We start from the raw sequence: 69,788 nt of genomic DNA on the forward strand, positions 1-69,788 counted from the left end.
GACAGGGTTTCACCTCTTTGGCCAGGCTGGTCTCGAATTCCCGACCTCAAGTGATCCGCCCTCCTCAGCCTCCCAAAGTGCTGCGATCACAGACGTGAGCCACCGCGCCTGGCCAAACACGTTTCAAATGGGTGTTTTTTGTTAGTTTTTTATTTTTTTGTGCGCCGTTGACAGTTGGGTTTTATGCATGGAAAAGATTTTCCAGAAATGGTTTTGGTTTTTGAAATAGCATTTTAAATTTGTTAAAGTTTTAACTTTTAAAAACTCTCTTTTCTTCATCTTCTTAAATTCAGTTTATAAATATTTTTGTACTATTTCTAAAGTTACTAAAGTTTAAACAACCCATTTTAAAAGCACTTTAATTACATTTTAAACTTCACTTATACTTTTAATATAGTTTATTTTTATAAGTTACTTCAATTGTCTAATATAACAAACCTTCCAATATATCTGAATAATTTTTTATAAATCTAATGAATTAAACCTAAAAATGATGGATCTGAAGTTCTCATCGGGGTTCTAACATGGTTTACAAACTTAATGAGATTTCAACTTAATCAGAGTTCCAATGCAGAAAAAAAAGATTTCAACTTAAATTCACAAGTCTAAATCAATTATTTTTATATTTATTTATTTAGAGATGGAGTTTCACTCGTTGCCCAGGCTGAAGGGCAATGGCGTGATCTCAGCTCACTGCAACCTCCACCTCCCGGGAATTTCAAGCCATTCTCCTGCCTCAGCCTCTGGAGTAGCTGGGATTACAGGCATGCGCCACCGTGCCCAGCTAATCTTTTGTATTTTTAGTAGAGATGGGATTTCTCTATGTTGGTCAGGCTGGGTTTGAACTCCCAACCTCAGGTGATCCGCCCGCCTCAGCCTCCCAAAGTGCTAGGATTACAGGCGTGAGCCACCGTGGTTGGCCTCAATTACCTGTTTTAAATTATAATCACTAGGTTAGGCCTGGCATGGTGGATCCTCCCTGTAATCCCAGCACTTTGTGAGGCCGAGGCCAGCAGATCACTTGAGCTTAAGAGTTTTAGAGCAGCCTGGGCAATCCATGGCAAAACCCCATCTCTACTAAAAATACAAAAATTAGCTGGGCATGATGGCGCACGCCTGTAATCCCAGCTACTCCAGAGACTGAGGCATGAGAATCCCTTGAAACTGGGAGGTAGAGGTTGCAGTGAGCCGACATCGCACCACTGCCCTCCAGCCTGAGTGACAGAGCGAGACTGTCTCAAAAATAAGTGAATAAATAAAAATAAATACATAAATAAAATTAAAATTAAAAAATAAAAATAAAATTTAAAAAATCATTGGGTTAACCTACTATAAATGCCAATATGCTAAATTATCCTTAACATTTCAAGAAATTAAAATGACAGACAGGTACAGATTATTTTTAAATTCATCACAAAAAATGGAATATTCTAGGTTTGATTTACCTTATAGCTCTTCTAAATTCTGAATCTCCCCTGGGGTTAGTTTTTCTGGCAAGAGAATATCATTTAATCAAGGGACAAGATTATGCCACCCGAATTTGGAGCCTATTTTTGCAGTCCTTCTATCAAGGGCCCCAAAACTCTGAAAGGGATAGGCCCTCATCTCCTCCCAGAAGTCTGCACGGCCCACATTGCCACCCAGACGACCCTCACAAGAGGACATTTTTCTGTTTTTAATCAGACTTGATGTTTAAAAATAGATTAGATTAGATTTTCTGGACTTTTTGTTTTCTGTTCTTAGGATTGTTAAAATACCTTTTCTATCAAACCCTAAATACCTTGAACTTGATGGAATTCTTTCATATGTCCTGTTGCTGTCCCACTTGATGGGACAGCAGTTGTGTGGCAGGATCTCCCTGGTCACGTGAGTCTCAGGCCTGCGGGGGCAGCAGGGTGGTAAAAGGCCAGCCAGCCCTGGGGAATGACCCCCAAGGCATATGTTACCAGCCAAATTTAGAGAAAGTAGAGAAAAGACCTTGTTCACAGGGGGCAGGGAGGTGCTGGGAGGGTGCCAAGTAGTCACTGGCAGAACAAACCAAACCAAGAACTGGGAGGGGACCCAGAACCATGCAGTGTCACAGAAGCCAAAGGTGGAAAGTGTTTCGAGAAAGAAGCGTTTATAAAAAATGTCAAGCTGGTCGTGGTGGCTCATGCCTGTAATCCCAGCACTTTGAGAGGCTGAGGTGGGCAGATCATGAGGTCAGGAGTTCGAGACCAGCCTGACCAACATGGTAAAACCCTGTCTCTACTAAAAATACAAAAATTAGCCAGGCGTGGTGGCGGGTGCCTATAATCCCAGCTACTCAGGAGGCTGAGGCAGGAGAATCGCTTGAACCCAGGAGTCAGGGGTTGCAGTGAGCTGAGATTGCGCCACTGTACTCCAGCATGGGCAACAGAGTGAGACTCCATCTCAAAAAAACAAAGTCAAAACTAGGTAAAGTTTGACGGCTGGGCGTGGTGGCTCATGCCTGTCATCCCAGCACTTTGGGAGGCTGAGGCAGGCAGATCACTTGAGGTCAGGAGTTTGAGACCAGCCTGGCCAACATGGTGAAACCCCATCTGTATTCAAAATACAAAAATTAGCCAGGCGTGGTAGCGGGCACCTGTAATCCCAGCTGCTTGGGAGGCTGAGGCAGGAGAATCACTTGAACCTGGGAGGCAGAAGTTGCAGTGAGCTGAGATCCTGCCAATGCACTCCAGCCTGGGTGATAGAGCAAGACTCAGTCTCGAAAAAGAAAAAACAAACAAACAAAGAAAACAACTATGTAAAGCTTGAGATGGATGAGGGCTTATGAAAGATCAGAAATCATCTGGATTACAACAGCTTGGTTCCTGAACTTGATCGTTAGCTGAAGCTTTTCTGATACCAGGCACAAAGGTCAGCATCGTTTCAGAGAGTGTACCCTTTTCTTAAAAGGTGTTGGAATTTCTATGTCCCCAATACTATGCTATAGTTAAAATGGCAGCTGTGTTTTTCCATGTAGGCTCCATATTGTCATACCAGGTATTTCAAATTTATGCCAAAGTCCCTGAATCTGCTATGCTGAGGACTAGAAGAAGAAATTGACCATTTGACTTTCCTTAAGGTCACTTCCCTGCTTCTCTTGGAGACAGGAATTATTCTTTACACAATAAGCTTCCTAGGCGGGACTGGAAACAGCACCACGCAGTAGATGGGACATAGATTTAGGACAGAGATTGCAAAGTGGCAGCCTCTTTGCAGCTCGGGATTTCTTGACTATGGCACTAACGACTTTCTGGGCTGGATCATTCTTGGTTGTGGGGTCGGCCCTGTGCATTGTATTATAGGATCTTTAGCAGCATCGCTGGCCTCTACCAGTAGATACCAGTTACACTCCTTGCCCCTAGTTATGACAACACAAATGTCTCAAAGCTTTGCTAAATATCCCCTGTGGGCAAAACTGCCCCTAGCTGAGATCCTGTGCTGTGGCTATTTTAAGCAGAGAGGGGTTTAATTCCAGGAATGAGAAGGTGCTTTCAGATCCACACTAACATCATTGCGGGAGCCAGGCGGGGCTTCAGAAACACACAGAACTGGCCTTTCCCTGGCCCTGCCTCTCAGCCCCATTCAGTGGGTGCTCTCTATCATTCCCTTGCCCTGTAAGAGGTCCCCCTTGACTCATTCACATCCCCCAGGCTCCAAAGGCTTTGATTTTGCATCAGTGTCTGACAGACCTGTTTGCAAATTGTTGTTTCTGCTTCTTGCCAGCTGGGCACTCTTGGGCAAATTATTTAATTTTCTTGAGCTTGGTTTCCCCATCTCTGAGCGTCTTTCTCAACTCACATTCCCTGTCTGCCTTGTGGCCGTCTGTGAGAGTCTCAACTCCTCTTTCTTTTTCCCTTCATCTTTTATTTTCATTGACATCTTTTTTCCTTCTCTGTGTCTTTCCTTCAATGACTAAAGTACATTGATCAAATGTAAGGTTTGATGGTGTGCTCTTTAAAAAACAGTGTGTCGCAAAACAAAACCTCTATCAAAGAAAATTGGGAAAAATAAGGAACATTTAAAATACTCCCTTTAATCTTATCTCCCTAAAACAATCGTTCTGACAAATCTAGATGCATCTTGTCTTTGTTGCATTGCTTGTTTTTTCCCCTTATTTTTTTCTTACCACAGGCAGCGATAATCAAATACCATAGACTGGGTATTTTATAAAAAACAGGCCAGGCGCAGTGGCTCACGCCTGTAATCCCAGCACTTTGGGAGGCCGAGGCAGGTGAATCATCTGAGGTCAGGAGTTCGTGACCAGCCTGGCCAACATGGCGAAACCCCTTCTCAACTAAAAATACAAAAATTAGCCGAATATGGTGGCAGGCACCTGTAATCCCAGCTACTCTGGAAGGTGAGGCAGGAGAATCGCTTGAACCAGGGAGGCGGAGGTTGTGGTGAGCCAAGATCGCGCCACTGCACTCCAGTCTGGGCAATAAGAATGAAACTCTGTCTCAAAAAAAACAAAAACAAAACCAAAAACAAACAAAACAAAAAACAAAACAAAACAAAATTCCAGAAGTTTAAAGTTTGTTTCTAAAAATTCCAAGGCTGGGAAATTGGAGATTGAGGCATTGGCATATTTGGTGCCTGGTGAGGAGGCGCTTCCTGGTTCATAGAACAGCATCTGCTAGCTATGTCTTCACTTGGTGGAAGTGGCAAAGGTCTCTCTTGGGCCTCTTATTTTTTTATTTCATTTTATTTTATTTTTTAGATGGAGTCTTGCTCTGTTGCCCAAGCTGGAGTGGTGGCACGATCTCAGCTCACTGCAACTTCGGTCTTACAGGTTCAAGTGATTCTCCTGCCTCAGTCTCCTGAATAGTTGGGATCCCAGATACCTGTCACCACACCTGGCTAATTTTTGTATTTTTAGTAGAGATGGGGTTTTGCCATGTTGGCCAGGCTGGTCTCGAACTCCTGACCTCTTGGGCCTCTTTTATAAGTACACTAATCCCATTCATGAGGGCAAATCCCTCATGACCTAATCACCTCCCAAAGACACTGGGTCCTAATACCATCACCTTGATGATTAGGTTTCAACATAAATATTGGGGGAGGGGAGTCATAAACATTCAGACTATAGCACCTGTTTTGAATTTATTTCTATATTCTGTATATTTCTGTTTTGAATTTATCATTTCTTTGTTACATTGTATCATAAACATTTTGATGTTGCTACATTGTTTTCATAAATGTCTTTTTTTGTGAGATGGAGTCTTTTTGAGACGGAGTCTCACTCTGTCGCCCAGACTGGAGTGCAGTGGCATGATCTCGGCTCACTGCAAGCTCTGCCTCCTAGGTTCATGCCATTCTTCTGCCTCTGCCTCCTGAGTAGCTGGGACTACAGGCACCCACCACCACGCCTGGCTAATTTTTAGTATTTTTAGCAGAGACGGGGTTTCACCTTGTTAGCCAGGATGGTCTGGATCTTGTGACATCTGATCTGTGCACCTCGTCCTCCCAAGGTACTGGGATTATAGGCGTGAGCCACCATGCCTGGCTAATTTTTGGAATTTTTGGTAGAGACGGGGTTTCACCTTGTTAGCCAGGATGGTCTCAATCTCCTGACCTCGTGATCCCCCCGCCTTGGCCTCCCAAAGTACTGGGATTACAGGCCTGAGCCACCACGCCCGGCCCATAAATGCCATTTTTTAAAGGGACTGCAAATAGTCTTGCTTATCTAGTGAAAGTGTCGTAACTTACTCAAGTCACTCTCTCATTCTGGACATGTAGTTTGTGTCTTTCTTATCTTTATTCTTTACTCCGTAATGAATATTTTCACACATAAGGATAAAATATTTTTTCAATATGGGTATCTGTAAATATAATTATTAAGTCAAAGGATTAAAAAAGTCATGTTTCTAAATAAATGTTGAGTTCATTTAAATTACAAAGCCAGAGGCCGGGCGCAGTGGCTCATGCCTGTAATCCCAGCACTTTGGGAGGCAGAGGTGGGCAGATCACGAGGTCAGGAGTTCGAGACCAGCCTGGCCAACATCGTGAAACCACTGCTCTACTAAAAATACAAAAATTAGCTGGGCATGGTGACACGCGCCTGTAATCCCAGCTACTCAGGAGCCTGAGACAGGAGAATCCCTTGAGCCAGGGAGGCGAAGGTTTCAGTGAGCCTAGATCACGCCATTGCACTCCAGCCTGGGTGACAGAGTGAGACTCCGTCTTAAAAAAAGATAATAAATAATAAAAAAAAAATTACAAAGCCACACACTAAGGGTTCCATAAATAAAAGGAATAAGCAGAAATCCACCACAAAAGATATAGATCTACTAATTCAATCATGAAAAATGCCAATTTTTGAAGTACATATTAAAACCATGAATAGGACACTTCTTCCTGCTAGTACAATTTGTTTGAAACATTAATGTCTAACAGTGATGAGGGAGAAATGAAATAGATATTGGTGATTCACATGAACAGACCCTTTGAGGGAAAACTGGAAATATAAATGATCTGTCTATTGTTTATTATGCTGTTCAGTGGGGATATTTTTTCCCACTGTGTTTGCCTAATTTTAAATAGCTATATTGTCAAATCTATAGCTCTTTTGGGTTATCTCATTCATGGTTTTTCTGTGATCTGAGTTTTAAAGTCTTTCTCCTGGAATTAATTTTTTTCCCATTGTTTTCCATCCCAAATCAACATCCCTGGAATTAATTTTGATATATGATATGATATATGTCTAAGTCAATTTTTTTTCTAATTGACAATTGGTTACTCTAGAAAATTTATTAGTAATCCTTAACTTTAAAAATTGATTTGAAATGCCTTTTTAACCTAACAGCAGGAATCTATTTCTGGGTCATTTTATTCAATCATTCATCTTGCTGCTCCTTGGTTATTACCACATTGTTTTGTTCATTGTAGTTTATTACATTGTAGTTTATTATTTATTTATTAGATTGTAGTTTATTATTTTGTATTTATATAAATACAAATTTATACAAATATTAGTTTAGTATTTATTATTTATTACATTGTAGTTTACTAGTGTGTTTTGATATCTTATAGAGCTTGTTTCATCTCATTTCTTTAGTTTCTTCTGAATTTTCTTCTATATTCTTGTTCTCTCTATTCTTCTGTATTGGTTTTACAGATGCTTTCTTTTTTGTTGTTTGCTTTATTTTTTCCTTTGGAAACAGGGTCTCACTATTTTGCCTAGGCTGGGCTCCAACTCTCCATCCTTCCATCTCAGCCTCCCGAGGAGCTAGGATCACAGGCATGTACGACCTTGCCCAGCTACTCAGATGAGGTTAGAATTTTCTTGCCAACGTCCTATCTTCTCCCTTGGCGGGGGATGCCAGGGTGGGCTGGCCCAAGTGTTTTGGTCCCTAATGCCCTCACAGCACATATGTGTGTGTCAGACAGGCCTGCTTAGGCAGGTCACCGGAACAAGAGGTTTGACGTGAGTGTGTGTAGAACCAAGGAACAAGCTCTAAAACAGGGGCTTCCAACCAGAGAGAAGGGATTAAACCCGCCTTAGGGTGGGACTGGGTTGATTAAATTAAGGAGATTGCAGGCATGGGTGGGGCTAAGTGGGACCTATTTAAGGCCTCTTATCTTCCCCGGTCTCAGACTAGTGGCTTCCAGTTCTGACTGAAGCGGTCTCCAGCTCTGAAGCGGTCTCCAGCTCTGAAGCGGTCTCCAGCTCTGAAGCGGTCTCCAGCTCTGAAGCAGTCTCCAGCTCTGAAACAATCTCCAGCTCTGAAGCGGTCTCCAGCTCTGAAGCGGTCTCCAGCTCTGAAGCGGTCTTCAGCTATGAAGCGGTCTCCAGCTTTGACTCCAGTTGTTTCCAGCTCTTCTGGACTGAATTCTTTCCAGGTAGGAAGACCAATGCAGGGTCTGAGGGATCTGGAACCTTCACCACAGTATAACTAATTTCTTCAAGTCCTGAGTGGGCAAAGGTGGTCTCTGGGGAGATGGTGAAGGGTGGGATATCAGAGTGTCATGTGGGGCTTGGAATGATGAAGGAAGTTGGGGTGACCAGTCAAGGAGGTCCCCATTTTCCAGCCCGGCAGGCTCTCCATGTGTTGTTGGGAGTGGAGTAAGGGGCTAGTCCCTTTGTCCAGTGAAATGAGAGTGCTCGTGTGTCAATGAGCTCCCCATGGGGCCTGTTGGAGAGCTTGGGTCTCATTTAGGAGATGATGTCCACAGATTCTTGCTTAGGCTTATGAGAGGTTGGTAGAGTTGTGAATCTGGTTTGAATCCTGAGTGGACCAGAAACTTGGGCAAAATCTAAACTCCCAAGCCAGACTCCTCATCTGCAAAATGGCGATAAAATTACTGGATAATCTAGGGTTGTTGTGAGAATTTAACAATTGAGTGTTCAGGCTTTTGACATTTATCGGAGACAGGGTTTCGCTCTGTTACTCAAGCTGGGGTGCAGTGTTTGCTGTGCTCACAGCTCACTGCAGCGTTGGTCTCCTGCTCAAGCAATCTTCCCACCTCAGCTTCCCAAGTAGCTAGGGCCCCAGTTGGGCATCTCCCTGCCTAGCTTATTTTTGAAGTTTTTGTAGAGACAGAGTCTCGGTATGTTGCCCAGTCTGGTCTTAAGCTCCAGGACTCATGTAGTCCTCCCACCTCTGCTTCCCAAATTAGTGAGATTACACGTTTAGAAATCAAAAGTTAAGAGATGAAAGTTTCGGCCGGGTGTGGTGGTTCACGCCGGTAAACCCAGCACTTTGGGAGGCCGAGATGGGTGGATCATGAGGTCAGGAGTTCAAGACCAGCCTGACCAAGATGGTGAAACTCTGTCTCTACTAAAAATACAAAAAAATTTAGCTGGATGTAGTGGTGCACGCCTGTAATCCCAGCTACTCAGGAGGCTGAGGCAGAGAATTGCTTGAACCCAGGAGATGGAGGTTGTAGTGAGCTGAGATCGTGCCACTGCATTGTAGCCTGGGCAACACAGCAAGACTCCGTCTAAAAAAAAAAGATGACAGTTTAGAGGTGAAGAGTGATAGGTTTTGACATCCTGGTTTCACCATCTGATGCAGGTAATCTGCAAAATGTGGATAATGAATCAACAGTGGTTGTTAAAGTTTTAACTTTTAAAAACTCTCTTGCTTTCTTCATCTTAAATTCAGTTTATAAATATTTTTGTACTATTTATACATTTACTAAAGTTTAAACAATGCGTTTTAAAAATACTTTATATTTTAAACTTCATTTATACTTTTAACATATTTAGTTTATTTTTATAAATTATTGCAATTGTCTAATATAACAAAACTTCCAATCTATCCAAATAATTTTTATAAATCTAATGAGCACCAGGCAGAGGTAGTAAGCTGGCAAGCAAGCAGCTAGTGTGCTGCATTTAGCTTGACATGGATTTTGCTTGGCTCCTACAGTTGCTTTAAAAAAAAAACCCACACTTAAATTCTGAATATTTTTATTTGTTTTATTTTGAGACCAGGTTATGAGACTGGTTGATTTTTGTATTTTTGGTAGAGATAGGGTCTCACCATGTTGGCCACGCTGGCCGCAAGTGAGCTGCCCACCTCAGGCCTCTCAAAGTGCTGGAGTTACAGGTGTGAGCCACCGTGCCTGGCCAAAATTCTAAAATTTTACCTGAAAGGCTTAATTTCTAGCTTCTGAAATGTGAGAAAAGTAGCAACACTTGCCCCAGTTCCCAGCAGCAACAGCCAGGCGAAGATGAGGCGTGGCTGCTCCTTTTAGAGGAAAATCAGTGTGTCAGTTCTCTACTCTGAGATCTTTTTTGTCCCACCTGGCCTTTTTCTGTTTTCTTTTTTGAGACAGTCTCCTCCATCACCCAGGCTGGGGAGCAGTGGCAATCACTGCTTATTGCAGCCTTGACTTCCTGGGCTCAAGCAGCCCCCTTGCCTTAGCCCCCTGAGCAGCTGGGAATACAAGCGTGTGCCACGCCCAGCTAATTTTTTAAAAAAAATTTTGCAGAGACAGAGGTCTTTCTATGTTGCCCAGGCTGGTCTTAAACCCCTGGGATCAAGGGATCATCCCGTTCCAGCCTCCCAGAGTGCAGAGATTATAGGCATGAGCCACTACACCAGGCCAATAGCAGGGGATTTTAAGGGAACATTTTTAACTTTAAAAAACTAATCCCTTGGCTGGGCGCTGTGGCTCATGCCTGTAATCCCAGCCCTTCCGGAGGCCGAGGTGGGCGGATCACGAGGTCAGGAGTTCGAGACCAGCCTGGCCATAGTGAAACCCTGTCTCTACTAAAAATACAAAAATTAGCTGGACATGGTGGCAGGCACCTGTAATCCCAGTACTCCAGAGGCTGAGGCAAGAGAATTGCTAGAACCCTGGAGGCAAAGGTTGCAGTGAACCGAGATCACACCACTGCACTCCAGCCTGGGCAACAGAGCGAGACTCTGTCTCACACACACACACACACACACACACACACACTGATCTCTGCCAGGCATGGTGGCTCATGCCTGTAATCCCAGCACTTTGGGAGGTGGAGGCGGGCTGAGGCAGGAGAATCGCTTGATCCTGGGAGGTAGAGGTTGCAGTGAGCTGAGATCGCACCATTGCACTCCAGCCTGGGCAACAGAGTGAGACTCTGTCTCAAAAAAAAAAAAAAAAAAAACCAAAAAAACAGCAACAAAAAGAAAACCTGATTTCATGGGGGCAAGATTCAAATGTCAACTTCAGTTTGAGATTAGGAGGCCCTGATTCATTAAACCGATAGTTATGTATTGGACCTACCATGAGTTGAATGCACGCATACAGTGTGGTGGGAAGGGTCTGTGAGCTCTGAGAGGCCAGAGTTTGAGAGTCTGGCGGTGCTTCTAGTCATAACAGATACATAATAGGACATAAAAGGAGTAGTATTTACCTACTAAGTTCCAGGCCTATGATAATGCTTTATATTCACTGGCTTGCCAAATAACTTATAAACTATACAAACTTTATTATCAGGAACTGTTATATTTAATAACTCAGGCAAAATATTCACATACTCTTACTAGTACTAATAGTCATTACCATGATTGATCTTTTAGGCTGTCTTTGACAAACAGAAATGGACAGTGTCGTACGGTTCCAGCACCTAACCTCTCCTCCACCTCAATCTTACTTCCCTACGTTTCTCTTTGCCTCTTCTTTCTCACTTAGTTTTGAATCAATTATACTTTGTCGATCTGTAAGCTGTCTTAGATCCTTTTAGGAGCAGCATACAAATAGAAAAATACAGTCTCCCATATCCCACAACCAAATATAACCACAATGAACATTTTTGTGTATTGCTTTCCGGTATTTTTCTCTGCATATTTATGTACATATTGAAGCCAGGTTGAAGACAGCCTGTAATTATGTCAGCCCTGTGTTCTGTTCCGTTAGCATTTCTCCATTTAAACCTGACTCTTTGAAGTCCAGTGCTGTCTCATGACTAGATAACACATTATTTGACTTTTCTGGAATTCTGGCTGTATCTAAGGGGATAGGTTTCCTGTCACTGAGCCTGACTGAACAATTCTGAGATTATCAACACTGCCATAGGGCCCTGAAAAAGCGTCTAATGAATGCAAAAGTTCAAAGCGGTTTTGTTCAGGTGTTATTTTTGGAGACACTTTCTCAGGCTTTTATGATGCAATCCACTTTGTGCCCCTCTCTTGCAGCAGCTGCGGCCAGGGAAAAAGCACTAAGTGGGCTTGCTCACTGGTCCTCAGGGGTGGGTACCCTGGGCAGGCCAGCCCAGAAGTCAGCTGCCTCCTCTCCAGGCCCTGCCTGGACAGCTGAGAGTCAAGCAGACAGTTATGCGCCATCCCTACCTCTTTTCTGTCTTCAGTAACTGGCAGCTTCATCCTGCCAGAGAGTTTGGAATGAGCTAGGACTTTCCCATCAGTCTGAACTCCTGGGTTTTCCCAGGCCTGGTGACTCAGAGGGTAAGGCACCGAGCCGAGGAAGAGAAAGGAGAACCTGGACTCCTGGGTGCCTTTGTCTCACCACACAATCACCTCCCAGGAAGGCTGTCATCCAATCACTCCTGTGGAATCTCTCTGCCACTTTGTTGTAAAGAAAGTCAGCCCCAGTGAAGGGTAAAAAGAAGTGCCAGAGGGCCATGGGGACAAGCCATATACTGGTAGAAAGGGCACTGGGGCAGGGTCCGAACAGCTGAGAGTATGTCTAGCACCAGGATGAAAATCAGTAGTTCACAGAGCTGCTTTGTTTGACCTACTCCGTATTTTTTTAATGGTACATTTCACATAAAGACCTGTATATCTGGCTTCCCCACAAAAGTCAAGATCTGACAGCATCTGACTATATTTTCTCATGCAATATCTGAAGCTGGGTAGCAGCCAGCCCTGGATGGGGTGTTTCCTCTCCAGATTAACACAGAGCCTACCAACTTGTTAAATCTCACCTCATAGGACAATAGGCACAAAAATATACTGAAATGAGTTGAAAAAATGGTAATACTTTTTTTTTTTTTGAGACAGAGTCTCACTCTGTCGCCCAGGCTGGAGTGCAGTGGCACGATCTTGGCTCACTGCAAGCTCTGCCTCCCAGGTTCATGCCATTCTCCTGCCTCAGCCTCCTGAGTAGCTGGGACTACAGGCACCCGCCACCATGCCCGGCTAATTTTTTTTTGTATTTTTAGTAGAGACAGGGTTCACTGTGTTAGCCAGGATCATCTCGATCTCCTGACCCTGTGTTCCGCCTGTCTCGGCCTCCCAAAATGCTGGGATTACAGGCTTGAGCCACTGTGCCTGGTTTGGTGACACTTTTTTGATGAAAGTATTTTTTTAATTTAGTTTTTTTGAGACAGATTCTTATTCTGTCATCCAGGCTGGATTGCAGTTAGCTCTCATTGCAACTTCCGCCTCCCGGGTTCAAGTGATTCTTGTGACTCAGCCTCCTGAGCAGCTGGGATTTTTTTATATTTTTAGCAGAGACGGGGTTTCGCCATGTTGGTAGATGGGTCTCCAACTCCTGGCTTCAAGTGATCTGCCTGCCTCGGCCTCCCAAACTGTTGGGATTACAGATGTGAGCCACCACACCCAGCCTCGATGAAAGTATTTTAGATGTTTGTATTTATACATAAGGCTCTATGTTTGAAGTACTAAATGGTGAGAGTATTTTGTATCTCAGATGGAATAACGATAGGAAAATGTTCTTCAGCAAATTGTACTCTCCTAAAGGGAGAGATTATAGAGTGATGAACACAGACATGCCATCTACCTTTCCTCCAGACTTTGTAAAAAAAAATTATATAAATTACAATCCCAAACTAGAATCAGATACCATCCCTGATCTACTACCAAGATCTATACACATTAAGAGAACAATGTTCTGGATTGAACCTGTTTTGCCTTTTTAATCGGAACACAAAAGGGATAGCTTTTTCTTTCTCCAAGTTTTTGAAATTTTGGTCTCCCTCCTACATTCACTCCTTGTTGAAAGTAATGGAAAGGCAATTAGGTCTGTGTCCCAAATGAAAGCCCACAGTCAGGAGGGGATTCTCACTGAGGTGATTGTCCTGTTAAGACCTGCTCCTGTGAACCCCCAAGCACAGGGCAGAGCAGGACATGAACTAAGAGCCAGGCTTTGCCGAATCCGGGTCGAGTTCACCGAGAGCAGTGTGTGCAGCACGCTTCCTCCTCTGCACCCTGGCAGTAGAGCCCTTCCTCATTGTAAAGCCAAGTGGTGTCTGCAGTCCGCCTTGCCCAGGGCTGGAGGCAGAGCTGAGCTTGGTGAACAGGTGCCAGGGGATTCCTGTCATCAGTGGACTATGCTTTAGAAGCTGCTTGTTGCAAAGGTACTGGTTGATCATTCTGAGAGTTGGATCTGAAGGCCAACACCCACTAGCAAAACCATCATCCCTGTAATAACAGCAACCCAAGCAGATTTGATTTCTCCAGTGAAGGTTCTAGATGAGTCTAATCAAGGCTTCCCACCCATCTTCTCCCAACACCAGAGTTTCCCTGTGAAAACGATCGTGGTTAACTCGCACTGAATACTATTTATGTGCCAAGTACCATTCCACATTCTTTACATATTTTAGCTCACTTTACTCCAACGGGGACCATTATTCCCAGTTTGCACATAAGCAAATGGAGCCAGGGAAAGCAAGGGGCAGAACAGGGAACTGATTTCCCGGAGTTTCGGCCCAGAGTCAGTGTGCTTAGCCACCGCCAACACCAGCCCCAGAGCTCTAGGCTCCTGGAAGTCGTGCTCCCGAGTCCTTCCCCTTGCACAGTGGAGAGAACTCGATGTTGGAATGAAACCAGCTAATTCCAGTAGGGTGCTTCCGCTGTTGTGAGGAGCTGGGCAACTAGTAAGCTCGCTGAGCCTCACTGCTCCACTATAAAACCAGGAGAGTGCGCAGCAGAGGAGAGGGTCTGGGTTTCAGAATAAGAAGCAGGTTTTCTTCCTGCTCAGCAAATCCTGGGTAATTGTATCATATCCCCTAACCCCTTAAACCTCAGCTAGAGAGGGCGCCAGTCTTAGCCCCAGGGAAGGCTTTCGTGTGCACATTGGACACAAAGCCTGCCCAGCAGTGCCCGGCACAGAACTGGGGAGCTGTTGGGATAAGCATGGGGGTGGACTCTCCCTGGGACAGATCCTAACTCACAGCAGTTTGGAGAACTGTTGTATACACACGCAGGTGACACGAGGCAGAGCAGGATGTGAAACGAGCGCAGTGGTTTGCCAAACCCGCAGCAGGCTTAGGACGGAGTGGTGAGAACAGCCCCCTTCCTTTTCCTCAGCTTGACGGTCCCAGCCTTTCCCATTGCGGACCTAGAGCCCAGACTCCCAGGGCAGAAAGCGCCCCACAGACTGATAAAGGTGAACAATCCAGGCTTTGTTTCCAAGGGCTTTATCCCTGACTTTCCAACTGGCTTTTATCTGTGTCTTCACGTCTCTGACCTCTTGAGCCTCACAGGAGCTAGACTAGAAGGTTCAAGTTCTTGAGGAGAAGGCAGGGGCGGGAGAGCCCCCACTTGCGGGAATCTCGTGCGGACCGAGTCGGGGCGGGAGAGGGCGCGCACCAGCCAGGCTAGGGCGCGCGGGGCGCCGAGGGGCGTGGGGCCGTTTGGGGCCGTTCGGGCCAGTTCGCGCGGCGGGGCCCGTCGGAGCTTTTCTCTCGGCAGCCTGGCTGGCCGCGCGTCTTCTCCGCGCAGCGGGCGAAGTCGCGATGGGTTCATTAAGGCGGCAGGTAGGCAGTGCCCCGGCGGCGGCTGCGGCAGGCGGTCCTGGAATGTGCGAGGGGCGTGATGACAGCGGCCAGCCTCTTTGCGCAACACCTTCGCCATATATACCCGGGGCGCTGCGCTCCACCTGGCCGCCGCCTCCAGCCCAGCACCTGCGGAGGGAGCGCTGGTGAGTACCGCCGCTGGGGCAGGGGCGCTTCCTCGCTCTTTCAAGGACTTTGATTCACTTAATTCTTGTAAATACCTCTCGGTGCTGACTTCAAGGAACTTGGCTGGCTTTGGGCCGCAGAAGTGAAAAACACAAAGCTCTCCACAATGTTCAAGTTGTTTTCTTCTTAATGTTACGGTTATTGCTTTTATTACAGCTTTTGCTGCTACACTCTTACGATTGACAGTGTTATTAATCAGCCACACTTGTGGATTCTAAAATGATCACTGTTTTGAGAGTCGTGGTTTGGAAGAGGAAAGGCCCAGGGGATAGAAGTCTCCACCTAGGAATCAGGATGGCTAGGCTCTTTATGGCTGGGTCACCAACTAGCCATGTGACAACGCTAGTCCCTGTGAGCCCCTGGGCTGCCGTCTTCCATTCTTTATAAGAAGGGGAATGCGACATCTCAGGACCATGAAAATTCTAGGTTTGTGGTGGCTGCCTGGTGATGTGACACTGCCCCCCACCCAAGTGTGACTTCCACGTGTTACAGTGCTTGTTTGCAGTTATTTAAGGTGCCTAGGAGACAGTCTTAGTTTGTTTCTATTAGGGCCCGTGGCCATCAGCGAAGGGTCCGTCCTTCAGCTGTCTTGGGGAGCAAAGCCCGCAATTTCTGTTTTCCAAGCCACAAATGGGTGAGCAGGCTGGGGAGATAACTTACAAGGAGATGTGCACAGGAGTGGTTGGGTTCGGGGACTGCATCCTCAGGCCAGAAAGTGGGGGGCTGCATGGCATGGAGTTAGTTCAGGTTCCCTGGAACGGTGCCTGCCACCGGCGGCTCGCACTGCGCTGAAGAGAGTTGGAATCTCGTTTTCTTTGAGGAGGTCCCTTTTTCAAACATGTTGATTTCATGGAAGCAGCTTGTGGATTTCATCACTCGAGTCCCCTCTTCCTGTTTAGGTGCCCCTGGGGGTTTCTGTGTTGGCCCTGATCGCTCTGGGCCTTGTTCTTTCCTTTTTCCTTCTTCCCTTGTGTGCTGGCAGTTCTTTAACTTGTCCTGGGTTGGGTATTCTTGGAAAACTGTGCTTGTAGGAGTGGCCGTTGTTTCAGATTGTTAAAGAAAAACAAAAATAAAAAAGATTGCCTCTTTTGTCCCATGCCCGCTGATCATGATCTTCTCTGCTTTTGTAATTTGGGGAATGGGTGATAAGAAGGGCATGCTTTGTAAAAGGTTTGGATGCTAAACAAATTGCCCCATCCAAAACTTTCCCCAAATTGCTCAACTGTCTCACTGAAGCAAGTCCCCTGTGGTATGAGGATGGGCTTCTGATTGTTGCTGTTAGACACAAAGGGGACAAAAAAATAGCCCGAATTCAATGCGATGAGGAAAACAGCCTCACAGAATCAGAGTGCTTTGGAATAAACTGGGCTTTAGTAACCAGTTTCAGGCATCTTCCACTCCTCCATCCTCACCCACACCCCCACTTCCATTCTGGGGACCGCAGGGAGCAATCAGGACATCCCAGGGAATTTATTCATCTCAGTGAATTTTAAAAATGCAAAGGTACAAAAAGAGGGCTATAAAAAGATTGCGGTATTTTTAAGATGTTTATATTTACAAATTTAACTGCTTTAACCCCCCCCCCCAATACAATGCAGCATAACTGATATAGTTACAAGTTATTTACAGGATTTATTTTAAGATATCATAAATACAAATTGATAGTGCATGGTGAGGGTGTGGTTTGGTGATATGGCCCAAGTTTAAAGTTTATTAGTGTGCCACATCAAAAATGTAAACTCAAGTTATCTATCAATGTGAGGCCCAGGCCAATTGCTTCCTTGACTCCTCTCATGACTACCACCACTGTGTCCTTGAAGAGATTATTATTAGCAGTAATGTCGGGACAGGGTCTCACTATGTTGTCTAAGCTGGTCTCAAACTCACAGGCTCAAGGGACTCTCCCACTTTGGCCTCCCAAAGTGCTGGGATTATAGGTGTGAGCCACCACCCTTAGCCTATAGGGGTGATTATTTTTCCTTGTGATGGCTGTAAGGGAAGCAGAGGAAAAGGAGACGTCACCCTCTTGGGAATTTTTGAAGCACAGAGTCATTCTTTCAAAGTACAAGAAAGTTTTCCTGGGCATCCTGAGAACACTGGCCTGCATGAGGTTGAAATTATCTCTGCAGTGTTGTGGTGCCTATGTGATTTGAAGCCATTAACCTCTCTGTGGCTCAGTTTTTCCCTCTATAGAATGAGGATACTGTTCATTTTAAAGGAGACTCTAAGTTTACATAGATACATGAAATGCTGTGCGTAAATTTGTGCACCAATTTCCAAGTGCCAGGCACAAAGTCTTTAATAAACACTACTTGGCTACCATGTGCCCAGCACTGTCCTATGTGCTGGGGATACAATGGCCATACTCTAGTCCCTGTGCTTGTGAAGGCTGCCATTCTGATGGGAGACTGTGTGTCCATGTTCTGGTTCCTCACAGGACCACTGCCCTGGGCTTCCTCCTCTCCCCATTTCTTCAGATGGCCTTGACTGCTGCTCTGGGCACAAGGGGCCCAGGAACAGGTCTTGGTTGGAGAAGCCCAAACAATGCGAATGTAGGGGTTGGGTGACTGCCAGGTACCCTACATTCCCCTGCTTCCCAAGTCTGAGCCAAGTCAAGAAAGTTCCTCTCCCGGGTCTTCGAGAAAGAACAAGAGCTCTTTCTGGCAGTGGGTGCCCATGTGGTGCAGGAAGTGGAGCCAAGAGGGTGAGGCACACAGGCAACTCGGTTATAGAGGCCAGTGTGGCAGCGGGGGAGCCCCTCCCTGGGCTTTAGTAAAAAGCTTCCAAATGATGACTTCTCCCTTCCTCTGCTGCTTCTGGCAGGTGGCAAGAATGTGCTGGAGTGAGGCCTTGGGAAGGCTGGGAGAGAACAAGGCAGTGGTTGCGCCAGGGCTATGGGGGTAGGAGAAAGGCTTAGAGGGGCTCAGAGCTCCAGGGTACATTCTCTGCCTGCACCATTTAATACCCACCCCCACCCGCCCACCCCACCCCCACCACCCTCCCCTCCTGCTCATCCATTGCAACATTCTTGGGCGGGCATTTCCAGCATCTGAATGATCATGTGGGAGTGACCTGCAGACATGCCAATCTAGCCAGCTATCCGAAAACACTCAGAGCCCTCAATGTGCCTAGACCTAAGGCCCCTGGGTGCCCTGGTGCTTTGAGGGCTGGAGAATTCCTCCTCCCTTTGCCCCTGGCTGTGAGATCTGTGGAAAAGCTTCTGGCTTTGGAGCCAGCAGTCTTGGGTTCATATCCTGACACCAGCTCCAGGTAGTTGGAGGCAAGCTTCTTTGTTTCTCTGTGCCTCAGTTTCTTTGTCTGTACACTGAGAAGAAAAACTCCTTCCTTGGTAGATTTAATGAGGTCACAAACCGTATAGGACACTCCTCTGCCACAAAACAAACATTAGCATCTTTCTCTCACAGGCTTTGTATTCATTTATTCAAATATTAACTGAGATCCACTACCATGCTGAGCATTGGAGATGAAGAGCTTATAGTCAAGGGTACACACAGTGGAAATGAGGCCATTTACTGTTCATGACAGTGCATTTCCACGTAATAAACACTCTTGTTTATTGTTCATGACACAGTGCATTTCCACATTGTGTCATGAACAATAAACAAGAGTTCCGAGTGTTTACTCTGCCAGGCACCATGCTCTAGCCTCACCTACACTTATTAACCAATTAGTCCTCATAACAGCTCAGTAAGTGAGATGGTATTGTCCCCATTTTTACAATGATGAAGCTGAAGCTCAGAGTGGCTCAGGGTTGCATATAGTGAGGGGCAGGCCTCTGCAGAGCCAGCCCTCCCTCACTGTGATTCGCCTCTCTCCAGGTATCACTGAGCCATCTTACCTTTGTGAGCTTAGAGGTTGAGTTGCATCTTTTAAAATAATTTTCTTCTAAAATTTAAAAAATCACCCACAGTCTCACCACTCCCTTTAACCCCAGAGAACATTTCTGGATCTTGTCTGCCTTGTTGAGATGATGCTGTGAATGGGAAAAAGAAGTGCTTTAGATGTGAAGTTTATCTAAAGCATTTTCCTATGGTTTTACTGATTCAGTATAACCTCTTTAATGGCATGCTCTTACAATGCATGGACATACCATAGTTAGAAGGAGTAATTTCTCTTTTTTCATTTTTTCACACTGTAAATGATAGAGCAGCAAATATCTTTTTGGTCTACATCACATTCATTCTATCACAAATATGCCCGGCAGGGCTCAAGACCTTAAAGTTGAAGTGATGGACAAGACAAAGTCCACTTTTTGGTAGGGTTTGCAGTCTGGTAAGCAGGAAATAGGTTGAAGAAGAAAGGAGTCAGGTGGGCTCAGGCTCTAAGAAGCCCTCTTGGAAGAGGTGATCAGAGTAAGTTAGGTATTTCTGAATTTCTGAGAGGAAATATTCCTAGCTTCCTAATTCCCAGAAGTGAAATGACTGGGTCACAGACGTGTGATGAACATAAGGCACTTTGGACAGTTTGCTAACTTTTCCAGAGCTTCTAGCAGTGTTCAACTCATAACATCTTCTCCAGCATAGCATAATGAACTTAAATTCTTTTTGCTACTTTGATAGTTGTCACTGTTTTAGTTTGAATATATGGGATTGCTTCTGTTTTTTTGAGATGGAGTTTCACTCTTTTTGCCCAGGCTGGGGTGCAATGATGTGATCTCAGCTCACTGCAACCTCCACCTCCCAGATTCAAGTGATTCTCCTGCCTCAGCCTCCCGAGTAGCTGGAATTACGGGTGCACGCCACCACGCCTGGCTAATTTTGTATTTTTAGTAGAGACGGGGGTCCAGGCTGGTCTCTAACTCCTGACCTCAGATGATCCACCTGCCTCAGCCTCCCAAAGTGTTGGGTTTACAGGCGTGAGCCACTGTGCCCGGCCTGGATTGCTTCTTTTTTAATAGGCATTTTAGCCATTTGTTCCTTTTCTGTGAATTGCCTTTTTCCAGTCCTTTGGACTGCTTTGTCTAATGGACAAGGACTAATTGTCTAATGTCAAAGAACAAGGACTGCAAGGACTGGAATGTGAGGTGTGTCAAGTACCATGTAACTGAGAAAGGCCTTGTGAAGAAAATAGATTGTAAGAAGGTCTTTTCTGAAGGCTGAAAAGAATGTGGTTCTAACAAAGGATGACTAATCCAGACAGCATGACATAGTAATAATTGCTGCTATTTATTGATGCTCCTCAATGCCAGTCACTTTCTAGACTTTTAATTTCACTATTAGTCTCATAACCCTGCAAGAACTGTTCCATTTTATAGATGGAGAAACTGACACTTTATGCTCAGAGGCATAAAGGGACTTGCCTAAATACACACTCATTAATAGGTGGCACTGCTGGATTTTAAAACCAGGTCCATCACGCTTTTCACAGAAGGCCTGGGTGGTAGGTAAAACACGCAGAAGGCATATGAACACCTGCATATATACTTACATATTTTGAGACAGAGTTTTGCTCTGTATCCCCCAGGCTGGAGTACAGTGGCATGATCTCAGTTCACTACAGCCTCCGCCTCCCAGGTTCAAGCAATTCTCATGCCTCAGCCTCCTAAGTAGCTGGGATTACAGGCACCCACCACCATCCCCTGCTAATTTTTGTATTTTTAGTAGAGACAGGGTTTTGACACATTGCCCAGGCTGGTCTCGAACTTCTGACCTCAGGTGACCCACCCACCTTGGCCTCTTAAGGTGTTGGAGTTACAGGCCTGAGCCACCTCGCCTGGCCCCTGCATATATATTCACATACACACTAAGTTGTATAAATCTGTTAAATTCCACTGGATAAGGTTTTGCATAGATTTGCAGTGCACTTGTCTTGATATAAGAAGTAGATGGGGTTCCATTGAAGGGTTGTGAGGATTTGGCATGCTATGAGACAACAAAGATGAATGGGCTTGCACCCTGCCTTTTTCTTTTTTTTTGAGAAGGAGTTTCACTTTTGTCACCCAGGCTGGAGTGCAATGGCACAATCTCAGCTCACTGCAACCTCTGCCTCCCAGGTTCAAGCGATTCTCCTGTCTCAGCCTCCCGAGTAGCTGGGACTATAGGCGTGTGCCACCACGCCGGCTAATTTTTGTATTTTTAGTAGAGATGGGGTTTCACCATGTTGTCAAGGCTGGTCTCAAACTCTTGACCTCAGGTGATCCACCTGTCTTGGCCTCCCAAAGTGCTGGGATTACAGGCGTGAGCCACGGTGCCCATTGCACCCTGCTTTTGACTGAAGGAGAGAGTCAAGACAAAAACAAGTTTACGAGATTAAAGGTGGTACATGCAGCTAACTCAACACTGTACGAGGTAGTTTGCTTTAGCGACTGGGTGAGTGTTTGAAGGGGAACCACAGAGGAAATATGGTGCTTAATATGCCATACTTAGGGGGCATAAGTGTGAAATCTTTCCCTTCCTTTTACTGCCGCCTCCGGCCAAAACCCCCACCCAGTTGATGCTTTGCAACCAATGGTTCTTCCTCTTATAGCATCTTGGTGTGCCTCCTTTCCATGACTGCTGCTTTAAGCTGTTTTCTTATCCACAGACCATGGCTCCCTGGCCTGAATTGGGAGATGCCCAGCCCAACCCCGATAAGTACCTCGAAGGGGCCGCAGGTCAGCAGCCCACTGCCCCTGATAAAAGCAAAGAGACCAACAAAAGTAAGTGTCGCTCGTTTGTCTGCAGATCGGCCTTTGTGAGGACCCCAGGAGACTCAGGTCTGATTCCTCATGACCCCTTTTGCTTGTTTCAGCAGATAACACTGAGGCATCTGTAACCAAGATTGAACTTCTGCCGACCTACTCCACGGCTACACTGATAGACGAGCCCACTGAGGTGGATGACCCCTGGAACCTACCCACTCTTCAGGACTCGGGGATCAAGTGGTCAGGTAAAAGTGAGGCCAGCTGAGACATTCAGGAGGGAAGCTTCCTGTGGTTCACGGTGTCATCATCCTCCTGTCCCTCCCCCTTTTCATTGTTCTGATTCCCTTGAAGCAAGTGTCCTGGCTAGGGATGTCACCCTCTCATCTTTTTTTTTTTTAGACGGAGTCTTGCTCTGTCGCCCAGGCTGGAGTGCAGTGGTGCAATATTGGCTCACTGCAAGCTCCGCCCTGTGGGTTCAAGCAGTTATCCTGCCTCAGCCTCCTGAGTAGCTAATTTTTGTATTTTTAATAGAGATGGGGTTTCACCATGTTGGCCAGGCTGGTCTCGAACTCCTGACCTCGTGATCCACCCTCCTCGACCTTCTAAAGTGCTGAGATTACAGGCATGAGCCACAGCACCCGGCCACCCTCCCATCTTTGAGGTTGAGTCAAAGCATGTTGGAGTAATTGGGGGTCATTCATTCAACAAATGTGCCAGGCACTGTGGTTATAGCAAAGATGGACATTGTCTGGCTCCTTATAATTCGCTGTGGGTGATGAGGTTCCAGGTACTGCTTTGGAGATGCTGTGGATACAGTGATGAACAGAAAAGGCCCCTCTTCTCAGAGAGCTTTCAGAGGGGTCCCCTCACCCAAATGTGGGCATATTTCTAGTAAAAGAAAATATGCAGCCAGACAGCTGGATGCAAGCAATCACTGTTTCATTTCCAAATGTATGTAGGGCAGAAGGTCTGTCTGTGAACTAGACAGCAAGGAGGAAAAAGGAGATTGGGGTGTGGGGTGGGGAGGAGAGGTAGGAAGGAAAGAGCTGGGAGGGGGAAGATGAGAACCATTTTAAAAGCCAGTGGAGTAAACAGCAGTTAAGGATGTAGCATCCCAGGATGTATGATGCCCCAAGCCCTCCATAAATTGAGGCTGATTGCTGCTGTGCAGCTGCATTCTAGAAAATACTCTGTGCTGTTTGGAACGTGACAGCCATTATCTCCGACCCTGCACTTAGCAGGTGGCTAGTGCTGTCAACTGCCTCACTCAGTGACACTGTGGCTCAGCTGAGCATGGAGCCTGGTTTTTCTGTCGCAGACCACATTGAACCCCTCCTCCCAAATGCAAATCCTTTAGAGGCACTTTACCAGGGGTTTCAGCTAAATGGACCACAGCGGTAACTGCTTTGAAAGCTGCAGCGATGGCTGCTTCCCATCTGTAAGCCTGGCTAGACATAAGAACTTACGGCTGCCAGGCTGGGAAGGGAGGGGAGGTGGGGGGAGCTCTGAGCTCATTGCCAAACTTCTCAGTGTTTCCAACACTAAAAGTTTCATGCCTTTCTCTGTCTCTCCCCACCCCCCTGCAGAGAGAGACACCAAAGGGAAGATTCTCTGTTTCTTCCAAGGGATTGGGAGATTGATTTTACTTCTCGGATTTCTCTACTTTTTCGTGTGCTCCCTGGATATTCTTAGTAGCGCCTTCCAGCTGGTTGGAGGTAAGAATGAAAGGCTGAGAGGTCTGGGGGTGAGGGGCATTATCTTGAAATGTGGTTCCGAGAGTAAAACTCAGCAAGCCCTCTCCAGCTGCAGCCTCCTGGAGTGTTTTAGGACTGGAACCGACCTCAGATCATTTATGAAGTGTATGCTTTCCGTTATAGAAGAGAAAACTGAGGCCTATACAAAGGGCTATGACTTGGCCCAGGTGGCTTAGGCCAGGAGCTGGGGCTAGACTATTCCAAGCTATCCGCCAGTTGAGTTTGTCCACAAACCCCAGGCAGGAAGTTGTCTGACATACAGACTTAGCTGAGGAATTCCTATATCCTCCCCACCAGAGAATTCTGGAATGAGAAAGAAAGCCCTTTCAAATGCTGGCGGAAGGACAGGGCCCCTTCTCTGGGCTGGAGGAATCTGCATCCATTGTACTTATCTTCACAGCCCTTAGGGCTGCGTGTGCCCATGCAGTGTGGGAACCCAGAAGTGAAGTCACCATGTACTTGGTTCCCTTTGTACCTCAATGGTGATGTCAGAAACAAACAGGCAGCACTCCGTCTACTGGGTGCAGGCATTTTCGGGGGCCCTCTATCAAACATTCTTTCCCAGAGCCCTCCCATTTACGGAGAGATCATGAACCAGCCCTGAGACTCACAGCCTGTGATTAGCAGAGTAAGATTCAGTCTCAGATCTGGGTGACACAAAGGACCATGGATTTCTGCAACCCTTGGTGCCTTTCTTGCAACTACTGTCCTCAGTTGTTCCGCCCGTCCTCGGCCTCCCGAAGTGCTGGGATTACAGGTGTGAGCCACCATGCCTGGCCTCCTGAACATTGCTTCTGGGCTCCCTGGTCCATGGGAGCATCGGCTAGGGGCTTTGCTATCTGGTTATCTCAGACAAATCACCTGCATCCTCTGGGCTTCCATCTTCTTTATACAATAGACTTGGGAATGCATTGATGGTCTCAGGTACACTCTTGAGAATAACTCTCCCAGCATTCAATTACAGGCTGGTGCTAGGGCTAAGGGTGGATAGAGAGATCTACTCTTGGAGGATAAATCTGAATTGGGTATACACCCCAGAGACATCCAGGAGGCTCATTGGAACCCACTGGTCCCAGTATGGAGTTGAGGCTGGGTTCCTGAGCACAGAAGGGCTTGCTGACTGAGGAGTGTTTGAAGAGTGGGAGGATGCAGGGTGAAGGAACAAAAGTAACCAGGGGCTCACAGTGGGTCGGGAACCAGGGCAGAGAGAGAGACAGGAGGCACCTGTGGGCAGCTAGTGGATTTCCTGCCTTATCGGGGCAGCACTGGGAAGAGGCATGGGGAAGCAAGATTCCTTGGGTACCTGCAGGGATGGAGGCTGGACTCTCCAACCCATAGCCAGCTGGCCTTGGATGGAGACTTCTGTTTACTCAGTGCCCACCTAATCCCCCTTGATCACGTTGTGATTGTTTTTGTTTGTTTGTTTTTCCCAGGAAAAATGGCAGGACAGTTCTTCAGCAACAGCTCTATTATGTCCAACCCTTTGTTGGGGCTGGTGATCGGGGTGCTGGTGACCGTCTTGGTGCAGAGCTCCAGCACCTCAACATCCATCGTTGTCAGCATGGTGTCCTCTTCATGTGAGTTGGGGCACCCATGAGCCCACCTGCATTCCAGACACTCTCCTGTCTATCTGGGGGTGGGAAGGAGGGGGGGAGGAATTCACTCTGAATATGTCCAGGCCTTGTCACCATTGTCTTGGTATCTTGCTCCAGCTACAATGTGTTCCCCTCTTGATCCAAGGCAACTTCCTGTTTCCATTTCGATGTCAGGATCTGGAAATAGACCCTGCTGCTGGAGTTCTCAGCTCTGAATTCTCTAGTACTGTACTTTCCAGACCTGTAGCCACTAGCCACATGTGGCAATTTAATTTTGTTGAACTTAATTGATTTAAAATTAAAATATAACATTCAGTTCCTCAGTTGTACTAGTTACATTTCAAGTGTTAAAGAGCCACATGTAGCTGGCAGCTACCCTATTGAGAAGTGGAGACATAGAACATTTCCTTCACTGCAGAAAGTTAGTTCTCTGGGACAGGCCACTCTCAGTGCTAAGAAGAAAGACAACTTAATCACATCACAAATTGCTCTGGGACAACCGAGCATGGGGAGATGGCACACTAAACTTGTATCTGCCTGATAATTGCTGCAGCTAGGTTGGACAGACCCTCTGAGGGGGACCAGTTTGAACTGATTATTATTATTTTTTTTTCTATTTTCTTTTTAAATAGAGACTTGGGTCTCACTGTGTTGCCCAGGCTGGTATCAAACTTCTGGGCTCAAGTGATCCTCCCAAAATGCTGGGATTACAGGCCTGAGCCACAGCCCCTGACCAGAACTATTTTTCTTCCCAAGCCAGCATCTTAGCCAAAATTAACTAGAATGTTTCTCGTGCAGTTAGAAAAAGGTATTACACTTTCAAAATATTTTACTTGTTTATATCAAAAAAGGTGCAGCAATATGCTGATTTTGTTTGAAAACGTTACACTGCCTAGAATTAAATGTCTGATATCCAGCACAGAAATGATGCTTCCTGGCTGGGCCTAGTGGCTCACGCCTATAATCCCAGCACTCTGGGAGGCTGAGGTGGGAGGCTCACCTGAGGTTGGGAATCTGAGACCAGCCTGACCAACATGGTGAAACCCCGTCTCTACTAAAAATACAAAAATTAGCTGGATGTGGTGGTGCATGCCTCCAGTCTCAGCTACTCAGGAGGCTGAGGCAAGAGAATCACTTTAACCTGGGAGGTAGAGATTGCAATGAGCTGAGATCGAGCCACTGCTCTCCAGCCTGGGAGACAGAGCGAGATCCATCTCAAAAAAAAAAGAAAAAAGAAAAGAAAAAAACCGATGCTTCCTTAAAGGCGAGCCTGTGTGCCATGCACAACTGACTCAACTGTACATGCAAGCCCTGGCACTCATCCACCTAAGTCCTTAATCAGTGGGTGCCTCCTGGTCTCCTTCAGGCTAGCCTTGGATCTGCAATAGGGAGGAAGGAGGAAGCTAGAAAGGCACTTTCTTCAGATTCATAGTGAGGTGCAGAGTGAGGTGCAAAAAAAAAAGTTTAAGAATTCACTTGCATAGAGGATAAAAACTACTTCTTTAGAGGATGCCAGCATAGGTGACTTTAGCCTGCCTCCAGGCTGCCTTTCTAAGCTTGCTAATGGTACTTTTCCATCCTCTAGTGCTCACTGTTCGGGCTGCCATCCCCATTATCATGGGGGCCAACATTGGAACGTCAATCACCAACACTATTGTTGCGCTCATGCAGGTGGGAGATCGGAGTGAGTTCAGAAGGTAAGAAGCTCAAAACCAGCCTTTGCGACATCAGCTCTATTGTTCTTGGCCACGCTGTTGTAACTGCTTTTAACCAGCCAAAGATGACATGCTTATCAGGTTCATTCCTGGAGTTCCTAGAAGTAACCACAGGGAGGTATGGCTAGGGTTGGATCACATACTCACCAGCTGATTAGACTCAGCTCCCTGATCGGCAGAGCAGGGATAATACTATCTATCACTACTGAGTTGTTGTAGGATTAAATATACAACCCAGCAGGTGAGTGTTCAGAGCACCCAGCACATTGAGTTCACTAAATAAATGCAAACTCTAGCTAGAAACTTAGCCGCTGGGTGGCGGAATTGAAGCAAGGCCAGTTGGAAGAGTAGGATTTATTGGGACTGGGCGTGGTGGCTCATGCCTGTAATCCCAGCACTCTGGGAGGCCCAGGCGGGTGGATCGCCTGAGGTCAGGAGCCTGGCCAACATGGTGAAACCCCATCTCTTCTAAAAATACAAAAATTAGCCGGCCATGGTTGCGAGCGTCTGTAATCCCAGCTACTCTGGAGGCTGAGGCAGGAGAATTGCTTGAACCCGGGAGGCAGAGGTTGCAGTGAGTCGAGATCGCGCCACTGCACTCCAGCCTGGGTGACAGAGTGAGACTCCATCTCAAAAAAAAAAAAAAAAATTAATAAATAAATACTGTTTTGTTTGGTCATAATTATAACTTATTTAAACTTCCACTTTCGGTCAGCTCAACCCATGCCACCTTTTCTTTGTTCTTCACTTACAAGTTAATAAAAAACAAAACCTAGTTTCTGCGTATGCAGAAACTCTGAAACTAGAGCAGGTAGAATGCTGGAAACTCTTTTCTTTCAAAAAGGTTAATGTGAAAATTAAGTGTTTCTTAGCCTCTTCTAGCTAGTTTATTTTTTTTTTTTCAGTTTTTTTTAAAAGGTAAGCTGTTTCATTGAAGACATAAAAATCCAGAACAGAGTTTTTTAAATCTGGAGATAAGATGGAATCGAGGAGGAATCTTCGAACCTCCTCAGATGGATGCAAAATGTTTTAGCCTTGTTTCCCATGGAAACTATTCATGTTTCATCACTTTCAAGAACTTAAAAAAAGTTTAAGAATTCACTTGCATAGAGGTCTTTTTAAGTTAAAATTTTTTATTGATACAAAATATTTTTACACCTTTCTGGGAAACGTGATATTTTGTTACATTCATAGAATGTGTAGTGATCAAATCAGGGTATTTGTGGTGCCCATCACTTTGGGGATTTATGATTTCTATGTATTTGGAACAATTGAAAACTCCAGCATAGAGGGCTTTGGTTGCCTTCATGCTGGTCCCCACCTTTCCAAAAGAAGGTAGCCTTCAATATACATGATACAAAAGTGCCCTTGATGCAATTCTTCGAAGCAGTGATTGCTGAGCTAATTATTCCAGCCGTAACATGCTTGCTGGCCCGCAGCTTCTTCATCTGGCCAATGGGAATATAGATAACAGCCACTTTGGGGATTGATATGAGAGAACAAAAATGAGATTGTGTACATGTGCACACTTCCATAGGTGACACCTAGCAGAGGGTGGCAGATGATACAGGTAATGACCCACCTCACATGGTGCCCACTTGCTTAGTGACTAATCTGGCTGTCGGGGTTCCCCTCCCATAGAGCTTTTGCAGGAGCCACTGTCCATGACTTCTTCAACTGGCTGTCCGTGTTGGTGCTCTTGCCCGTGGAGGTGGCCACCCATTACCTCGAGATCATAACCCAGCTTATAGTAGACAGCTTTCACTTCAAGAATGGAGAAGATGCCCCAGATCTTCTGAAAGTCATCACTAAGCCCTTCACAAAGCTCATTGTCCAGGTAACTTAGCTCCTTCAGAGAGAGAAGGAGACTAACTTCCTACCCACAACATCCCCTACCTAAGCTGACAGATATAGAGTGTCTACAACACTATTCTGGGCCTGGCATGGTGGCTCACCCTTGTTTTCCCAGCACTTTGGGAGGCCGAGGCAGGTGGATTGCTTGAGGTCAGGAATCTGAGACCAGCCTGGCCAACATGGCATAACCCTGTCTATACTAAAATGCAAAACGTTAGCTGGGCATGGTGGCGTGCACCTGTAGTCCCAGCTATGTGGGGGCTGAGAAAGGAGGATCGCTTGAACCCCGGGAGGTCAAGGCTGCAGTGAGCTGAGAATTGTGCCATTGCACTCCAGCCTGGGTGACAAAGTGAGACTGTTTTTAAAAAATAAATAGATGAATAAACACTACTCTGTAGCTGCCTCTGGAAAAGGCCAAGGGAGGCAGAACTTTTGGGCCACCTGATAGAGTGACTGACCTTGATGGTTACTTTGACTTCCATAACATGCCACCTTTATTGGGGTGGAGGTGCTTCTTAAGACTGGACACTTGAGACCACTTTGTTCCCACTGCTGTCCTCAACACCAGTGGACTTGATAAAGTATGATCTACCCTTTCCTGCCTAGAGTCATCTCAGCCCCTTCTCCCTGGGTCCTTGCTAGGACCTTGTGTTTTCACTCTTACTGGTTTTCTTGGCCATTCAGTCATCCAGAAAATATCTACTGTCTGCTCCCTAGATATCAGTGCCTCTGCAGATAGAGTGAGTCCCACTTTGCCTCTCTGGGGGCTCACAGTCACATTTATCTCCTTAGAGCCCCTCTCACTTCAACCCCCTGGGTTTGTGTCCTAAATCGGTTCTGAGGATATGCTGATGGTTTCCTGTCTACTGTTTCCACAGCTGGATAAAAAAGTTATCAGCCAAATTGCAATGAACGATGAAAAAGCGAAAAACAAGAGTCTTGTCAAGATTTGGTGCAAAACTTTTACCAACAAGGTACGTTTCCAAGAATATTCCCGGGGCGGGGAGTGAACCTTTGCATCTGAACATGAAGCTAAATCTTGCCTTCAAGGAAGGTAAATAGAAAGTCAGGGGAAATAAATATTGGGAGTCCCTGAAAAATCAAAAGTGACCAGTGAATGCCTTTAGAAAACAAGTCCTTGAATGAATGCCGAATGCAGGTAAACAGTAGGACAGACAGACTCCCTTTTGCCCCATCCCAGGGATACATTATTTCTGGTTTGTTATTTCCATGCCTCTTGGAGAAGGCTTAGCTCTGCCTGCCGCTCTGTTCTCATTTTTGGAGAGACTTGTGGAAGTAGTCCAGCACGCCCTACGGGTGTTGGCAGCAAGTGTCCTCTCTCTTACTTTCCAGACTTTTCCAGAGTATTCCCCCTGCTCGGGCCCAGAGCATTCATGCCCTCTGTCAGGAACCTACCCAGGCTGCTTTGCACCTGGGTTGTGGCTTGCCCTTGCTTCTGGGGTGTACATGTATTTTTTTTGTGGGGTGCTAAAGACTGGAGACTAGAATAAACAAAGTAGATGTTTTTAAATGATGAAGGCTGATTTCAGTTGTCCTCAGTTATTCTAAGATTTCTAATAAAGGTGAGAAATAAGTCTTCAAGAGAAAAGAACTGTTCTGTTGGGGCCACACTGCATGCACCATGGGTGGTGTCTGCGCCTGTTCATTCCCACCCCCGCCATTGCCTCCCATTCCCCACTAAAAGCCAGTGTTGTGGGCATTTGTCATGTTTGTCATCCAGACCCAGATGAATGTCACTGTTCCCTCGACTGCTAACTGCACCTCCCCTTCCCTCTGTTGGACGGATGGCATCCAAAACTGGACCATGAAGAATGTGACCTACAAGGAGAACATTGCCAAATGTGAGTGGAGCTCAGTGGATTGGCCACTATGACAGGTGTTGTCTGGGGGTGACCTATTTATCCGTGTGAAGTCCCAGTAAGTGAAGGAAAGGACAGTAGGAGTCACCAAGCACCTGTCCTACATCAAGCAGTAAGCAACATGCTTTCACAGCAGAGGAAACTATGGCTTAGGAACTGAGGTGACAGGCCTGAGGTCCCACAGCAAGGGCAGAACTGGAACTTGAAGTCCATTTCCTTTGCCAGCTCCATACCACCTCAGAAAAGCTCAACAGATTCTAGAGGGCTCCCTCTACATGCTTTGTTCAGACTCCTTTAGTCAATAACTCTAGGGGCCAGGCATGGTGTCTCATGGCTATAATCCCAGCACTTTGGGGAGGCCGAGATGGGCTGGTCACTTGAGGCCAGGAGTTCGAGACCAGCCTGGCCAACATGGTGAAACCCTGTTTCTACTAAAAATAATACAAAAAAATTAGGCATGGTGGCTCAAGCCTATAATTCCAGCTACTTGGGAGACTGAGGCACGAGAATCGTTTGAACCCCAGGAGGCAGAAGTTGCAGTGAGCCAAGATTGCACCACTACACTTCAGCCTGGGCAATAGGGAGATAGTCTGTCTCAAAATAAATAACTTTAGGGAGACGACAACCCGATTTGAAGGAAGATGTGGGACCCACATAGAACAGATGTATTCACTCAGTTAGTCCCTACTGTACAGCAGGCCCCATTTCAGGGCACTGGGGCTGTAGCTCTTGAATAGGCAGTGAGCTTGCATGATGCTCTGATTATTAAGAAGCTGTAATGTTTTTTCCAACCCAGCCATCCTTCGTTATTCTAATTACTCCTTACATATACTTTTGTATATCTCTGCTTCTGTCTTCTCACCCTCCCACCACATTAATTCTGAGCACTATACCTTAATACTCTAGGTATGATTACCCCAAAGAATCAAGTTAACTTACCACCTCCCACATTCTAGGCACTATACATTCATTCATATAACCATGTTTTGCTGGGATTATCTGGGGGATGCAGAAGGGGCTTTATAATTAGCAATGCCGCTTACTTTGACTTGCCCATCGAATCCCTCAAAGCATACTTATCATTAGTAAAAAAAAAAAATTAGACCATCGACAGCATGGTCTTTAGAGACAAAACTGGGCTGAGTCTGCCCCTGAATAGTTGTGTGATTTTTAAAGCTATCACTTCATCTTCCAGCCTCATGCGATCCCACTGATTATGACATAGTCTCAGTGGTGCCCCTTGCTGCGAAGGAGGCTGAGAAGGGCTGTCTTGATTTGGGGCTGCCATCTGTTAAACTAACAACCAGGAATCTGTTTGTAGGAAAGACAGGATCTGGGGGAATAAATAACAATCTGTAGCCGTGGTGGCTCCATGCCCTCCTGACAAGATTCTTTGTGGTCTTTTTAGGCCAGCATATCTTTGTGAATTTCCACCTCCCGGATCTTGCTGTGGGCACCATCTTGCTCATACTCTCCCTGCTGGTCCTCTGTGGTTGCCTGATCATGATTGTCAAGATCCTGGGCTCTGTGCTCAAGGGGCAGGTCGCCACTGTCATCAAGAAGACCATCAACACTGGTAGGTACACTGCCCTCACTTGTAGGCCTTGAGGGATGGTCACTGCATGGGGTGTGGGGGTCCTTTAGATTCCCATCTAGCAATGGCCTCTGCATGGAGTTTCTCTCTCAGATTGGATCAGCAGCAGAAGTGAGGATGTCATTCACCTGGAAATGTTCTTGGCATCCTGGGTGGGGTCTAGGGAGCAGGCCCAAGTTTCCATTGCATGTTGGCAAGGTCCTGAGAAGCAGTTCATATCTAGAGAGCTGTGAGTCAGGCCTTCCTTCTTAGCGGGTTTCCTGTATGCTCAGAGCTTTACTGGCTCTGTCAAGACCCCTTAGAAAAAGGACCCCAGGTGTCCGCCCTCGACCCCACCTCCCTTCACTCTTGTGAAGGAAATGTGATGCATAAATACATCAGCATCTAGAGGTGGCCAATGAGACTGCTGGCTAAGAGGATTTCCTACCAAGTAGGGTGTCCTGGCCAATGAGAGCTCGCTAAGCCAATGACATCATCACTTCATGAAAGCTCAGTGAAATATAGCCAAGAAAATTCGCCCCCCACCCCAGGTTGTCTTGGGGAACAGAGCAACTCTGGGTGCTTCTGGGAAATGCAGGGCCTGATCCGGTGCTAGTTGGGTGGAGGACTCAGTTGGCAGGCATGTTCCAAGCTGCTACAGTTTCTTGATGCTCTTTAAGGCAGAAATGAAGGTTGAAGGTCAAATGTGGGTGCTGACAGGAGACCAGGGCAGGCGAGGAAGCATGCTCTCAGCACTTTCTGGAAGGAGAGTGGTTACTTGGGCGGGTTCACTCTTTCTAACCTGACCTCCAGGGAATCTGTGTTTTTGTTTTCATAACACTTACCTGCATCCTTGGTTTTTCCATCTGAATATGCAGAGCAAAAGACAATGGGGAATGAAACTGGATTCTAAAACTCTACTCTGTAATCTGAGACCATATATGGGATGATGTACAACCTCACCCCTAAGCCCAGCCCCTACCCCAGGACACCAGCCCATACCTTCCCTGGAGAGGCCGTGACATCTCTTCCTTCTGTCTTCCAGATTTCCCCTTTCCCTTTGCATGGTTGACTGGCTACCTGGCCATCCTCGTTGGGGCAGGCATGACCTTCATCGTACAGAGCAGCTCTGTGTTCACGTCGGCCTTGACCCCCCTGATTGGTGAGTTACTCCCTGGCTTCTCCCTCTGGCCACCACTGCCATTTCCTGTCATCCCATGGGGCTGATGTGTTTGTGTTTTGTGTTTCCCCCAGGAATCGGTGTGATAACCATTGAGAGGGCTTATCCACTCACGCTGGGCTCCAACATCGGCACCACCACCACCGCCATCCTGGCCGCCTTAGCCAGCCCTGGCAATGCATTGAGGAGTTCACTCCAGGTCAGGACTTGGGGCATGGGGACAGGGGCCCTGGGAGTGGGACCGCCCATGGTCTTGCAAACTGGTCTCTAACAAGAGCCAGGCTTTTCTCTGTACTATCCAAAATATGGAACTAATATGTGGAGGGGAAGCCATGGGTAAAGTTTTCAGGACCTTGATATGAGAACAATCAAAACTATCAGTTCTGAGAGAAGCAATAAGACCCTCATAACTGGTGGTTGTTTCAGCAAAAGTGGGGTGGCCCCTTGATATAGATGTGGAAAAGGTACTTAGGAAGCACAGACACCACCTGCTATCTCCTCACTGCCTCCTATGGGGAACTTTACAATTAGGAGAACTCCTTGGTGTGGACCATCTATGTTACTTTGTGCAAGACCTTTGGGATTTTAATTTATTTATTTATTTTTATGTTATTTTTTTTGAGACAGAGTCTCGCACTGTAGCCCAGGCTGGAGTGCAGTGATGCAATCTCCACTCACTGCAACCTCCACCTCCCAGGTTCAAGTGATTTTCCTGCCTCAGCCTCCCGAGCAGCTGGGATTACAGGCACCTGCCACCACACCTGGCTGATTTTTTGTATTTTTAGTAGAGACGGGGTTTCCCTATGTTGGCCAGGCTGGTCTTGAACTCTGGACCTCATGATGCGCTTGCCTTGGCCTCCCAAAGTGCTGGGATTACAGGCGTGAGCCACTGCACCCAGCCTGGGATTTGAATTCTTATCTCACCATTTACATACCAAGTGACCTTTGGCAAGTGATCTAACCTGAGCGTCAATTCCCTCATCTGAAAGATGGAGGACATAACCCCTATCTCATTAGGATTATTATAAAGATCTGATGAGGCAAAGCCATCTGTGCAACAGAAATAGAAATTCAGGCATCTAATATAAATTAACCACATATGTCATCCTAAAATTTTTTAGTAGATAGATTTTTAAAAGTAGAAACAGGCTGATTCATTCTTCAATAATGTATTTGATCTAAACCATTATCACTTTAATATGTCATCAGTCTGTCAAAAATTGAGAGTCTTTGAAATCTAGTGTGTATTTCATACTTAAAGCACATCTCAGTGTGGACATGTGGCTAGTGTATTGGACAGTGCTGGTCCACAGCCTGGGCATGGAAATTGGCACCTTGGGAAAGTGACCAAGCACCTGGCCTCTGGAGCCAGGCTCCCAGGATGTGAATTTCCACCTCTTCCATCTCCCACCTGTGGGACTTGAGGAGCCTCCATTTTCTCATGTCAAGAAATAATGGTTGCCACTCTGTAGAGTGTTTTTTGAGAATTGAGATAATGCACAGTTGAGTGCTCCTGGCCCTCCCAGACACATAGTAGGTCCTCATGGAATCCAGGTACCCTCTGGGCTGAGCCATAAGGACAAAGAAGGCCTGGAAGGCCTGAGACTGTGCTGCCTGTGATGCCTGCTAGCTTACCTCCCCCTCCTCCTCCCTACTGCCGCCCGCATTGGGCAACAGGCCCCTCACCTGTCCAACCTCTTGTGTTGCAGATCGCCCTGTGCCACTTTTTCTTCAACATCTCCGGCATCTTGCTGTGGTACCCGATCCCGTTCACTCGCCTGCCCATCCGCATGGCCAAGGGGCTGGGCAACATCTCTGCCAAATATCGCTGGTTCGCCGTCTTCTACCTGATCATCTTCTTCTTCCTGATCCCGCTGACGGTGTTCGGCCTCTCGCTGGCCGGCTGGCGGGTGCTGGTTGGTGTCGGGGTTCCCGTCGTCTTCGTCATCATCCTGGTACTGTGCCTCCGACTCCTGCAGTCTCGCTGCCCACGCGTCCTGCCGAAGAAACTCCAGAACTGGAACTTCCTGCCGCTGTGGATGCGCTCGCTGAAGCCCTGGGATGCCGTCGTCTCCAAGTTCACCGGCTGCTTCCAGATGCGCTGCTGCTGCTGCTGCCGCGTGTGCTGCCGCGCGTGCTGCTTGCTGTGTGGCTGCCCCAAGTGCTGCCGCTGCAGCAAGTGCTGCGAGGACTTGGAGGAGGCGCAGGAGGGGCAGGATGTCCCTGTCAAGGCTCCTGAGACCTTTGATAACATAACCATTAGCAGAGAGGCTCAGGGTGAGGTCCCTGCCTCGGACTCAAAGACCGAATGCACGGCCTTGTAGGGGGCGCCCCAGATTGTCAGGGATGGGGGGATGGTCCTTGAGTTTTGCATGCTCTCCTCCCTCCCACTTCTGCACCCTTTCACCACCTCGAGGAGATTTGCTCCCCATTAGCGAATGAAGTTGATGCAGTCCTACCTAACTCGATTCCCTTTGGCTTGGTGGGTAGGCCTGCAGGGCACTTTTATTCCAACCCCTGGCCACTCAGTAGTCTTTTACTCCAGGAAGGCACAGGATGGTACCTAAAGAGAATTAGAGAATGCACCTGGCTGGACGGATGTCTAATCCTGCACCTAGCTGGGTTGGTCAGTAGAACCTATTTTCAGACTCAAAAACCATCTTCAGAAAGAAAAGGCCCAGGGAAGGAAGGTATGAGAGGCTCTCCAAGATGAGGAAGTGTACTCTCTATGACTATCAAGCTCAGGCCTCTCCCTTTTTTTAAACCAAAGTCTGGCAACCAAGAGCAGCAGCTCCATGGCCTCCTTGCCCCAGATCAGCCTGGGGCAGGGAACATAGTGTCATTGTTTGGAAACTGCAGACCACAAGGTGTGGGTCTATCCCACTTCCTAGTGCTCCCCACATTCCCCATCAGGGCTTCCTCACGTGGACAGGTGTGCTAGTCCAGGCAGTTCACTTGCAGTTTCCTTGTCCTCATGCTTCGGGGATGGGAGCCACGCCTGAACTAGAGTTCAGGCTGGATACATGTGCTCACCTGCTGCTCTTGTCTTCCTAAGAGACAGAGAGTGGGGCAGATGGAGGAGAAGAAAGTGAGGAATGGGTAGCATAGCATTCTGCCAAAAGGGCCCCAGATTCTTAATTTAGCAAACTAAGAAGCCCAATTAAAAAGCATTGTGGCTAAAGTCTAATGCTCCTCTCTTGGTCAGATAACAAAAACCCTCCCTGTTGGATCTTTTGAAATAAGACGTGCAAGTTATCCAGGCTCATAGCCTGCATGCTGCCACCTTGAATCCCAGGGAATATCTGCGCCTGGAATAGCTCTCCACCCCTCTCTGCCTCCTTACTTTCTGTGCAAGATGACTTCCTGGGTTAACTTCCTTCTTTCCATGCACCCACCCACTAGAATCTCTTTCCAAACATTTTTCCATTTTCCCATAGATGGGCTTTGATTAGCTGTCCTCTCTCCATGCCTGCAAAGCTCCAGATTTTTGGGGAAAGCTGTACCCAACTGGACTGCCCAGTGAACTGGGATCATTGAGTACAGTTGAGCACACGTGTGTGCATGGGTCAAAGGGTTGTGCTCCTTCTCATCCTAGATGCCTTCTCTGTGCCTTCCACAGCCTCCTGCCTAATTACACCACTGCCCCCGCCCCACCCTCAGCCATCCCAATTCTTCCTGGCCAGTGAGCTCCAGCCTTATCTAGGAAAGGAGGAGTGGGTGTAGCCGTGCAGCAAGATTGGGGCCTCCCCCATCCCAGCTTCTCCACCATCCCAGCAAGTCAGGATATCAGACAGTCCTCCCCTGACCCTCCCCCTTGTAGATATCAATTCCCAAACAGAGCCAAATACTCTATATTTATAGTCACACCCCTGTACAGCATTTTTCATAAGTTATATAGTAAATGGTCTGCATGATTTGTGCTTCTAGTGCTCTCATTTGGAAATGAGGCAGGGTTCTTCTATGAAATGTAAAGAAAGAAACCACTTTGTATATTTTGTAATACCACCTCTGTGGCCATGCCTGCCCCGCCCACTCTGTATATATGTAAGTTAAACCCGGGCAGGGGCTGTGGCCGTCTTTGTACTCTGGTGATTTTTAAAAATTGAATCTTTGTACTTGCATTGATTGTATAATAATTTTGAGACCAGGTCTCGCTGTGTTGCTCAGGCTGGTCTCAAACTCCTGAGATCAAGCAATCCGCCCACCTCAGCCTCCCAAAGTGCTGAGATCACAGGCGTGAGCCACCACCAGGCCTGATTGTAATTTTTTTTTTTTTTTTTTTTTTACTGGTTATGGGAGGGGAGAAATAAAATCATCAAACCCAAAAGGAGTGTGTTGTTTTTAATTACAGGGAAATAGGGACCTCCCTGGATCTATTTTATAAAAATGTGAGGTCTCCTTTTACCTCGTTGCACTGCTAGGAGCAAGATGGGTCACCAGCAGCTGTACTGGAGCCACCCACAAAAATTCGGCCAGGGTTCTCGCTCTTGTCGTGTCTATTCAAACCGGCACGGTCGGATCCGGAAATATGGCCTCAATAAGTGCCGCCAATGTTTCCATCAGTACGCGAAGGATATCGGTTTCATTAAGTTGGACTAAATGATCTTCCTTCAAAGGATTATCCAAGTCATCTACTCAATGAAAAACCATGATAGTTCTTTGTACATAAAATAAACATTTGAAAAAACAAAACAAAACGAACAAAAAAAAATGTGAGGTCTCTTCCTTCACTGAATGTCCCTACCCACCACTTACCATCTGACCCTCCAGCTGCATAATTTGTGTAGCCTCTTGTTCAAAAACCTGGAGAAAAGTGTCATTTTATATTGTGCAATGCCAATTTCAAACACAAACATAAGACCTATTAACTTGTCTGTGGAATCGTTGACATGACGTAGCTCTTATGTGTAGCTCACATGTGTATTTTATTCCTACAAGAACAGTGAAAGCATTGCACAAAACTAACTCAATTGTTTTGATTTCACTACTTTTTTTTTTTTGAGACATTGTTTCGCTCTGTCGCCTAGGCTAGAGTGCAGTGGTGTGATTTCTGCTCACTGCAACCTCTGCCTCCAGGATTCAAGCGATTCTCCTGCCTCAGCCTCCCAAGTAGCTGGGATTACAGACGCATGCCACCACACCCAGATAATTTTTGTATTTTTAGTAGAGACGGGGTTTCACCATGTTGGCCAGGCTGGTCTGGAACTCCTGACCTCAAGTGATCCACCTGCCTCGGCCTCCCAAAGTACTGGGATTACAGGCGTGAGCCACCCCGCCTAGCCTGACTTCACTTTTTGTGCACATTCTGCCAATGCTCTCTGCCTTCCTGATGAGTTTAAGGAAGAACTGAAAGGAAAAAGAGCAATGGGCCACCCTTTCCATATGAGCATTTTTCAGCCTAAGTGAGAAAAGACAGGGTAGGGTTTTTTAGTTGTTCCTTGCTTGTTTCCTTGGAGTGCCATTACCTTCTTGCTGCATTCAAAGAAAGTTCTGGTTTGAATGGAAAGTATGTCCTTTCAGTGCTGTGCGTTCTGCCAACCACTGTGCTAGTCAAAATAATAACATGTTGGTTGGGTGCGGTGGCTCATGCCTGTAATCCCAGCACTTTGGGAGGGAGGCTGAGGCGGGTGGATTGGAAGGTCAGGAGATCGAGACCATCCTGGCTAACACAGTGAAACCCCGTCTCTACTAAAAATACAAAAAATTAGCCGGGCATGGTGGTGGGCGCCTGTAATCCCAGCTACTAAAGAGGCTGAGGCAGGAGAAACACTTGAACCCGGGAGGCGGAGGTTGCAGTGAGCCAAGATTGTGCCACTGCACTCTAGCCTGGACAAAAAGACCTAAACTCTTAAATAAATAAATAAATAAATAGATAGATAACTTGTTAAGGAAGAGTTGACTTTAAGAAACATTTGTAGGACTAAGCTGGTCACACCTCTTTGTAGGCCAGCTGTGCTGAGGGCTGAATCCGTATTGCAGAGCACAGTGAATTTGGGCTTGGAATCACTCAGGTTGCTGGGTTCCACTCGTAGCTCTGTCATTTACTGTCTCAATAGCAACTTCCTCATCTGGAATATGGGACAGTAACACTTGGCTTCCTGTGATTATGAAAATGAAGCAATATATGTAAATATTTAGCCAGGGTGGGTTTACTGTAAGTGCTTGGCATATGGCTCTGCCTCAAAATATAGGGGATGAACATGCATGGCAGATGTACAAGACACACTTCCCACGCTTGTTTGCATTTTTCTTCCTCTGAGTATTTCCAAAGTGACATGCCAAGTCAAGAAGGCTGCTATCAACCCAAGAAACCGAGGCCAGGACTGGCCTGGGATTATTAGGATGAGCTGAATAAATGTCATGTGGCCTGGGAGCAGTCCCCGGACTGGGCTCTGCAGCCACGGGACAGGAGTCAAGGACCACTCAGCATTTCCAAAACAAATCGTTGCTCTGTAAACTCACTTCCGAGTCCCAACCAACGGCAGTGGTGAGTGTTATTTTAAAAGGGTTTTGTTTTTGTTTTTGAGTCAGAGTCTTGCTCTATCACCCAGGCTGGAGTGCAGTGGCATGATCTCGGCTCACTGCAACCTCCATCTCCTGGGTTCAAGTGATTCTCCTGCCTCAGCCTCCCAAGTAGCTGGGACTGCAGGTGCCCACCACCATGGCTGGCTAATTTTTGTATTTTTAGTAGAGACGGGGTTTCACCATGTTGGCCAGGCTGGTCTCGAACTCCTGACCTCAAGTGATCCACCTGCCTTGGCCTCCCAAAGCTGTGAGCTACTGCGCCCAGCCTTAAAAGGGTTTTTTACATTATTATTTGTCTAGGTTGAAGATCACATACGTCTGGCCGGGCGCAGTGGCTCATGCCTGTAATCTCAGCACTCTGGGAGTCCGAGGCAGGCAGATCAGTTGAGGTCAGGAGTTTGAGACCAGCCTGGCCAACATGGTGAAACCCCATCTCTATTAAAAATACAAAAAAACTAGCCAGGAGTGGTGGGTGCCTGTAATCCCAGCTCCCTGGGAGGCTGAGGCAGGAGAATCGCTTGAACCTGGGAGGTGGAGGTTGCAGTGAGCTGAGATCGTGCCACTGCACTCCAGCCAGGGCAACAAAGCGAGACTCCGTCTCAGAAAAAAAGAAAATCAAATGTCTAGAGCGTGTACAACAAACAACATTACCCTTTGCTCTGCCCGCCTCTGCCCAATACTCCTGTCTGGCTCCCCGGGGGCAATCCTTTCCAGCTCTTTTCAGTGCTTTCTTCTGGTATTTTGTTCTGCAGTTATCACATGATTACAGTGGCTTTTTCTTTCTTTTTTTTTTTTTTAGATCTCAGTACTCAGAATTTTATTTAACACTTTCATAAATCAACTGAAGGGATAATCCTAAATTCTTTTTTTTTTTAATTTTTTTTTTTTTATTGATCATTCTTGGGTGTTTCTCACAGAGGGGGATTTGGCAGGGTCATGGGACAATAGTGGAGGGAAGGTCAGCAGATAAACAAGTGAACAAAGGTCTCTGGTTTTCCTAGGCAGAGGACCCTGCGGCCTTCCGCAGTGTTTGTGTCCCTGGGTACTTGAGATTAGGGAGTGGTGATGACTCTTAACGAGCATGCTGCCTTCAAGCATCTGTTTAACAAAGCACATCTTGCACCGCCCTTAATCCATTTAACCCTGAGTGGACACAGCACATGTTTCAGAGAGCACAGGGTTGGGGGTAAGGTCACAGATCAACAGGATCCCAAGGCAGAAGAATTTTTCTTACTACAGAACAAAATGAAAAGTCTCCCATGTCTACTTCTTTCTACACAGACACGGCAACCATCCGATTTCTCAATCTTTTCCCCACCTTTCCCCCCTTTCTATTCCACAAAGCCGCCATTGTCATCCTGGCCCGTTCTCAATGAGCTGTTGGGCACACCTCCCAGACGGGGTGGGTGGTGGCCGGGCAGAGGGGCTCCTCACTTCCCAGTAGGGGCGGCCGGGCAGAGGCGCCCCTCACCTCCCGGACGGAGCGGCTGGCCGGGCGGGGGGCTGACCCCCCCACCTCCCTCCCGGACGGGGCGGCTGGCCGGGCGGGGGGGGCTCCTCACTTCCCAGTAGGGGCGGCCGGGCAGAGACGCTTCTTACCTCCCAGACGGGGTCGCGGCCGGGCAGAGGCGCTCCTCACATCCCAGACGGGGTGGTGGGGCAGAGGCGCTCCCCACATCTCAGACGATGGGCGGCCGGGCAGAGACGCTCCTCACTTCCTAGATGTGATGGCGGCCGGGAAGAGGCGCTCCTCACTTCCTAGATGGGATGGCGGCCGGGTGGAGACGCTCCTCACTTTCCAGACTGGGCAGCCAGGCAGAGGGGCTCCTCACATCCCAGACGATGGGCGGCCAGGCAGAGACGCTCCTCACTTCCCAGACGGGGTGGCGGCCGGGCAGAGGCTGCAATCTCGGCACTTTGGGAGGCCAAGGCAGGCGGCTGGGAGGTGGAGGTTGTAGCGAGCCGAGATCACGCCACTGCACTCCAGCCTGGGCACCACTGAGCACTGAGTGAACGAGACTCCGTCTGCAATCCCAGCACCTCGGGAGGCCGAGGCTGGCGGATCACTCGCGGTTAGGAGCTGGAGACCGGCCCGGCCAACACAGCGAAACCCCGTCTCCACCAAAAAAATACGAAAACCAGTCAGGCGTGGCGGCGCGTGCCTGCAATCGCAGGCACTCGGCAGGCTGAGGCAGGAGAATCAGGCAGGGAGGTTGCAGTGAGCCGAGATGGCAGCAGTACAGTCCAGCTTCGGCTCGGCATGAGAGGGAGACCGTGGAAAGAGAGGGAGAAGGAGACCGTGGGGAGAGGGAGACCGTGGGGAGAGGGAGACCGTGGGGAGAGGGAGAAGGGAGAAGGGAGAAGGGAGAGGGCTATATGTGGGCTATAGTGGCTTTTTCTTAATGCAGCCATTGATCTGTTTTGGGGGAGATAGAATTTAGCTCTCATGCCACACCCTCACTACCAATGACTCCTTCTCCCAACCAGTAGTTAATATTTACAATATTATTATAATTGTGATAAACTGCAGAACTAAATAGTGCACCAACATTTGCTTTCTTTGTTTTCATCAGTGCCGTCACCTACCTATAAATAATCTTTCCCAATTGCTTCCAATCATCTGATAACCTTTTGGTTTCTTCCCTCCCCTCTCTCTTCCCCTTCCCTCATCTCCTCTCCCCTTCCTCCCCCCCCCTTTCTTTCCCTCACCTTCTGCACTTTCTCCCTCCCTCTCTCACTCCCTTTCTCTTTCTCTCTCTTTCTTTCTTACCCAAGAAAGGATACAGAGAAAATAAAATTTTTGAGTCTATGCATTGAGTCCATGTGTGTGTGAAAATGTATTTTAACCTCAAGATTGATCAATAGTTTGAAAACCACTGCCTTGGCGTAAGGAAGGTATTGCTCCATTGTCTTCTAGAATCTTGTGGATAAGAGACCTGGAGCAGAAACAGGCCCAGCATCCAACCAGCACTGTCACCAGACATGCAAATAAAGCCACCATAGAGGATACAGCCAGCATCCTGCCTGACTGGTGGGGCCAGCAGAACAACCCAAAAACGCCCAGCCCTGATTGCTGACCATGGTGATTATTTTTAAGATGTTACAAATTTGAGGTTGTTTGTTACTGATACAGAACAGATACAGATAACTGATACAGAATTCAACACTCTGAAGTGTAGACTGTGGCTTCAGTCTGATGTATTTCCTGCAGCTCACTGCCCACCCCTTGTCCTTCTTACTGTGGCTCCTTTGGTTATATCCTTCAGAGAATAAATCTCCTATCTCTTGCCTGCAGTGGTGACACAGGTTCACCAGGGTGCCTTATTTAATCATTAGCTTCAGGCCAGACACAATGACTCAAGCTTGTAATCCCAGTGCTTTGGGAGGCTGAGGTGGGAAAACCACTTAAGCCCAGGAGTTCAAGACCAGCCTGGGCAACAAAGTGAGACCCTGTCACTACAAAAATTTTTTAGGCCTGGCATGATGGCTCATGCCTGTAATCCCAGCACTTTGGGAGACCAAGGTGGATGAATCACTCGAAGTCAGGAGCTCCAGACGAGCCTGGACAACATGGTAAAATCCTGTCTCTACTAAAAACACAAAAATTAGCTGGGTATGGTGGCAGGCACCTGTAGTCCCTCAGGAGCTACTCAGGAGGCTACTGAGGAGGCTGAGGCATGAGAATTGCTTGAACCTGGGAGGCAGAGGTTGTAGTGAACTGAGAATCGTGCCACTGGGCGACAGAATGAAACTGTCTCAAAATAGCAACAATAATAATAATTTTTAAAAAGTAGCCAGGTATGATGGTGTGAGCCTGTAGTCTCAGCTACTTGGAAGGCTGAGGCAAGAGGATCACTAAAGCCCAGGAGTTGGAGTTTGCAGTGAGCTATGATTGCACCACTGCACAGCAGCCTGGGCAACAGAGCAAGACTCTGTCTCTAAAACAAATTGTTTTTTTTTTTGAGACGGAATTTTGCTCTTGTCTCCCAGGCTGGAATACAAAGGCACGATCTTGGCTCACTACAGCCTCTGCCTCCCAGTTCAAGTGATTCTCCTGCCTCAGCCTCCTGGGTAGCTGAGGTTACAGGCACTCAGCACCACACCGAGCTAATTTTTGTATTTTTAGTAGAGACAGGGTTTCACCACCATGTTGGCCAGGCTGGTCTTGAACTTCTGACCTAAGGTGATCCATCCTCCTTAGCCTCTCAAAGTGCTGGGATTACAGGTGTGAGCCACCATGCCTGGCCTAAAAAATATTTTTTTGAGTTAAAAAAAAAATCACTAGCTTCATGTCATTGGTGTGCTGTATTGGCAGACTGAATCATTTTCCACAGGCCCTGGTTAACACATGGCCTGTGAGGACAGCATAAATTATGCTGCCATGAAGTAAAATTATGCCTTCTCATTTGGCTCAGGTTAATTACCTAGGACCCAAAAGGGCTCTGGAACCTGCTTGTTGGTGCTGAGATTGTAGTTTTGCATTTTTCACTTCGTTGGAGTCTTAGGAGTCAGTAAATAACATCCCTTTCTTCCCTTACATAATTTTATTTATTTATTTATTTATTTATTTATTTATTGAGGCTGAGCCTTGCTTTATTGGAGTACAGTGGTGCCAACTCAGCTCACTGTAACCTCCGCCTCCCAGGTTCCAGTGATTCTCATACCTTGGCCTCCCAAGTAGCTGGGATTACAGGTGCACACCACCATGCCTGGCTTTTTTTTTTTTTTGTATTTTTAGTAGAGACGGGGTTTCACCATGTTGGCTAAGCTGGTCTCAAACTCCTGACCTCAAGTGATTCACCTGCCTCAGCCTCCCAAAGTGCTGGGATTACAGGTGTGAGCCACCACGCCTGGCCACCTTACAGAATTTAGAATCAATTGAAAAATAAGACACACAGGACAGAATGATGGAGATGAAAATATTCATTTTATTATTTATTAAGGAAGCTAATTGTAAGATGTGGCATTTAGAATTGCCAGGAGGTGGGGACAGGAGAGCTTACTAACACTTTACCTTTGAATTAAACCAATTTTCTTACCCAGGTTCAGGCAGAGGTGAATCTACAGGCCTTTCCCATGAGAATGGAGCCTGTCCTGAGGTTTCCCAGCTGACCCATGGGTGGGCAAGCTCCAGAGCACAGCATGCTTTGTTTCTCCTCCCAGACTTGACAATCAGATGCCATGGAGGCCCAGATGTGACAACTGTGGATGCTCTAGGGGGTTGAAGGTCCTGTTCTAACATTCTAGTAAGGTCAGGCACAGTGGCTCATGCCTGTAATCCCAACATTTTGGGAGGCGAAGGCAGGCGGATCACTTGAGGAGTTCAAGACCAGCCTCGCTAACATGGAGAAACCTCATCTCTACTAAAAATACAAAAATTAGCCAGGCATGGTGGTGCATGGCTGTAATCTCAGCTACTCAGGAGGCTAAGGCACGAGGATTGTGTGAGCTTGGGAAGCAGAAGTTGCAATGAGTCAAGATCGCCACTGCACTCCAGCCTGGGCAACAGAGCAAGACTCTGTCTCATAAAATAAAAAACAAACAAACAAAGAAACATCATAATAGGAACTGCAGGTGACTTCCCTAAATAGGCATTTTCTTTCTTTCTTTTTTCTTATATAATCCTCATTATTTTGGAGGCATTTTCTTTTTTAAAAAATTATATATTTTTTCAGAGTCAGTATCCCTCTTGTCACCCAGGCTGGAGTGTGGTGGCATGATCATGGCTCACTGCAGCCTCCAACTCCTAGGCCCGAGCAATCCTCCCCCCTCAGCCTCCCAACCGCTGAGATTACAGGTGTGAGCCACTGCACCCAGCCCCACATAGGCATTTTCCATTCATTACCTCACTGACTCATCATAGCCTGAGGAATAGGAGTTATTTATCTCCACTTAATAGAGAGAGATGCAGAAGCTTCCAGGGACATAGCTGAGGGTCCCAAGATGAGAGGATTAAGATCCACAGCCCACCCCTCGGACCACTGAATTGTGCTGCCTTGGGACTCACTGACCTCACAGTACACATGGTTATTAAAGCAGGACAGACACATGGGAGTTGAAGAATCAAGGTGTCTGGAAGGAAGGACTTAGAGAAAGGCTGCAGAGCCACCCAGGTGTAAGAGTAAAGGGCAGGCCGGGTGCGGTGGCTCATGAGTGTAATCTCAGAACTTTGGGAGGCCGAGGCGCAAGTATCCCTTGAGGTCAGGAGTTCGAGACCAGCCTGGCCAACATGGTGAAACCCTGTCTCTACTAAAAATTCAAAAATTAGCCAGGTGAGGTGGCACAGGCCTGTAATCCCAGCTACTCAGGAGGCTGAGGAGTGAGAATTGCTTGAACCCGGGAGGTGGAGGTTGGAGTGAGCAGAGATCATGCCACTGCACTCCAGCCTGGGAGACAGAGTGAGACGCTATCTCAAAATAAATAAATACATAAATAAGTAAATAAAAATAAAAATACAAGGTCGGAGACTCAGAGAGTCTTACTGAAAGTCATAAACACGTGACAAACACCCACCACTCTCTGTGCCAGCCCCCAAGCCCAGCTTCCTCATCCTCGGGAGTGACCTGGTCCTTGCATCTCACAACTGCATGGAGTATTCGTGGGACACGTCATGTGTCAAGGCAGGAAGGTCACTTCCCAAATATCCACCACTGCGGGGAAAGGGAATGAGGTTATCACCACAGGCCGCCTCGGAACTGGGTGAGAACCTTGAGGTTAGCTGGTGGAGGGGATAAGCTCTCACTCACCCTTCTTCCCTTTGGAGTTTATTGTCCCTGGTAGCCAATGAGGACATTCGTTTGTTCGTTTGTTGTTTTTCTCAGTTATGTTAACTTCATTTAATAAGCTGAAACAGTCTCAAAAATCTTTCTCTTCATCATCAGATGTTTGCAAAACTTTTGGCCTTTGAGCTTAAACCTGGAGCTTTACTCCACCTATAATATGATATTCCTGCTGTAGTGCATTCTGAAGAACACTGAACCCAACCCAAACCTCTGTGAAAGCCAGTCTCCTTGTCTTGGTCCAAGGAATTTTTCTCACAAAAACAACTGGCCGACTGATACTTCTACGCAGCACCATGGCACCTCTCCCTGCTTAGGCCACCATCTTTAGACTTTTTTTTCTTTTTCTGAGACAGAGTCTTGCTCTGTTGCCCAGGCTGGAGTGCAGTGGCACAATTTCAGCTCATGGCAACCTCTACCTCCCAGATTCAAGTGATTCTCCTGCCTCAGCCTCCCAAGGAGCTGGGATTACAGGTGCCTGCCACCACGTCCGGCTAATTTTTTTGTATTTTTAGTGGAGACAGGGTTTCACCATGTTGGCCAGGCTGGTCTCAAACTCCTGGCCTCATGTGATCCTCCTGCCTTGACCTCCCAATGTACTGGAATTACAGGCGTGAGCCCCCAGGCCCGGCCACCAATGGGGAAATTTGGTCAGAAAATTGTGTCCACTTCTGGCCCTGTTCCTGCCCCTGGCCCCAACATTCTGCATGAAAACAGTGAGAAAATCTTGTTCCTTCTGTTAAAATAATTAAATGAGAGGCCATTAGCCTGAAGTGGCTCTAACACCCTGGAATACTACATAAGGAAAGAGAAACTTAACTCAGAATTTAAAGGAAAAGGAAGTTTAAGCTCAGCCCAGCACAGCAGCTACCTGGGCATTGGTTGTCTTCCCATTAACCTCCTACTGGAATAGGCCAAGTAAAGCAATGGCTCAAACTTTAACCAATCACAGAGTTTCTTTGCTCTGCTTCTTCATTCACCCTATAAAAGCCTCACCTTTATGCCCCTGCCTGATTCATCATTGCCTGCTCAAATAAACTCTTTACTTCTTTTCCTGTTTAGAGAACAAAAAGTGCAGCCCGCTGGCAGCACTCATTTAATTTTACATAAACACACTCTTGGAGGCTGAAGCAAATCTGACTGATTTTCAGTGTAATAATAAAATATAAAAACTGTTCCTGGAGTTCTTTCTAAACATAGCTAGCATCAGAATTGTCTGAATCATCAGAAGGGTCTTTTTTGGAAAAATCAGATTCATCAAATGAATCTTTGGCCAACAAGTGTTCAAGAACAATGCTAACATCATGCATAGGAATGCTTTGTTTTCTAGGATTTCACGTTTTCAGTGATTGAGAATGATTATATTTTGTCAATGGAAATACCACTACTAAAAACAGAATGCTCTAAGTAGAATGATGGCTTTTGTTTCCAAAGTCGATATACTAGAGCAATGCAAGAATGATTTTAAAAACACCAGGCACAGTGGGTCACGCCTGTAATCCCAGCACTTTGGAAGGCTGATGTAGGTGGATCACGAGATCAGGAGTTCAAGATCAGCCTGACCAAGATGGTGAAACTCCACTTCTACTAAAAATACAAAAAATTAGTCGGGCACAGTGGCAGGTGCTTGTAATCCCAACTACTTGGGAGGCTGAGGCTGAGAATTGCTTGAACCTGGGAGGCAGAGGTTGCAGTGAGTGGAGATCGAGCCACTGCACTCCAGCCTGGGTGACAGAGTGAGACTCCATCTAAAAAAAGAAAAAAAAAAAAAAAGGCGAGATCTTTTGTGGCAAAATTATCTCAGGGTAAACACTGTGGCTGCAAGTGCCACTGGTGAGTATTTTGGGGTGCAAGCAGGAAATGGGTTGAAATTTTAACATGCCCAACCTTATTTTATAACACTTCTTTGATCTTCCTATCACTCTCACTCTTAACGCCCCAAGGAAAAAGGAATGGAAGTATTAAGAATCGATATGTGGTGGATGGAAGACATTATCAAGAGATATTTTTAGACAGAGCAAGAAGTGTGGGCAGAAGCAGACCTGGCTATTGGCCTCAAGTTTGGCCCTCAATGCTGGGATTACAGGTGTGAGCCACCGAGCCCAGCTGTATCAGGGGAACCAGCCCCCAGTATTTCAACGTACTTTCTTTTCTATTTTCCCTAAGTGTCGGCCGGTCCAGGAAATAAATGAGAAAGAGTACAAAGAGAAGAATTTTACAGCTGGGCTGCCGGGGGTGACATCACATATCGACAGGTTCCATGATGCCCACCTGAGCCGCAAAACCAGCGAGTTTTTATTAGGGATTTCAAAAGGGGAGGGGGTGTACAAATAGGGAGTGGGTCACAGAGATCACATGCTTCAGTGGGCAATAAAAGATCACAAGGCGAAGGGCAGAGCAAGATCACAAGGCAAGAGCGAAATTAGAATTACTGATGAGGGTCCATGTCCCGCTGGGCATGCATTTCTTAATAAACATCTTAACAGGAAACAGTGTTCGAGAGCAGACAACTGGTCTAACTAGAATTTACCAGGCTGGAATTTCCCAATCCTAGTAAGCCTGAGGGCACTGCAGGAGACCAGGGTGTATTTCATCCCTTCTCTCAACCGCATAAGACAGACACTCCCAGAGCAGCCATCTATAGACCTACCCCTGGGAATGCATTCCTTTCCCAGGGTATTAATTATTAATATTCCTTGCTGGGAAAAGAATTCAATGATATTTCTCCTACTCACACATCCATCTATAGGCTTTCTGCAAGAAGAAAAATATGGCTCTGTTCTGCCCTACCCCGCAGGCAGTCAGACCTTATGGTTATCTTTCCTTGTTCCCTGAAAATTGCTGTTATTTTGTTCTTTTTCAGGGTGCACTGATTTCATATTGTTCAAACACACATGTTTTACAAACAATTTGTACAGTTAACGCAATCATCACAGGGTCCTGAGGTGACATACATCCTCAGCTTACGAAGATAATGTGATTAAGAAATTAAAGACAGGCATAAGAAATTATAAGAGTATTAATTGGGGAAGTGATAAATGTCCATGAAATCTTCACAATTTATGTTCAGAGATTGCAGTAAAGATAGGCATAAGAAATTATAAAAGTATTAATTTTGGGAACTGATAAATGTCCATGAAATCGTCACAATTTATGTTCTTCTGCCGTGGCTTCAGCCAGTTCCTCCGTTTGGGATCCCTGACTTCCTACAACACGGCCACCTTTTTTTTTTTTTAATCATGGCTATAGAAAATTTTAAATAACATATGTAGCACAAAGTAGATTTCTCTTGGCTGTCAATGGTACAGAAGGTCTGAATGATATAATCAACAGTTAGTTTCACAGATATATATTTAGCTCTCATTTTCTTCAAACATAATGTAAAGTTTTGTCAGGCATGGTGGCTCAAGCCTGTAATCCCAGCACTTTGGGAGGCCAAGGCAGGTGGATCATGAGGTCAGGAGTTCTAGACCAGACTGACCAGCATGGCAAAACCCAATCTCTACTAAAAATACAAAAAATTAGCCAGGCGTGGTAGCGGGCACCTGTAATCCCAGCTACTCGGGAGGCTGAGGCAGGAGAATTGTTTGAACCTGGGAGGCAGAGGTTGCAGTGAGCTGAGATTGTGCCACTGCACTCCAGCCTGGGCGACAAGAGCGAAACTCCATCTCAAAAAAAATAAAAAATAAAAATAAATAAAGCTTTTCTATACTCGTAGATCACTTTAATTATACAGTTGACCTTGAACAACACAAGTTTGAACTTCAAGGGTCCACTTACATGCAGATTTTCTTCCACCTCTGACACCCCTGAGACAACAAGACCAACCCTTCCAGGGCTGGGCATGGTGTCTCATACCTGTAACCCCAGGACTGTGGGAGGCTGAGGCAGGAGGATTGCTTGACCCCAGGAGTTTGAGACCAAACTGGACAACATAGCAAGACCCCCATCTCTACAAAAAATTAAAAATTAATTGGGTGTAGTGGCTCATGTCTGTAATCTCAACTACTTGGGAGGCTGAGGTGGAAGAGTTGCTTGAACACAGGAGTTCGAGACCAGTCTAGGCAACATAATGAGACCCTTTCTCTATAAAAAATTTAAAAATAACTAGAATTAATGAAAAGAGTGTTGGATTAAAAACTGACAAAATAGATAACATTTTACTTGTATAGTAAAGAAAAAAAAGTGAAAAATCTCAAATACCAAGATATACAAAAATAGCCCACATTTACCAAATATTTCCTCTTTGCCAGGCACTGAACTAAGTACTTGTCTTGCCTTAGCTCACCTCCTAGTTCAGTGTCCTTATGTGGTCCGAGTATTATTATCTCCGTTTTACATTTTCCATTTCAGGAAGCCAGGCACAGAGAAGCTGCAATAACTTGTCTAACCAAGCTCATCATAAGGGTGAGTGGTAAACTGAGATTTTAACCCAGATCCTCTGGATTTAGATCTTGCCATTTTAAATCTATACACTGCAGGGAGTAGTAGCTAAAATTACACATACAGGCCAGGCATGGTGCCTCACGCCTGTAATCCCAGCACTTTGGGAGGCTGAGGCAGGTGGATCACCTGAGGTTAGGAGTTCCAGAGCAGCCTGACCAACATGGTGAAACCTCATCTCTACTAAAAATACAAAATTAGCCAGGAGTGGTGATGTGCACCTGTAATCCCAGCTACTTGGGAGGCTGAGGCAGGAGAATTGCTTGAACCCGGGAAGTGGAGGTTGCAGTGAGCCGAGATAGCACCACTGCACTCCAGGTTGGGCAGTAACAGCATACAGATGGGCCGGGCATGGTAGCTCACGCCTGTAATACCAGCACTTTGGGAGGCTGAGGCGGGCTGATCACTTGAGTCCAGGAGATAGAGACCAGCCCGGGCAACATGGCAAAATCCCATCTCTATAAAAAAAACACAAAAATTAGCTGGGCATGGTGGTGTGCACCTATAGTCCCAGCTACTTGGGAGGCTGAGGCAGGAGAATCTCCTGAGCCCAGGAGGTGGAGGCTGCAGTGAGTCGAAATTAGCCAGGTGTGGTGGTGGGCACCTGTAATCCCAGCTCCTCGGGAGGCTGAGGCAGGAGAATTGTTTGAACCACGGAGGCAGAGGTTGCAGTGAGCTGAGGTTGCACCATTGCATTCCAGCCTAGGCAATGAGAGCAAAACTCCGTCTCAAAAAAAAAAAAAAAAAAAAATGGTGGGTTCACGTCATTATAAACTTGTCCAAACCCATAGAATGTACAACACCAAGAGTGAACCTGATGTCAACTATGCTCTTTGGGTGATAATGATGTGTCAGGTAGGCTTGTGGATTGTAACAAGCATGACTCCCAGGAAGCATGTCAACTCGGAAGCTGGATTTTGCTCAGAAGTCTCCTCTGCTCAGGGGAAACACATCATCTCCTTGTATCTTATCTCAGTAATCAGGGGCATGCTTCTAGGAATCCAAAGAAACATCCCAAGTGATAGTGTGTACTCAGGACAGGAAGTTCCTGTGGTTTGGGGCTGCTGAGGTCAGAGCCTGGAAAGGGAAAGTGTACTAGAGGTTAAAGAACATTTGCTTCCCAGGTCTGCAGAGCAGGTCATTTTCTTATCATTCCCTGTCCTTCCCTCTCTATCTCCCGCCCTCCTACCCTCTCCTGCCCCACCCTCCAACACATCTCTGGGGCCTTTCTGGCCTCCTGTCAGTTTGATCCTCCACTGCTTTTCTCTTAGCATGAAGGCAAGACTCATTATCAGTGCTCTCTCCTGTGAAATAGAGAAGAAGAATAATCATATTTTCTACAGAAGGGTGTTGGAAGAATTAAATAGAAATGCTTGTGTGTCTGGGAGCGGTGTTCACACCTGTAATCTCAGCACTTTGGGAGTCTGAGGTGGGAGGAATGCTTGAGCTCAGGAGTTCGAGACTAGCCTGGGTAACATAGGAGACACCATCTCTACAAAAAATTAAAAAAAAAAAATCAATCAGGTGTGTGGCTCATAGCTGCAGTCCCAGCTACTGGGGAGGCTCAGGTGGGAAGATCACTTGAGCCCATGAGGTCTAAGGCTACAGTGAGCTGTGATCGCACCACTGCACTCCAGCCTGGGTGACAGAGCAAAACCCTGCCTTAAAAATAAATAAATAAATAAAATAGATAAATAAATAAAGGCCGGGCACAGTGGCCCACGCCTGTAATCCCAGCACTTTAGGAGGCCAAGGCGGGCAGATCACCTGAGGTCAGAAGTTCAAGACCAGCCTGGCAACATGGCAAAACCCTGTCTCCACTAAAAATACAAAAATTAGCTGGTCGTGGTGCCGCGTTCCTGTAGTTTCAGCTACTCAGGGAGGCTGAGGCAGGAGAATCGCTTGAACCTGGGAGGCAGAGGTTGCAGTGAGCTGAGATCGTGCCATGCACTCCAGCCTGAGCAACAGAGCAAGACTCCATCTCAAAAAAAAAAAAAAAAATTTCTTGTGAAAGTGCTTTGTAAATTGTGCACAGACAAGCCACTGGTCCCTCCCCCTTGCAGTCATTCATTCTTTCTACAGAATCCTAGTAAGTGTGACTGTGTGCCAGCAAGTACTCTAAGCACTAGGAATCCCACAAGGCATGAGATATACTGACAATTAAGCACATTCTGGTGAGGAAGACAGAGAAGTAGACAGTTCCCAGGGCGTAAGTTTTGCTAGGAGACTGGGCAGAAGAAGCCACCCCAACTGCAGATCCTATTTATACCCGCCACTTAATGGTTCTGTATGTTTAGGAAAGTTATTTCACCTTTCTGACCCTTGGGTTTCTATCTCAACAATGTGAACAAGATCTCTATTTCACAAGGTTATTGTAAGGATTAAATGAGATTTCCCTAAATCTCAGGTATTAGCATTCTCCCTTAGAATGCTTGCTGTATCTCCCTGCAGCCTCTACAATTGATTAACATTGCCACCTACTTTTGCTTCATCTTGGGTAATAATATTTGTGAATCATGGAGTTAGTGTTCAAGTCCTCTTGTTTTCCTAATAAACAGTAAAGCAAATGCTTAGCTGTTAGCATTTTAACAGTTCAATAGGGTCCCACCTAGAAATAGCTCATGTGCCCCAAGGTTATAAGTACTAAGATCCATAATTAAAGCATGATCATATTGTATTGCTTGGTGTTGGTAAGGCTTAAATATACACAATTTTATTGATTCTAAGAAGTAAGAATGGAGTAGATGACAGGACCCAAAGCATAGAAGGAGGATGAGGGGAGGGAAGAAAGAAAGCCTTCCATCGGGGGTTGGGAGGTGGCTTCAGAGCTTAGCCCTGGAGCCTGCAGATCACCTGGCAGGTAGAAAGGGGTTGAGGACTGAAATGGGGGAAAAGGAAGTGCTTTCTAAGAAAAGAACAAAGATCAACTGGGCTCGGTGGGAGCTTAGCCCTGGAGCCTGCAGATCACTTGGCAGGTAGAAAGGGGTTGAGGACTGAAATGGGGGAAAAGGAAGTGCTTTCTAAGAAAAGAACAAAGATCAACTGGGCTCGGTGGCTCACGCCTGTAATCCCAGCACTTTGGGTGAAGGATGAGCCTGGGGCTATAAATAAGCTGAGGTCAGATAAAGAAAGGCTTGCATGCTCTCTGGGGAGTTTGGACTTGATCCTGATGGATATGGTGAAATTCAGCAGGTGTTTGAGGCCTGAATGTCACGTGTTCCAGTTATAGCCTAAGAAGATCTCAGGAAAATTATTTAGAGTGGGTCAGCACAAGAGGTACACAAGAATGCATGTACCAAGGTTTCGAGCCTGATGCATTTGTAAAAATACCTCTTGTGCTTCTGATTCTCACTTCTTTGTGTTTTCGCCCCTTGTTCTTTAATAGAGTCTTCCAAATAAATCAGTCCGTATGGAGGTATACATTTATTTCAGTAGAAATAAGCACTATGTTTCTGATATAAGCCTCTTATCAGAAAGATAGAAGCTTTCTGATAAGCCAGAGCTCTTTGAGAAATCGGAGGCTGATGAAAGTCAGAAACCTGAGATCTGTCTTCAGTTCCTTCCACTGCCCACCCTCCTGGGAAAGACCAGGGTCGACAGGCCTATCAACTACCCCTCTCTTTTTTTAAATTTTTTTCTATTTTGAGGTGGAGTCTTACTCTGTCACCCAGGCTGGAGTGCAGTGGCATGATCTTGGCTCACTGCAATCTCCGCCTCCCAGGTTCAAGCGATTCTCCTGCCTCAGCCTCCCAAGTAGCTGAGATTAGAGGCGCACACTACCACGCCTGGCTAATTTTTGTGTTTTTATTAGAGATGGGGTTTCACCATGTTGGCCAGGCTGATCTCAAACTTCTGACCTCAAGTGATCCTCCTGCATTGGCTTCCCAAAGTGCTGGGATTACAGATGTGAGCCACCGAACCTGGCCTCAACTGCCCCTTTCATTACCGATCAGTTCTAGTCCTTCCTCACTGCTCACTACCCCTGCAGTTCCTACCCTCATTGTCTCTTATCTCAATGCTTTTTAATGATCTATGAACCAGTCTCAGTGCTGGTGTTATCTCAGTTCCTCGACTTAATAGCTAAGAATTCTGAGTAGCTAAAGGATCCTAAGCAAATCCTTTAATCTTACTGTCTCAGCTTCCTCTTCTGTCAAATAGAGATAATAAATGAATATATCTGCCTCATGGGTTGTTGTGGGGATTGCCAAGACCAGCTCGGCTGGGGAGACCCAACCCAGCGGCGCTAGAGGAATTAAAGACACACACAGAGAAATATAGACGTGTGAAGTGGGAAATCAGGGGTCTCACAGCCTTCCAAGCTGAGAGCCCAGAACAGAGATTTACCCACGTATTTATTAGCAAACCAGTCATTAGCATTGTTTCTACAGATGTTAAATTAACTAAAAGTATCCCTTATGGGAAACGAAGGGATGGGCTGAATTAAAGGGATAGGTTGGGCTGGTTAACTGCAGCAGGAACATGCTATTAAGGCATAAATCGCTCACGCTATTGTTTGTGGCTTAAGAATGCCTTTAAGTGGTTTTCTGCCCTGGGAGGGCCAGGTGTTCCTTGCCCTCATTCCTGTAAACCCACAACCTTCCAGCTTGGGTGTTAGGGCCATGATGAACATGTTACAGTGCTGCAGAGATTTTGTTTATGGCCAGTCTTGGGGCCAGTTTATGGCCAGATTTTGGGGAGCTCACTCCCAACAGAGATTATGTGAACTACTGAGTTGAAACACTTACTATACTACATGGCACACAGTAGAAGTTCAGTAAAGGCTTGGTATTAATATTATCACTCCACTCCCACCTCCCATTCTGTTCATTAGAGCTGCCTAAAAAAATAAAATAAAATAACTGCCAGGCATGGTGGCTCATACCTGTAATCCCAGTGCTCTGAGAGCCCAAGGCAGGCTTACCTGAGGCCAGGAGTTTGAGGTCAGCCTGGGTAACACAGCAAGAACCTGTCTCTACAAGAAATAATTAAAAAAAAAAAAAAAAAAAAAAAAAGCTGGGTGTGGTAGCATGAGCCTGTAGTCTCAGCTACTTGGGAGGCTGAGGCAGGAGGATTACTGAGCCCAGGAGTTCAAGGCTGCAGTTAGCTATAATTGTGCCACTGCACTACAACCTGGGTGACAGAGCAAGACACTGTGTCTAAAAAAAAAAAAAAAAAAAAAATAGAACCAGTAAGCCAGTAGTATTATTAATTGGGTGTGTGGTGGCTCACACCATAATCCCAACTCTTTGGGAAGTCAAGGCCGGAGGGTCACTTGAACCCAAAAGTTTGACATCAGTCTGGGCAACATGATGAGACCCTACATCTACCAAAAGAAAACAAAATTTAGGGCTTAAAACAACAATGATCATTGAATATTATTATCTCTCAGGGCTCTGAATGTTGACTGGGCTTAGCTTGGTTGCTCTATCAGGGTCTCAAGAAGTTTCCAGTCAGACGGTGGCTGGGATTGGAGTCAGTGAGTAGGCGAGTCAGTCTTGCTTGCTCACATGTCTTGTAGCTGATGTTGGCTGCTGACGGCCTAGAACCTTCGCTGAGGCTGTTATTCAGAAGTGAATGTGGCCTCTCCTTCTGGCCTGGACTTCTTCACTGCATGGTGCCTGGGTTTCAACAGACAGTGTCCCAAGAAAGAGAGTCAGATGGAAGTTGTATCACCTTTTGTGACCTAGCCTCAGAAGTCACGCAATGCCACCTCTATTACTTTTGAAGACTGAGTTCTGATTTTTTACCTTGCCCAAATTCCTACCTAAAGGGGTCTAGGGAGTCATGCCTTATAAACCATAAATTCTCATCAGAGGGGTTATTTGACCCTATATATCGTGACTTCGTTTTCAGTCTGACTCTGGCATAACATTATGAGACAAGGAAAAATATTTAACCCCAAAATATATTTCCTTGCCATACCTTGAAATTGCCCTGCAAAGTCTCTTGGGGGAAATATCCACACTCTATAGAGAATCCCCTTTCCCCTTTGTTTTTCTTCCTTTCTTTCCAGATCCAGGAGATAATCAACTAAGAGCCAGGCACCCTTTTAGTTTCCATAAGAAATATTTTATGGCTGGGAGCGGTGGCTCACTCCTGTAAGCAGACTTCAGGGAGAAAGCAGGTTGTAAAATGTTTCTTTTGCTGGGCACAGTGGCTCATGCCTGTAATCCCAGCACTTTGGGAGGCTGAGGCGGATGGATCACGAAATCAGGAGTTTGAGACCAGCCTGGCCAACATGGTGAAACCCAGTCTCTACTAAAAATACAAAAATTAGCCAGGTGTGGTGGCATGTGCCTGTAATCTCAGCTACTCAGGAGGCTGAGGCAGGAGAATCACTTGAACCCAGGAGGTGGAGGTTGCAGTGAGCCGATCTTGCGCCACTGCACTCCAGCACCCGAGTAGCTGGGACTACAGGCGCGTGCCACCATGTTCAGTTAATTTTTGTATTTTTAGTAGAGTTGAGGTTTCACCAAGTTAGCCAGGATGGTTTCGATCTCTTGACCTCGTGATCCACCCGCCTCAGCCTCCCAAAGTGCTGGGATTACAGGCATGAGCCACCGCGCCCGGGGAAAAGAAACATTTTACAACCTGCTTTCTCTCTGAAGATTGATATCTGAGAGATTCCTCTACACAGTAAAACTTGGTCTCCACAATCCTTTATCTTAACGTGAACATTCCTTTCCATTGATCCCAGGTCTTCAGATAAACTCAACCAATTGTCAACCAGAAAATGTTTAAATTTACCTATAGCCTGGAAGCCCCTGCTTTGAGTTGTCCCACCTTTCTGAACCAAACCAATGTATTTCTTAAATGTATTTGACTGATGTCTCATGCCTCCCTAAAATATACAAAACCAAGCTGTGCCCCAACCACCTTGGGCACATGTTCTCAGGACCTCCTGAGGGCTGTGTCATGGGCCATGGTCGCTCATATTTGGCTCAGAATAAATCTCTTCAAATATTTTACAGAGTTTGATTCTTTTTGTAGACACTTTCTTTCTTTCTCTCTCTTTTTTTTTAATTGAGATGGAGTCTCACTCTGTTGCCCAGGCTGGAGTGTAATGGCATGATCTCAGCTCACTGCAACCTCTGCCTCCCGGGTTCAAGCAATTCTGCTGCCTCAGCCTCCTGAGTAGCTGGGACTACAGGTGCACACCACCACACCCAACTAATTTTTTTGTAGTTTTAGTAGAGGTGGAGTTTCACCATGTTGGTCAGGTGGTGTCGAACTCCTTACCTCAAATAATCGGCCCACCTCAGCCTCCTAAAGTGCTGGGATTACAGGCGTGAGCCACCATGCCCCACCTTCATTGACACTCTCTATTCACTGGTGGGTAAATCACTAAAGCCAGCCCTTATTCAAGGGGAGTGGAAGTAGACTCTAGTGCTTTATGCAAGACTGTCGACAAATTTGCAAATATGTTTTAAAACCACCCAAGTTCACCCTCTGGTCACAATTTATTTACATTCCTCCCACATGCAAAATACACTCGTGTCCTTTCAAGACCTCCGTAAGACTCTTGTACTACAACATCAGGCCAAGGGACATAGTTCAGGATCTTGTTAACTAAACCAGGACCAGGTGTGGATGCAGCTCCTTGGGTGTGATATCTTGGGTATAGCTCCTGGCATATCATTCCTCTCAATCTGAAGTTCTGTGAGCTAAATAAACAAGTTGTCTGCCCTTCACACACCCAATATACAATGACAACACAGGCATACATTTTTATTTTTTTGAGACAGAGTGTCACTCTGTCACCCAGGCTGGAATGCAATGGTGTGGTCTTGGTTCCCTGCAGCCTCTGCCTCCCGGCTTCAAGCAATTCTCCCGCCTCAGCCTCCCTAGTAGCTGGGACTACAGGCACATGCCACCACACCTGGCTAATTTTTGTATTTTTAGTAGAGACGGGGTTTCACTATGTTGACCCAGGCTGGTCTCGAACTCCTGACCTCGTGATCCGCCTGCCTCGGCCTCCGAAAGTGCCAGGATTACAGGCGTGAGCCACCATGCCCGGCCAACACAGGCATAAATTAATAGACCCTCCCATTCGAAATGGGGGAAAACAGGAAGCACACACAGTCACTGATCCATAGTAACTCTGAAATTCAGCTGGTTACATGCTGCTGGTTTGTTGATCAGGGTGCAGTTCCCCTGCTGGGGAGTTATTCTCCATAGGTCTTCGCTCCACTTTCTGAGCTCATGCTTCTGTCCTCTAAATTAGTTTTCCTTTTCTTTTTCTTTTTTCTTTTTGAGACCGAGTCTCACTCTGTTGCCCAGGGTGTAGTGCAGCGGTGTGATCTCGGCTCACTGCAATCTCTGCCTCCCGGTTCACACGATTCTTGTGCCTCAGCCTCCTGAGTAGCTGGGACTACAGGGTATGCCCAGCTAATTTTTGTATTCTCAGTAGAGACAGGGTTTCACCATGTTGGCCAGGCTGGTCTCAAACTCCTGACCCCAGGTGATCCGCCCGCCTTGGCCTCTCAAAGTGCTGGGATTACAGGCATGAGCCACCTTGCCTGGCCTAGATTTCCTTTTCTATAAAACATAGCTTTGGGTTGAGAGCAGTGGCTCACACCTGTAATCCCAACACTTTGTTTGGCTGAAGTGGGAGGATCACATAAGGCCAAGAGTTTGAGGCTGCAGTGAGCTATGATAGTGTCATTGCACTCCATTCTGGGCTATAGCACAAGATCATATCTCTAAAAATAATAATAAATAAAACATAGCTCATTTTTGCAACTAAGTATGCTTCCTCCCTGAAGATATTTGAGAGACCATAGTTTTCTGGGTTTTTTTGTTTTTTTTTGTTTGTTTTTTGTTTTTTTTGAGACAGAGTCTCACTCTGTCACCCAGACTGGAGTGCAGTGGTGTGAGCTTGGCTCACTGCAACCTCCACCTCCCCCGTTTCATCAATTCTCATGCCTCAGCCTCCTGAGTAGCTGGGATTATAGGTGTGCACCGTGATGCCCAGCTAATTTTTTGTATTTTAGTAGAGATGAGGTTTCACCATGTTGCCCAGGCTGGTCTTGAACTCCTGAGCTCCGTCAATCCACCCGCCTCAGTCTCCCAAAGTGTTGGGATTATAGGCATGAGCCACTATGCCTGGCTTTCTCTTTTCATTCCCAAAGTGGGAGGATTGCTTGAGCCCAAAAGTTTGAGATCAGCCTAGGAAATATAGTGAGACCTTGTCTCTAAAAAAAAAAAAAAAAGTATAAATAAATAAAACAATACAAAAACAAATTTCTTCTTTTTATAAGGACACCAGTCATATTGAATTAGGCCCAGCCTAATTACCTCATTTCAACTTGATTGCTTTTATGAGGACATTATGTCCAAATAATATTACATTCTGAGATACTAGGGGTCTGAAGTTCAACATATCTTTTTTTTTTTTTGGTTGGTGGGGTGAGTGGGGAGGTGGATAAAATTCAACCCATGACAGCTACGCTCAGTTAGGTGGTTCTCACTCAGCATCTCTCAAGCAATTACTATCAGATGCTGGCTTCAGCCAGCATCATCTCAAAGGCTTGCTTACTCACATGGCTCGTGGTTGATTTTGGCTGTTGGCTGGGATCTCAGCTGGGCTTTCAACCAGAATTCTTACATGTGATCTCTCCACATGGTATGGGCTTTTTCAGAGCAAGGCAGCCGGTGGCAAACAATCAGACTCTGCCCCTTTAGCGGGGAAGTGTCAATAAATTTGCAGACAGATTTTAAAATCACCACATCCTCCATCTCCTAATCCTTTCACAGTGCTGCTGACAGCAAGAGCGTGGTTTTTCTGAAATGCAAATCTGACTATGCTATTTTCTTTCTTATAACTCTTTAATAGTGCCTGATTTCTTTTTCTTTTCCTTTTTTTTTTTTTTTTTGAGACGGAGTCTCACTCTGTTGCCCAGGCTGAGTGCACTGGCGCAGTCTCAGCTCACTGCAATCTTCGCCTCCTGGATTCAAGCGATTCTCTTGCCTCAGCCTCCTGAGTAGCTGGGATTACAGGTGTGCACCACCATGTCCAGCTAATTTTTGTAGTTTTAGTAGAGATGGGGTTTCACCATGTTAGCCAGGCTGGTCTCCATCCATTCGGCCTCCCAAAGTGCTGGGATTACAGGCGTGAGCCACTGCGCCAGGCCTTGTTTCTAATGAGATAGAGGCCAACCCCCTCAGCATGAGCTTCAAGGTCTTCATTTCTGCTGTCCTCTCTACCAAGAACCACACTGATACCTGGGAGCCTGTCAATATGAGGCCTCCTTTCAGGGCATTGGAAGCCATGGAGTATGATTGCTGTTCAAGAAAGGTAAATTTGCAGATAAATACAAAATAAAATTGAAGCAGAGATATGCAGTCACCCAAAAGAGACAGATTGGCTTTCAGGCCCAAATACTTTGCTGTAAAACCAACTGAAAGGGTTGCCATGTCCAAATTGAGATTGTGCTTATCAAAAGTGGAGCTGGGCAGCCACAGAGGCTGTCAGCATCCACTCCAGCTTTGTCAGGAGACAGGGAGCCCTGGCCCGAGGGCCTGGCCTGATGATTCTGAAATTTCTACTGTGGAAATAAACTATTTGAATACCCTAACTCATTGGGACTAACTTCCTTGTTCCAAATATGCATCTAGCCACTCTTTGATTATGATCTGGCTTCCCATGTAGCTTATTATGGGAGAGAATTAGACTGCTATGATGGTCCACATTCTTCTATAAATGAGTAAACTAGCCTTCTGGGGTTAGTCATCAGCTTCCGAGATTGCATTAATGGGAGTCTGTCATGCTCTGCATGCTCAGCTGATTTCTGAGCTCATGTGGCTAAGGATAAAAAAGGGTGAATGTAGGGTGGGGCAAAAGAGGCACCTTGGCCACAAAATTTAAGAAGGCACTCACTCTCAGGGTCTTGCAAGTGTGTTTTACTCTGTTTTCTGTTGCTGTAACAGAATACCTGAAACTGGATAATTCATAAAGGAAAGAGATTTTTTTTAGCTCATGGTTTTGGAGGCTGGGAAGTCCAAGATTAGGCACCCACATCTGGTGAGGGCCTCAGCTGCTTCATAGCACAGTAGAAAGCAGAAAGCAGAAGGGGAGAGAGGGCATATGCAAGGGAAAACAGGGCTGAACTCCCCATAACTAAACCCATTTCCTTGAGAAGGCATTAATCCCTCTTAACGACCTAATTACCTCATAAAAGCCCCACCTTCCGGCACTGCCACAGTGGCAATCAAATTTCTACATGAGTTTCAGAGGTGACAAACCATATTTAAACCATAGCAAATTGCTTTCTTAAACTTTGTGCCCTAGGTGCCTCTCTTGCCTCACCCTAGTCTCAGCCTGATATATTCAGAAAAGCAGGTGCCATTTTAGGGAATCACCTTTATCTGATCAGAACCTAAGTTCCTCGTTCCAAAGGTGACGTTATAATCTGCTTGCTTTTCCTCTAGGCGAGTGTTCCTTTCTTTTTTCTTTTATTTGAGGCAGAGTCTCGGTCTGTTGCCCAGGCTGGAGTGCACTGGCGCAGTCTCAGCTCACTGCCATCTTCGCCTCCTGGATTCAAGGGATTCTCCTGCCTCAGCTTCCTGAGTAGCTGGGATTACAGGCATGCACCACCACGTCCAGCTAATTTTTATAGTTTTAGTAGAGATGGGGTTTCACCATGTTGGCCAGGGTGGTCTTGAACTCCTGACCTCAAGTCAGGTGTGAGCCATCATGCTGGCCGGGCGGTCCTTTCAATAGAGAAACAGACTTTCCAGCTGTGAGTAAAATGCAAGCAAGCTCTAAGACAGCCTCCCAGCGACATGAGACCCAAGGAGATAGGAGGAAGAGGGGAAAGCATAGGGGAGGTTTAGGGTAACAGTAACACTACTTTAGAGGGAGTAGGGTTTATGCTGATTGGGGAAGAGATTAGTATCAAAGTCCTAGACATCCTAGGACATTGTCCCTGTGGACACTGTTCAAGGATACTAATTTGCTCTCAATCCCATAGACACAGGCTGACTAACAGACTGGTACCTTTCAGTACCAAAATATGTATCATATTTTCTCCCACCTCCAGCTCAACCTTCTATTAATAGCAAGCAAGTAATCGCTCCCTCTCATCCCTTGGTTAGCCCTGGCCCTAAGAAACTAAAACATATGCTGATTAGCTAAGGTCATTTTTTCTGTCCCCTGCCAGCTTTATATTGCTGATTACACAGGTAACTCCAGATCCCACTGGGCAAGATATTGGGATTTGGGGGGTTAGCAGAGAGCAGGGACAAGGCATCATCCTATCAGGGGCAAAACAGCCACCTCTATCTTGAACCCCTCACACCCAGCATAAATAGCATCCTCTTATGCAGTGCTGGAGATATCACAAGCTTGAGTTAGGAGTGGGATGAAAGTAAAGGACAGAGACAGGTCTCAGATTTCCCACGCATCTGTGCTGGCCAATATTTTAGAACTCCTTTCAAATCAGTAGGTTAATGTAGCAAGGGCGAGACCACATCAGGTTGGTCCCAATCTGGTACTTGGGATTAATGTATCATGAAAGGAATAAGGCATGTGGCTGTGGCCAATTAGAAAGCCAGTGATGTTGGGAGTACTAGTTGGCAGAGTTCGCACGCCCAGCGAGCGGGGCTTTCCCTTTGTCCTGCAGGTTTTCCTTCTGTCTTCACCTCTCACCCTTGGCCCCCTCCAATAGGCTTGGCCTAGAAAGTTACTTTGTGCAGAGAAAGCAATGCAGTAGAGTGAGGAACTCCAGTTTTGGTAAAAGCCAGACCTGGCTTTGAACTCTCAATCTGCCACTGACCATCTGTGAGGTATTGGTCAAGTTAGTTAACCTCTTTGAGCCTCAGTTTCCCCTGCTGCAAAATGAGGACCATATACCTACCCATAAGTGTCACAGTATTTGCAAAGTATTTGACAGGTAGTAGAGTCCAGTGATACTAGTTATATTGAGGTTAGTTCTTTTGCATCTTTTTTTTGAAATGAAAAAATCCTCTGAAAAAAAGATTTCATTTTTTTGATTGATTTTTACAATCTTAATAGGATTGAAGGAGAAAGTGATTGCATTAGAATTTTTTGAGAAAGCTTTCTAGTGGGTTCTTTGGGTAAGAATTAATAACAATGATGATAGATAACATATATGGAGCATTCACCATATGTATGGCCCTCTTCTAAGTACAATGCATGGGCCAGGCACAGTGGTTCACGCCTATAATCCCAGCACTTTAGGAGGCTGAGGCGGGCTAGTTACTGGAGGTCAGGAGTCTGAGACTAGACTGGCCAACATGGTGAAACCCTATTTCTACTAAAAATACAAAAATTAGCCGGGCATGGTGGCGGGTGCCTGTAATCCCAGCTACTCAGGAGGCTGAAGCAGGAGAATCATTTGAACCCAGGAGGCAGAGGCTACAGTGAGCCGAGATTGTGCCACTGCACTCCAACCTGGGCAACAGAGTGACACTCCATCTCAAAAAATAATAATAATGATAATTATAATAATAAACTAAGTACATTGCATGAACTAAGTCATTTATTATTCTACCAGATCTGTGAAGCGGGACTACTGTCATCTCTATTTTACAGATAAAACAAAATACCAATGTCTCCTAGACAGCATGTTTACCTCTTTACTCCTTCTGTATTGTTTGTTTGCTAAAGAATAGCTTTGTCCCTTTCCCAATTAAAAAAAATATATATTGAGGGGATGGCCAGGCGCAGTGGCTCACGCCTGTAATCCCAACAATTTGGGAGGCAGAGGCAGGCGGATCTCTTGAGATCAGGAGTTTGAGACCAGCCTGGTCAACATGGTGAAACTCATCTCTACGAAAAATACAAAAATTAGCCACGTGGGGTGGCACACGCCTGTAATCCCAGCTACTCGAGAGGCGGAAGCAAGAGAATTGCTTGAACCCAGGAGGCGGAGGTTGCAGTGAGCTGAGATCATGCCACTGCACTCCAGCCTGGGCCACAGAAACTTTGTCTAAAATAATAATAGTAATAATAAATACATATATATGAAATTTCGTAACAGAAAATTAAACATTTTAAAGTGAAAAATTCAGGGGCGTTTAGTACATTCACAATGTTGTACAATCACCACCTTTATCTAGGTTTTTTTTTTTATTTTTATTTTTTGAGACAAGGTCTCACTCTATCACCCAGGCCGGAGTGCAGTGATGCAGTCTTGGCTCACTGCTGCTTCAACCTCCTGTGCTCAGGTGATTCTCCCACCTCAGCCTGCCAAGTAGCTGGGACCACAAGTGCATGCCACCATGCCTGGCTAATTTTTTTTTCTTTTTTTTTTTTTTTTTGAGAAAGAGTCTTGCTCTGTCGCCCAGGATGGAGTGCAGTGGCGCGATCTCGGCTCACTGCAACCTCCACCTCCCAGATTCAAGTGATTCTCCTGCCTCAGCCTCCCGAGTAGCTCAGATTACAGGCATGTGCTACCACGCCCAGCTAACTTTTGTATTTTTAGTAGAGATGGGGTTTCACCATGTTGGTCAGGCTGGTCTCAAACTCCTGACCTCGTGATCCACCCACCTTGGCCTCCCAAAGTGCTGAGATTATGAGCATGAGTCACAGCACCCTGCCTATCTAGTTTTAAAACATCTCCATTACTCCAAAGTAAAACCCCTTACCCATTAAGCAGTTTCTCCTCATTACCCATTTCCCCCTCCTCGCCCACTGGCAACCACCAATCCATGTCTGTCTGTATGGATTTATCTAATCTGGATATTGCATGTAAATGAAGTCAAACAATATATGACTTTTTGTTTCTGGCTTTTTTAACTTAGTATGATGTGCTTGTGTTTTTGTTGTTGTTGTCTGAGACAGAGTCTCACTCTGTCTCCCAGGCTGGAGTGCAGTGGTACGATCTCGACTCACTGCAACATCCGCCTCCTGGTTCAAGCGATTCTTCTGCCTCAGCCTCCAGATTTGCTGGGACTACAGGTGCCTGCCATCATGCCCAGCTAACTTACTATAATGTTTTTATCTACATTTGGATAATAATAATAAACTAATTACATTGCATGAACTGTCATTTATTATTCTACCAGATCTGTGAAGCGGGACTACTGTCATCTCTATTTTACAGATAAAACGAAATACCACTGTCTCCTAGACAGCAGGGCCATTTGCATATATTCTTCGGGGAAATATCTATTCAAGTTCTTTGCCTATTTTTTAAATTAGGTTGTTTGTCTTTTTAAGTTCTAAGAGTTCTTTAATATCCACATTTGGATAAAAACATTATATTAAGACAAACAACCCAATAAAAACATTATATTAAGTGAAAAAAGCTTAATGTTCACCTAGTATAATGTGTTTATCCACATTGCAGCCTGTATCAGTACTTTTTTTTGGCTGAATCATACTCCATTGTATGCATATACAACAACTTGCTGAGCCATTCATGGGATGAGGAACATTTGGGCTCTTCACACCTTTCGGTTATTGTGAGTTGTGCTGCTATGAACATCCGTGTTCATGTACTCGTTAGAGTGCCTGTTTTCAATTATTTGGGGTTTAGATCTAAAAGTGGAATTGTGAGATTTAGATCTAAAAGTGGAATTTAGATCTAAAAGTGGGTTGGGCACGGTGACTCATGCCTATAATTCCAGCACTTTGGGAGGCCAAGGCAGGCAGATCACCTGAGGTCAGGGATTTGAGACCAGCCTGGCCAACAAGGTGAAACCCCTGTCTTTACTAAAAAAAAAAATACAAAAATTAGCTGGGCATGGTGGTGGGTGCCTGTAATCCCAGCTACTTGGGAGGCTGAGGCAGGAGAATCACTTGAACTTGGGAGGCAGAGGTTGCAGTGAGCCGAGATTGCACCACTGCACTCCAGCCTGGGTGACAGAGTGAGACTCTGTCTCAAAATAAATAAATTAATTAAAATAAAAAATAAAAATAAATAAATAAAAGTGGAATTTTGGTGTCCTGTGGTAATTCTGTGTATAAATTTTTGAGGAACCACTAAACTGTTTTCCATGGTGGCTGAGCCACTTGACATTCTCACCAGCAATGTATGGGCGTTCCAGTTTCTCCACATCCTCCTCGACACTTGTGATTTTTCTTTTTTTTTTAACATCATCCTGGTGGTGTGAAGTGGTAACTCTTTGTGCTTTCTATTTGCACTTTTCTAATAATGAATGATGTTGAGCTTCTTTTCATGTGCTTCTTGGCCGTTTGCATATATTCTTCGGGAAAATATCTATTCAAGTTCTTTGCCTATTTTTTAAATTGGGGTTTTTGCCTTTTTAAGTTGTAAGAGTTCTTTATATATTCTGGATACTAGACTCTTATCACATATGCAATTTGCAAATATTTTATCCCACTCATAGATTATCTTTTCACTTTCTTGATAATGTCCTTTACTTTTTTTTTTTTTCTTGAGACAGAGTCTTACTCTGTCTCCCAGGCTGGAATGCAGTGGCACAATCTCAGCTCACTGCAACCTCTGCCTCCTGGGTTCAAGTGATTCTCCTGCCTCAGCTTCCCAAGTAGCTGGGATTACAGGCACAGGTCACCATACCTGGCTAGTTTTTGTATTTTTAGTAGAGATGAGGTTTCACCATGTTGCCCAGGGTCGTCTTGAACTACTGGACTCAAGTGATCCAACTGCCTTGGCCTCCCAAATTGCTGGGATTACAGGCATGAGCCACTGTGCCCGGCCATTTTTTTTTAATTAAAAAATTTTTATTTCTTTTTTGAGGCAAGGTCTCACTCCATCTCTCAGGCTGGAGTGCAGTGACATGATCACAGCTCACTGCACCCTCAACTTTCAGGGCTCAGGTGATCGTCCCACTTCAGCCTCCCAGGTAGCTGGGACCACAGGCATGCACCACCATCCCCAGCTAATTTTTGGTATTTTTTAAGAGACAAGACCTTGCCATGTTGCCCAGGCTGGTCTCAAACTCCTGGGCTCAAGCCATCCACCCACTTCGGCCTCCCAAAGTGTGGGGATTACAGACATGAGCCACCACGCCTGGCAGTTTCTATTTTTCATAGTGATGAGGTATGGCTTTGTTGCCCAGACTCTTCTTAAGCTCCTGGGTTCAAGCCATCCTCGTAACTTGGCCTGCCAGAGTGTTGGTGAGGCCGGAGAATAGAGTCTGGAGGCAGGGAACTTGAGACCAATTTGTGCTGACTTCCTAAAGCTGAATCAAGGGAAAACATCAAGTTCTGGGGGCCAGGAATCTAAGCCCAATTCATGAAAATTTCCTAAGGTGAAATCAGAGGGGAAATACTTGGGTCTGGGAGCAGGAACCCTAAGGCCAATTGGCAGGAACTTCCTAAAGCTAAACCAAAAGGAAAAACCCAATCTCCCCAGGCCCAAGTAACAAAGGATCAAAGGCTACTTACTCTCCTACAACTTTCCCCCTTCCCCCAGGATAGAGAGGGAGAGTGCCCTGGAGCGGGAAGGGGACTGAGCAAGCACTACCCCTTCATCTGCATAGGGCATCAATCTGCTCCAGCCTTGGGTTAGCCATGGGCCAATTCACCTCAGCCTTTAATTAGCCACAGGCCAAATCTTTCATCCAGATAAGAGGTAGCTGATAGGAACCTCAAACGGACTGCTTAAACCCCCACAAACTTTGTAGATGGGGTCCTTGTGCTGCCTGCTTCATTCTACTCCTACCCTATGGAGTGCTTTCTTTTCTTTCTTCTTTCTTTTCTTTTTTCTTTTTTTTTTTTTTTGAGATGGAATCTCGCCCTGTCGCCCAGGTTGGAGTGCAATGGTGCAATCTTGGCTCACTGCAACCTCTGCCTCCCGGATTCAAGCGGTTCTCCTGCCTCAGCTTCCCAAGTAGCTGGGATTACAGGCGTGCCCCACCACACCTGGCTAATTTTTTGTATCTTTAGTAGAGATGGGGTTTCACCATGTTGGCCAGGCTGGTCTCAAACTCCTGACCTCATGATCCACACACCTCGGCCTCCCAAAGTGCTGGGATTACAGGCCTGAACCACCACTCCTGGCCAGAGTGCTTTCTTGCTTTAATAAATCAGTGCTTTTGCTGGGTGCAGTGGCTCACACCTGTAATCCCAGCACTTTGGGAGGCTGTGGCAGATGGATCACTTGAGGTCAGGAGTTCAAGACCAGTCTGGCCAACATGGTGAAACTCCGTCTCTACTAAAAATATAAAAATTAGCTGGGCTTAGTGGCGCATGCCTGTAGTCCCAGGTACTCAGGAGGCTGAGGCAGGAGAATCGCTTGAACCTGGGAGGCAGAGGTTGCAGTGAGCTGAGATCATGCCACTGCACTACAGCCTGAGTGACAGAATGAGACTCTGTCTCAAAAATCAATCAATCAGTCCCTGCTTTCGCTGTTTCATTCTTTTGTTACTTTGTGCACTTTGTTCAATTATTTGTTCAACCTGGACATCTCACAATGAATGGCTGCCTTCCAGTAATACTGGGATTACAGGTGTGAACCACCATGTTCAGCCGATAATATCGTTTGATACGCAAAAGTTTTTAACTTTCATGAAGTC

The 69,788-nt window shown here is 46.2% G+C and overlaps 2 protein-coding genes and 1 pseudogene across 3 annotated transcripts; 2 read left to right on the plus strand and 1 right to left on the minus strand.

Annotated features, from left to right (window-relative positions):
* Nucleotides 1-15,260: 15,260 nt before the first annotated feature.
* SLC34A2 (solute carrier family 34 member 2) lies at nucleotides 15,261-37,900 on the plus strand. 2 transcript variants are annotated; one of them, XM_526805.8, is made up of 13 exons: nucleotides 15,261-15,339; nucleotides 21,923-22,037; nucleotides 22,130-22,267; nucleotides 23,609-23,737; nucleotides 25,210-25,353; nucleotides 26,957-27,068; nucleotides 28,728-28,923; nucleotides 29,819-29,914; nucleotides 30,682-30,802; nucleotides 32,229-32,396; nucleotides 33,439-33,555; nucleotides 33,648-33,772; nucleotides 35,283-37,900. In XM_526805.8, the coding sequence occupies exons 2-13, from the start codon at nucleotides 21,926-21,928 to the stop codon at nucleotides 35,895-35,897; spliced, it is 2,073 nt and encodes a 690-aa protein (XP_526805.2). In that variant the 5' UTR covers nucleotides 15,261-15,339; nucleotides 21,923-21,925; the 3' UTR covers nucleotides 35,898-37,900. The 2 variants fall into 2 exon arrangements, with proteins under 2 accessions (XP_526805.2, XP_009445722.2); XM_009447447.4 differs by having other exon boundaries at nucleotides 22,133-22,267.
* A 45-nt stretch (nucleotides 37,901-37,945) lies between these two features.
* LOC107974216 (small ribosomal subunit protein uS14-like) lies at nucleotides 37,946-38,218 on the plus strand. The gene has a single exon (XM_054682814.2). The coding sequence runs from the start codon at nucleotides 38,002-38,004 to the stop codon at nucleotides 38,170-38,172; it is 171 nt and encodes a 56-aa protein (XP_054538789.1). The 5' UTR covers nucleotides 37,946-38,001; the 3' UTR covers nucleotides 38,173-38,218.
* Nucleotides 38,219-44,982: 6,764 nt separating this feature from the next.
* On the minus strand, nucleotides 44,983-47,202 carry LOC112208910 (SRA stem-loop-interacting RNA-binding protein, mitochondrial-like; annotated as a pseudogene).
* Nucleotides 47,203-69,788: the final 22,586 nt, after the last annotated feature.

This window comes from Pan troglodytes, chromosome 3 (genome assembly GCF_028858775.2).
Source record: "Pan troglodytes isolate AG18354 chromosome 3, NHGRI_mPanTro3-v2.0_pri, whole genome shotgun sequence".
Lineage (NCBI taxonomy): Eukaryota > Metazoa > Chordata > Mammalia > Primates > Hominidae > Pan > Pan troglodytes.

Excerpts from the sequence above, each read along its gene's own strand:
- SLC34A2 (XM_526805.8), top strand. The coding sequence starts at position 21,926 with ATGGCTCCCTGGCCTGAATTGGGAGATGCCCAGCCCAACCCCGATAAG. Across the intron at positions 22,038-22,129 it reads AAGCAAAGAGACCAACAAAA|CAGATAACACTGAGGCATCT; the intron begins GTAAGTGTCGCT and ends TGCTTGTTTCAG. Across the intron at positions 30,803-32,228 it reads CAAGGAGAACATTGCCAAAT|GCCAGCATATCTTTGTGAAT; the intron begins GTGAGTGGAGCT and ends TGGTCTTTTTAG.
- LOC107974216 (XM_054682814.2), top strand. The coding sequence starts at position 38,002 with ATGGGTCACCAGCAGCTGTACTGGAGCCACCCACAAAAATTCGGCCAG.